Source organism: Notechis scutatus, chromosome 16 (genome assembly GCF_049901735.1).
Source record: "Notechis scutatus isolate UNSWTSFEM ecotype Mainland chromosome 16, rNotScu1.2, whole genome shotgun sequence".
In the NCBI taxonomy this organism is placed as follows: domain Eukaryota; kingdom Metazoa; phylum Chordata; class Lepidosauria; order Squamata; family Elapidae; genus Notechis; species Notechis scutatus.
In genome coordinates this window covers 832,448-902,008 of record NC_142024.1, presented here as the reverse complement: position 1 = coordinate 902,008, position 69,561 = coordinate 832,448, and the positions used below count along the sequence as shown (strand labels likewise).

The 69,561-nt window shown below is 47.6% G+C and overlaps 4 protein-coding genes across 4 annotated transcripts in view; 3 read left to right on the top strand and 1 right to left on the bottom strand.

The window, feature by feature from the left end:
* Positions 1-19,406, top strand: part of PLEKHG5 (pleckstrin homology and RhoGEF domain containing G5) — a 20,410-nt gene extending 1,004 nt beyond the window's left edge. Inside the window, 22 exon segments of the mRNA XM_087944628.1 lie at positions 1,394-1,523; positions 2,224-2,326; positions 3,123-3,177; positions 3,742-3,833; positions 4,580-4,716; positions 5,276-5,439; positions 10,612-10,797; positions 11,356-11,410; positions 11,413-11,531; positions 12,213-12,308; positions 12,559-12,609; positions 12,868-13,017; positions 13,966-14,076; positions 14,247-14,396; positions 15,671-15,793; positions 15,795-15,809; positions 16,246-16,282; positions 16,285-16,364; positions 16,871-17,003; positions 17,410-17,525; positions 18,105-18,310; positions 18,563-19,406. Of these exon segments, the coding sequence (XP_087800754.1) occupies positions 1,481-1,523; positions 2,224-2,326; positions 3,123-3,177; positions 3,742-3,833; positions 4,580-4,716; positions 5,276-5,439; positions 10,612-10,797; positions 11,356-11,410; positions 11,413-11,531; positions 12,213-12,308; positions 12,559-12,609; positions 12,868-13,017; positions 13,966-14,076; positions 14,247-14,396; positions 15,671-15,793; positions 15,795-15,809; positions 16,246-16,282; positions 16,285-16,364; positions 16,871-17,003; positions 17,410-17,525; positions 18,105-18,310; positions 18,563-19,406 (3,066 nt within the window). The 5' untranslated portion in view covers positions 1,394-1,480.
* An 8,925-nt stretch (positions 19,407-28,331) lies between these two features.
* TNFRSF25 (TNF receptor superfamily member 25) lies at positions 28,332-33,488 on the top strand. Its single transcript, XM_026689566.2, has 6 exons — positions 28,332-28,610; positions 29,179-29,260; positions 29,341-29,436; positions 29,553-29,593; positions 30,406-30,534; positions 31,430-33,488. The coding sequence occupies exons 1-6, from the start codon at positions 28,439-28,441 to the stop codon at positions 31,780-31,782; spliced, it is 873 nt and encodes a 290-aa protein (XP_026545351.2). The 5' UTR covers positions 28,332-28,438; the 3' UTR covers positions 31,783-33,488.
* Positions 33,489-38,423: 4,935 nt separating this feature from the next.
* ESPN (espin) lies at positions 38,424-60,432 on the bottom strand. The gene is given in 16 exon segments (XM_087944689.1): positions 38,424-40,250; positions 40,253-40,763; positions 42,127-42,399; positions 43,199-43,344; positions 44,978-45,050; positions 45,052-45,165; positions 45,779-45,928; positions 48,046-48,169; positions 48,171-48,309; positions 48,987-49,194; positions 50,394-50,489; positions 51,513-51,644; positions 51,901-52,083; positions 52,336-52,522; positions 58,120-58,313; positions 60,070-60,432. Coding segments are annotated over 16 exon segments (4,110 nt in total). The 5' UTR covers positions 60,382-60,432; the 3' UTR covers positions 38,424-38,982.
* Positions 60,433-63,742: 3,310 nt separating this feature from the next.
* HES2 (hes family bHLH transcription factor 2) lies at positions 63,743-66,565 on the top strand. The gene is made up of 4 exons (XM_026689567.2): positions 63,743-63,827; positions 63,933-64,028; positions 64,903-64,996; positions 66,273-66,565. Exons 1-4 carry the CDS (start codon positions 63,783-63,785, stop codon positions 66,560-66,562), a joined length of 525 nt encoding a protein of 174 aa, XP_026545352.2. The 5' UTR covers positions 63,743-63,782; the 3' UTR covers positions 66,563-66,565.
* The last annotated feature ends 2,996 nt before the right edge of the window (positions 66,566-69,561 follow it).

Below are 69,561 nucleotides of genomic sequence, written 5' to 3'. Positions count from 1 at the left end.
TTTTAAGTTTTAAAATCGGGGGCAGAGGGGGCGGCTGTCTGATCTGGATCGGCTGGGAAAAACTGAACGTTGAAAGAGGGGGAAAATATGGAGGAATTTTGGCAAAGATGCTCACCGTGACCTGGATGACTGAGAATCTCCATAGAAATTTGGGCAAAGTATTTTGGCCCTGCATTTAATGCTAATGTTATGTTATGTTATGTTATGTTATGTTATGTTGTTATGTTATGTTATGTTACGTTATTAATGTGTGTATCTCTCTCTCAATCTCTCTCTCTCTATCTAATCTACCAGTATCTCTCTCTTCATTTATTTATCATTATTTATAAATTATTATTTATTTATCAATTATATATATGTGTGTGTGTGTCTGTATGTGTATATGTATATATAATTTATATTATTATATGTATATGTAAACTACATGTGTGTGTATATAATTTATATATATATATATATATATATATATATATATATATATATATATATATATATATATATATATATATATATATATATATGTGTTCGCTTGGTTCGATTTTCCCACGTCATTGTAGTTGTTCTTTTAAAGTTGAGTAGCTTTCAGCAGACTCATCTGCCATCATCAGGCTTCTGTAACTACAATGCACGGATGATGTGCAATGACTAACAAGCAACAACTATGTAACAATACCCATAATGCCATAAGATAACATATATATATATATATATATATATATATATATATATATATATATATATATATATATATGTGTGTGTGTGTGTGTGTGTGTGTGTATGTATATGTATATGTATATGTATATGTATATATAATATGTATATTATATATATTATAATGTGTATATATACGCACACACACACATATATATATATAATATATTGCATTTTATTGTGTTATGTGTGTTATGTTATGTTCTGCTGTGCTGTGCTATATTTTGTGTTTTGTTTTTTGTATTAAAATCAAATTGTATCTTGATCTTGGCATATTTTATATTATTTTATTTACAGGCAGTCCTCAAGCACAACTTAGCCCAAGATTTCTGTTGCTAAGTGAAACCTTTCTTAAGCAGGTTCCCCCCCCTTCCCATTTTACGACCTTCCTTGCCGCAGTTGCTAAGTGAATCGCCGCAGTCCTTAAATTAGTCAAAACTGTTGTTTTAAGTGGATCTTGAAAACCGTGGCTGGCGACCATTTTTCACACTGGGCAATTGTTGTCGAGTCTACACCAGAGGACTCCAAACTTGGTAACTTTAAGACTTGTGGACTTCAGCTCCCAGAATTTGGAAAATGGTCTCAAAATAAGTCGTGTCCCCCCCTCCGCTTCCCACTGCCTTGGGAGGATTATCATTCGTAAGCTGCCATCTTCCCTCCTCTCCTCTGCCTCCTTCTCCAGGTCTGTCACCACGCCAAATGTGAGCAGCTCAACCACCACGGCCCTCTGCACTTGTGTGAGGAGTGTGACGGGCAGATCCACAGGGCGATGCACTTTGACCGACATATCCGCTTCGACCTTCCACCTCCAGGTGACCGCCCGAGGCTCCCTGGGCCAGAACTGGGCCTGGTTCTCTCACCCACAGCACCCTTTGTTTATCGATTTGTCAAAATATTAAGTGGTTTTAAGGGACAAAAGAGAGCAGTGTTTCTCAACCCATCCGCCCAGAATCGTAAATTTACGAGATGGGCAGCAAATAAATTCAACAAATAAATAAACCTTGGATGCTTTAAGACTTCAACTCCCAGAATTCCCCAGCCAGCCATGCCCGTTTTCTATCTCCCTAGAGATAGAAAGATTGCAGAGGAAGGGATTATAAAGAGAGTAAGCAGGCATGCCATAGGCATGCACATCCAAAGATTCCTTTATCATTTTTATTATTATTTTATTTTATTGTTTATTTTATTACTATTATTCCTTTAGCATTATCACCGGGGAATTCTGGGAGTTGAAGTCCATCCATCTTAAGGTAGGGAAGGTTGAGCAACACTGATGTAGAGATGCCAATTTATATGATGCAGGATTTGCACCTGATGCAGAATTCTGCCTATGCCTCGGAAGACACGAGCCACCGTTCGTGGCACCTGAAAAGCCTTTTTAGGAATAAAATAAAAGAGCATCAAAAGACACGTGGCTGGATAGGGAATCTCTCCAAGGGAGGAGGAATGTGTGAACGGGACTCCCGAGTCCCAATGCAGGGACTAACTGCCCCATAACTCTTTTGTCTTCAGGGTCTATCCTGGCACGTAACGTCTCCACCCGGTCCTGCCCGCCACGCACTAGCCCGGCCTCCGATGTGGAAGAGGATGGCGAGCCATTGATTGACGGGAGAGGGTGAGTGTAGAGAAGAGCCATTCAGCCAACATCCCCACACTTCAGAAAGCTAGCTTGTCAGCGTCTCATTTCCCGGAGAGCTAGCTTTCAGAAGGAATGGAAAGATCCTCGGGGGGAGGGGGAATACCCCACATTCTTTTTGACCCCTGTTTTGGGAGGAACAGTCAGGTGGAGTGATGACCCAGGGTGGAGATACCAAACAAACACAGTCACAGAAAACAGTGAAGCCCCTTTTATTCCTTCACTTTGCTTCCAAGCTCCGAATATCCTTGACGGAAGACAAAAAATTCCCACACAAACAGTTACAAGAAGAAGGAAAAAAGCAACACAAACCAGGCAAGATAAGGGCTGGAGGACGTCCACAGATAACAGAACACACACTGGGAAGGATGCCAAACTCAAGAGAGGAACCATAAACCAGAGATATTTCCACGCTTTGTTTCCAGCACTGGCCCATACGCATGTCCATCCTCTTAGCCAGTTGTCACAGCTGCAGCCCATGAATTGTATCAAGGCCCTTTCCTCCCCCGTAGACCATGCCATTCACATTTCTCCCTTCTCGTCTCCTCCCTGCGTGCCCTAGGATGGAGAGGGGGTGGGCCTGGGTCCTCCTCTGACTGTTCAGCCGGCCTCTGCCCTTCCCCAGCCTCCTCCACAACCTCGGAGCCACACTTCCACTCCCTGTCGGCTGTTCCTCCTCTCCCTCGGAGTCAGTCTCCAACAGGGGCATGACAGGTGGGCAGAGACAGGCTGTGTTTTGTAACCCCAATTTTGTTTTCTCCCTTGTTTCTTGCAGAGAAAAACGAAACTTAGTTCGAAAGCCCAAGAAAGGAACAAGGCGGCACACGGACGTAAGGCTTCGATCGTATCTTGCTTCTATCCAGAAGCTATCTAGGTGGTCCTCAACTTAACGGCCCAACCGCTTAGCAACATTTGAACGGGATCCAGAGGCCCAACTGCAACTCTCACAAGATTGTCAAATCGATAGGATCCCCTCAGAGGTCATCCAGTCCAACCCCCTTGCTCAGACCGATTCTTCCTCCTGTAACGGCCGTCGCCCATCAACCAGATGGTCAAGGGAATCTTTCAGCTTCCGAGTTGCCTATAAAAAAAGCAGATCGTTTTAAATTTAAATCCACGCTGAATGCTTGTTTCTCAAAGTGGGATGCTGTGAGGCGGGTGGACTTCAACTCCCAGAATTCCCCCAGCCAGCTGGGGGAATTCTGGGAGTTGTAGTTCACCCCGTCTTAAAGGGACCACGTTCGTAAAACACTCTGCTAAACAAATCTGTGGAGACATCATCTTTTTTGGTTTTTTAAAGAAAACTACTTTAAAAACCCACTTATAAAATACGTTAAAAACCCTAACTCACCAACTTTTTTGTTTTTTTAAAAAAAGTTATATTTCTTCTCCAGGATCCCAGCAGGGAATATTTCACTCTGAAATTTGATTTGAACGTGGACGTCGAAACGGAGATCGCCCCAGCAATGAAGAAGAAATCTTTAGGGTGAGAATAGTTTCCGTGTGGGTGCAGGTCCCTGTCAAATATTTATTTCCCAATGATTCTACAGCTAGTCCTCAACTTAGCGACCGTTCAAACTTACAACGGCACTGGAGGGGAAAAAAAGGGAGTTTGCACCGTTTTTCACACTTAACGACTGTTTGCAGCATCCCCACCATCGTGGGATAAAAATTCGGACCGTTGGCAACCGACTCGCCTTTACGACGGTCTCAGTGAGCCCCTTTGGTGACCTTTGACCGACAGGCAAAGCTCCACAGGAAAGCTGGGTTCACTTTATGACCTTGTTACTAACTTAACGACGGCAGTGATGGCACTCAGCCACGGGGGGGAGGGGTGTGTGAAAGCAAAACAGGTCGTAAAATGAGATGCAATTTGCTCAACAAATTGGCCTTACGGAAATTTTGGCCCCAGTTGCCGTCGTTAGTCGAGGAACTGCCTGCACATTTCCTACATAAATTAAATATTTATTTGCTGACCATCTCCTATCAAAATGACTCTAATTAGTTGATTCATGGTGGATAAAAATATGCATCCATTACTAAATAAATCGGCAATAAGTAGAATTAATACATTCATACATTTAAAGTAATAATTTAAAAAATGCACATTTTCACACGGGAATTTTGAGCCTGATCTTCTCTGGGGGTGGATGTCCGTCTGTTGAGCGCTGCCCCCCCCCGTTGAATTTTGGCCTGGTTTTTTCTTCTTTTATCCCCATTTGAACAACGCAGGGAGGTTTTGTTTCCGGTCTTCGAACGGAAAGGCATCGATCTGTCGAAAGTAAACATTTATCTGGACCAGTCTAACACCCCTCTCTCGCTCAACTTCGAAGCCTATCACTTCGGAGGACATTACCTGCGGGTGAAAGGTAAAACACCGGGATTTGATCCACCTTAATGACGGGTCGCTCAGGCTGGGCATCCAACTCCCAGAATTCCCCAGCCAGAATTGCGGGAGTTGAATTCCGCCCAACTTCCAAGTCTTGACAAAAGTTTGCTTTACAAAAGGGAGGAAAAATCAAGCTGGACGTTTTCCTGGGCGTGGCGAAACTGACTAGATCACGTTCCTGTTTGCCACCCTCCCCCACCCCACCCCCTCGCAAAAAAATGGAAAATATCCAGGCGGCAGGAGAGAAACGAAGGCTTGACAGCCCATTTCTGGACAGAGGGACGTCGCCAAGGGCTGCCGATCATCATTTCTCTCCCTCCGCGTCGATGTTTCCCCATTTTCGTCCAAACAGGCACGTGATCTAGTCAGTTTCACCATGCCGGAAGAAACGATGTCGCCACAATGTTGAATTATTTCCACCTGAGATGGATCCAGAGGGGCACCTGCTTGGAGAACGGAGTAGGATGAGGACCCAAATTAGGCCGCTGATAAGTGGTTCAACGTAAACCACGTTATTTCCCCCCCACCCTCTTTTTCAGCCAAACCAGGGAACGATCTCAAGGTGGAAGAGGGGGTGAAGGACAGCAAATCCCTGAGTTTGCCCATCCTGCGCCCAGCGGGCATCAGCCCCTCCTTCCTTGCCACCCCGTCTTTGGATCGACTGGAGCAAATCTCCCTTCGCCGGGAGAGCACAGATGTTGGGGTGAGTTGGGGGACAGGGGTGGGGTGGCTCCCCGTGTCCAGAAGCAGAGGGATCGGGGACTGGGAGAAGGAGCTGCATTCAAGGCTGCTGTCTGGGGGAACGGACTACCTTGTCTGGATGTTGTTCCCTTATCAGGCCGAGATCTACCCAACATTTCAGGATGACTTCTGTCCAGCTCAGGTTGCCAAGGTTAACAAATTGCTCTACCAGCCAGCAAAAATAAGCTGGGAATTTCTACCAATGTGGTGAAACTGACTAGGTCATGTTTCAGATTATCACAATCGGTCCCAAGTTGGAAAATAACAAAATGGTGGGAGGGAAACCATGGGTGGCAGTAATCCGTTTAGCTTCGTTGGAAAGAGAGCAATGAGGGTGAGCCATACAGGTAGTCCTCGTTTTACGACTGTTCCTTCAACGACCGTGACAGAAAGGGACGTGCTGGTTGAACTTGGCTTCTTACCTGAGAGAAAAACCTTCTTTGTACTGAACAAACCAGGATGACATCACTTCTCCACTTGTGGACTTTAGAGCAGGAACCAAACCAGAAAGGAAGGTTGTTCTTTATGCCTATTTATTACCGCCAGCCAGCAGGTGGCAGCACACAACCAACTTTGGCTGATCCTGGCAAACTGGCAGGAAGTGGGTTAATGCTGGGATGGAAGACCAACAGGAGATCCCTGAATTGAGAACCAGGCTAGGAGGTTAAAAGAAAGCCATGACAATTCAGTTCCGTAGGATTACTCAAATGGATGATGGGCCCCAGAGTTCAACTCGAGATGTAGTTTTGTTTTGAATTTAAATTTGATTTGATTTTTATTGTATATTTGATTTGAGTTTTTAATTTGAGTTTATATTTTATTTTCAATTTATATTGGATTTGATTCTTAATTTATATTATTTTTAATTTTTATTTTTATTTTTAGTATATTTAAATTTATCTTTATTTTATATTTAATATCTTTAATTGTATCTTTTATTTATATTTAATATTTAATTTTATTTTTATTGACTTTATATTTAATTTATATTTAACTATTTAATTTTATTTTTATTGACTTTATATTTAATTTATATTTAACTAATATTTAATTTTATTTTACTTTTATATTGTGTCTAATTTTATTTTTCACTTGTTTTTCATTTATGCTTAGTTTTATTTTTAACCTTTGTTTTTGATTCAGATTTAGTATTTTATTTTATTTTATTTTAAAACCAGAGCTTTTTGCTTGCCCTGTGCTAGAACTCCTAATGATGTCCTACAACGTTTTGGGGCTGGGCTTAAATATTACAGTTCAGCCTATTGTCTACTTCAGAGGTCTCCAACCTTGGCAACTTTAAGACTCGTTGAAGTCCACAAGTCTTAAAAGTTGCCAAGTTTGGGGACCTCTGGTCTACTTACTTAAAAGACTTCTGATTATTTGTGATTCAAGCCAAAAGGACGAAAATTACAGTCTACTGCAAGAGAAAAAGAAAAATTCAGAAGTTACTTGTCGTCATCTCTTAGGTGAGCCTATTCAGTTCCTATAATTTGGACAGTAAATAAATTTTTTGATTGATTGATGGGCGTATATCAGATCCCTGTGGCTGCTCCAGATCCCGACCTTTGGAGTCAATTATAAGTGCCAACACCTTGCCAGCCTGGTGCCCGTTTGCAAATCTGTACTCCGCCTGCATCCACCGGGTCTTTGCAAGGCCAGACGTCTCGTAGTCTTGCAGCCGATCTACTCTCCTCTGTCTCTACTCTGCCGGATGCCTTTTTGAGTAAAACAAGGGTGCTCAAACCCATCATCCTCCCCACTTAAAGATCTTTTGGGTTCTCCCCCTCGGCTGAGTTCGGATTCAGAGCTCAAGGGTGCAACTTTCAAAAAGGCCCATTTGCTTTCCAACTGTTTGGACTCTGAAACTATAAATCCCTTCGTCGAAAATCCCGCGGGATTAAAAGGACCCGGCCATGTTTGGGCCCAAGTGGAGGAGGTGGGACCTTCCAACCCACAGCGAGTGGCCGGTGCTGCATTACGCCCGTTTCCAACACCTACTGGACGAGCCCTTCGGCCGGGAGCTGACTGTGGCGCCGGGGTTTGTCGCCGCTCGAATTCAGCTCTATGATTCTCAATCCAAGATTTCTGGAGTTCCTTCCCGGCTAGGAAAACCAAGCAGGGATTTTTGCCATGGCACCAAAGAAGCCGGTCAGAGCAAGCCCGGGGGACAAGGGTGTCCGGCCCAGAACAATTGGCACGGTCAGCTTGGAGGTTGGATACCCAAACAGTATGTAAGTCTGCATTTCTGGGACCGTTAAGCCCTAAAAGGGATCGGAAACCTGAGTTGGCTTAGGGCAGCAGAACCCCGGTGTTGTGAAGCTGCCGCAAGCTTAACCGACATTAAACCAGCTTTGTGTGGCGCAGGGAATGCTAGGTTTTCCAGTGAGCTGGTCTCGAGCGTTGTGTGAATCCAACTTATGTGTGCTGAACCAGGTCTTTTTTTAAAAAAAAAATCAAGAACGAGACAAACTTTGCCTCGCTTTGTCTTCCGAGCACCCTTTGAATCTGGTGCAAATGGCAATTTCCTACTTTTTGTTGGCAGTCAGAAGCGCCGAGAATTAAGGCCTCCTCTTGAAGGAAGCAAGAATGTCTTTTATTGATCACGGCCACGTTTTCCATTTGCAGGACGGGCCGAAGTTTTGGAAATGGAATTGTGGTTGTCTGGTGGGCTGCAGATGCGAACGGGTCCCGTCTCCTTCGGCCCTGTGGTGTGGTGTTAGTCGTGCAACATCAGCCTGGTCTACCTCACAGGGTTGTTTGCCAGGGGTGGGGATTAGATCTGTGCTTTACTGAGACCTCCAAGATTGCAAATAAAAAGGAAAAATGTGTATATCGCTAATAAGGACCTCCTGAAATGGTGGAGGTGTTCCACCATTTCCACCATCATCACTGGGGTGTTTTCAGTATTTATTTACTTATTTATTCCTTGTCTTTCTTCCTTCCCTCTCTCCTCTTTCTTTTCCTTCCTTTCTTCCTTTCTTTGTTTTTCTTTTTTCTTTCTTCCTTCTCCTTCATTCATTCACTCATCCACCCAATTTTTTCAACCAATTTTGGGTGCCTGACAATCAAAACTTAAAAGACACATCAAATCATTTTAAAAGTATAAAACTCAAGCTGATGAAAACATGACTTTATTTTATTTTGTGGTCCCCTCTCAAACCCTGGTGATTTTTTTCAGGGTTCTTTGTTCTCTTTTGGGTCTTTTTCCTCTCTCCCTCCCTCTCTCTCTCTCTCTCTCTTCTCCCCCTCCCTCCCTCCCTCTCTCTTGTCTCTCTTTTCCTCCCTCCCTCTCTCTCTCTCTCTTTCTCTCCCCCTCCCTCCCTCTCTCTTTCTCTCTCTGCCCCTATGATCTAATTTTTATTTTCTTTGTGTCAGAGAGCATAGTTTGTTCCGTTTGCTTTATGGCTCTTTTAGATAAACACAGATGGTTTTACAACCTTCAACCTGTCGGTTATATCACTTTATGGTTCTTTGAATCTCTGGAGTTCTGAATACAGGATAACAGAGTCAGAAGGGGCCTTGGAGGTCCTCTAGTCCAACCCCAACGACACTGAAACAAGGACTGGGTTTTTTCACACTGACGACCATTGCAGCATTCCCGTGTCACGTGATCAAAATCCAGGCACTGACTCACATTTATGACGGTCTCTGGCAACCTTCCGACAGGCAATGTCAATGGGGAAGCCGGATCCACTTAACAACCATGTTCCTAACTTATCAACTGCAGTGACTTGCTTAACAACCATGGCAAGAAAGTTCACAAAACTCACTTAACAACGGCCTGGCCTTAGCAGCAGAAATTTCAGGCTCCGTTGTGGTTGTAAACGCGAGGACTCCCCGTCAACCTTTGCCTTGGAAATAAAGGGAAATTTTCTCTGGAGAGGACTTCAACTATAACATCATATTTATCATTTTATATTTCCCCTTTTTTGCTCTGCTGCAGCGTTCAGTGCAGCGTGTGTGTGTGTGTGTGTGTGTGTGTGTGTATACATTCATACATACATACGTACATATATACAGTTATATATAGTTATAGTTATTTACTTAGAGAAGATAGATGATAGATATTTATTATTATTATTATTATTATTTTTTATTTGATTTGTCAATTGCTTACAAGATAATAGGTATAAGTATATACATAGTTATGAATACACGAAATGGGTACATATAAGAAAAATAAAAGAAACAATAGGACAGGGACGGTAGGCACATTGGTGAGCTTATGCACGCCCCCTACAAGATATGATAGATATCTTCTTTTTAGGAACAACTGGGTTTGAACTTGAGTAAAATTTATATTAGATAAATATATGAAATGTATATATAAATAAATATAAACGCTATTATGATGTATAATATACACTTTTTGGAAAGAAATGTTTATGTACTTAAGTAAAGTTTAAATCGTTGAATATAGGCAGAATTGTAACATAACAATATTATTTTTTTAGATACAGATTCCTGGTTACTTGAATAATATTTACATTAGATAAGTTATAGGCAGTATAACTGTTGTAACAATATTATTTTTTCGTAAGAAACAAAATTTTTGTGCTTGAATAATATTTACGTTGGATAACTATAGGCAGAACTGTTATAACAATATTACAATTTGGTTCTTTTTCTGCTGTGTGCCTCCTTTTACACTTTTCTTTTATAAATGCACTTCTCCTGCATTTCTTTTTTTTTTTTCTTTTGCACAAATGCATTACAATTATTCCTTTTTTAAAAAAAAATTCTTTTTCTTTGTTCTTGCTTTAAAACCAATCAATCAACAGAACGCTGGGGGAAAAAACGTGTTGGATTAATTAATAAAAATGTAAGATGCGGGTGTCTAACTTGAAAGGCTGTAACGCACTAGCCACAATCGTGGGTTGAAAGGAAAGCTTAGCAAAAGAGGGGGACATTTTTTTCTCCCAAGCATCCGAACAACAAACCAACAATGATGGTTTGAGCCTCTGCTCCGATTTGCAAGTGATGCAGCTACCCAGATTGGAAGTTTGAGATATAGATAGATAGATAGATAGATAGATAGATAGATAATTTCTATTTGCCATTTTGGGGGTCTCCCCCCAGTCTATCTGCCTGTGATCCCCCCACTCAACTCTTTCTCTCCCCCCCCTTCTTGCAGGTCCCTGGACGGCAAAGGAAGAACATGAATGAATTTCTGGGCGATGCCAGGATCCCAAATCCGGACCTTTTGCCACCTGCGGCCCCCTCGCCAGCCCCCAACGGGCCGGACACGCGGAAGAACCGGGGGGCCAGCCGCTTCAGCGGCTTCTTTGGGTCGGGCAACAGCAGCAGCTCATTCTCCAGGGTGCGTCCCCCGCTTTTATTGCCAGCCTGCACCCCAAGTTTATTCCTCTGCACACACACACACACACACACACACACACACACACAAAGAGGGTTTTGATTCCTTCCTGGAAGGTCTGGGTCTTCCCCGTCCCCCGAGATAGAGCCTCCCTGTGCAGGAGCAGACTATAGGGAAATAGCGATGGGTTGGGGAAGGGCTTTTTTGAGGGGAGGGAAAGAAAGGAGAGAAGGGAATTAGGCAGAGGGGGAAAATGTACAAGGGAAAAGGAATTCAATTTCTAGGGGAAGGAAATTTACTTCCTTTCTTCCTCCCTTCTTTCCTCCCTTCCTCCCTCCTTCCTCCCTCTCCTTTCCTTTCTTTCTTTCTTTCTTTCTTTCTTTCTTTCTTTCTTTCTTTCTTTCTTTCTTTCTTTCTTTCTTTCTTTCTTTCTTTCTTTCTTTCTTTCTTTCTTTCTTTCTTTCTTTCTTTCTTTCTTTCTTTCTTTCTTCCCTACCCTCCCTCCCTCCCTTTTCCGGTGTGGCTCTCTCTCATCTCCCCCACTCTCCCCGACCCCCGCAGGAGCTGGACAAGACGGAGCAGCTGGAGAGCAAGCTGCAGTCCTACAGCCTCTTCGGCTTCCCCGGCTGCCCGACCAGCTGCGCTTCGACCAGGATTCCTGGGAGGACGGAGAGGAGGAAGACGAGGCCGGCCTTCGGATGGAGGACAGCTGGCAGCAGATCATCCAGGGCACCGAGGTGGCTCTTCCTTCCTTCCCTGTCTTTCTATCTTTCTTTTCTTTTCTTTTCTTTTCTTTTCTGTCCTTCCTTCCTCTCTTTCTTTCTTTCCTTCCTTCTCTCTCTCTCTCGTTCTTTCTTTTCTGTCCTTCCTCTCTCTCTTTCTTTCCTTCCTTCCTTCCTCTCTCTTCCTTCCTTCCTCTCTCTCTCTCTTCGTTCTTTCTTTTCTGTCCTTCCTTCCTCTCTCTTTCTTTCTTTCCTTCCTTCCTCTCTCTCTCCATTCTTTCTTTTCCTTCCTTCCTCTCTCTCTTTTCTTTCTTTCCTTCCTTCCTCTCTCTCTTTTCTTTCTTTCCTTCCTTCTCTCTCTCTCCATTCTTTCTTTCCTTCCTTCCTCTCTCTCTTTCTTTCTTTCTCTTCCTCTCTCTCTTTCTTTCTTTCCTTCCTCTCTCTCTCTTCGTTCTTCCTTTTCCTTCCTTCCTCTCTCTTTTCTTTCCTTCCTTCCTTCCTCTCTCTCTTCGTTCTTTCTTTTCCTTCCTTCCTTCCTCTATCCTTTCTTTTTCTTTTCCTCTTCCTTCCTCTCTCTCTCTCTTTTCTTTCTTTTCTTCCTCCCTTCCTCCTTCCTTTCTCTGTCTCTCTTTTCTTTCCTCCTTTCTTTTTCCCACAAGACGACTAAGATCGTATCTCACCGCGGTTTGTTTCCAGGCCTTGACGCGACGCCAGTGTCACCAGCAGGAAGCGATTTGGGAGCTGCTACACACCGAAGCGTCTTACATCAAGAAACTCAAAGTCATCACGGATGTAAGTCTGGAGCTCTTCCTCCCTCACCTTCCCGGTGCCCAGTGCAAATCTTACCACAGGGGGATTTCTCCCTGCCGGCTGCTTCAAGCTGCGTGGACTTCCAACTCCCAGAATTCCCCAGCCAGCTTAGCTGGCTGGGGAATTCTGGGAGTTGAAGTCCACCGGCCTTAAACGTTGCTGAGTTGGGGGCGGAAAAAAACCCACTTCTAACAGATGAATGCCTTTATTTATTATTTCTTTCTCTCTGCAGCTCTTCCTGTGCTGTCTTTTAAATTTGCAGGATTCGGGTCTCCTGTGCGAGGTAAGCACCCACAACCCACAACCCACAACCCACAACCCGGCCCCCCATTAAAAACTCAGCTGGGAAACGGAGGGGGGCTCGAAGTCCCCTTTCCCACCTGTGGAACGAAAGCACCGAAACGTTGCGTTCAAAGATATAAAATAGCCGGGGGGGAAGGATTTTAAATTTGGGGTTTTTTTCCTCAGAAAGGAAAACGAATTGGCCTTAAAAGCTGCCTTTTGGGGTGGGGTTGTTGGGGTTTTTTTTGGTCTTTTTCAGGTGGAAGCCGAACGTCTTTTCAGCAACATTCAAGAAATAATCCGGGTCCATCGCTCCCTCTGGAGGACCGTCATGGCCCCCGTCTTGGAGAAGGCCCGGGCGAGCCAAAAGTTGCTGGACCCCACCGATTTGTCCGAGGGGTTTATGACGGTGAGGGGGGGGGAGGGGCTGCTTGGTGGGTGGGTAGACGGTGGGCAGGCCCTCAGCGTAAGCTCAGAGGGCCTCTGCCTTTGGAGTAGAGCTTGGAAGTCGATGCCAGGCCGAGGGAAGAGAAGAGTCAGTCTATAAACAGAGAGCAAACCCCACGCTCTCTCTTCTAGAGCTGATGATGTAACCTAGTTGGGTCATGAGACGTCTGCAAGGAAACCACCCAGCTCAGAGAGCACCAAGGACCCTACGGTTCTCCTCCTTCCTCCTTCTCTCTTCCTCCCTCCTCCTCCTCCTCCTCCCCCCCCCAAACCCCTAGCCCTGATAATGTTCCCTAGTTGGGTCATGAAATGTCTGCAAGGAAACCACCCAGCTTGGAGAGCACCCAGGACCCCACACTCCTTTCTTTCCTCACCACTATACTTCTCCTCCTCTGCAAAACCCACTACCTTCTAGCACGGATGATGCTACCTAGATGGGTCATGAGATGTCTGCAAGAAAAGCACAGACCCAGGGCCCCACAATCATCCTCCTCCCCTCTTCCTCCTCTCCACAACCCCCCTTCTAAGCACTGATGATGCTACCCAGTTGGGTAATAAAACGCCTGCAAAAAAAACCCACCAAGCTCAGAAAACACCAAGGACCACACAGTCTTCCTCCTCCTCCTCCTCCTCCATCATCATCATTCCACAACACCCACCCTCCCTTCTAGCACTGATAATGTAACCTAGCTGGGTCATGAAATGTCTGCAAGGAAACCACCAAGCCCAGAGAGCCACCCAGGGACCCCAGACCGAAGCATTTATGCCACAGCAGAGAAGAGACCAGAAGCCGCCCAGAGGCCCACTGGGCGCTCAGCCAACCCTAGATAATCCCGGCTTCCGACCTCCTCCCTAAACCATGTTTAATTCTGGGTCTCTCTCTCTCTCTCCCTCCCTCCCTCCTCTGCAGTTCGGCTCCCACTTCCAGCCTTACCTCCGTTACTGTATGGAAGAGGAAGCCTGCATGGAATACATGCGGAATCTGCTGCGACAAAACGAACTCTTCCGCCTGTATGTGACGGTAAGGAGTTTCTCCCCCCCGTGGCCGGTAAGAGAAAGTCCTCGGCTTACGACGCCCAATACAGCGGAGGAATCTGCACCCGTTTCGGGAGGCCGAGCTGGCGGGGTCTCCTCTTCGGTGCCCCCCACTCCTTGGTGACGAGAGCCCCCTCCCCCCTCCTTCTTCCGTAGTGGGCTGAGAAACACAAGCAGTGCAACCGGCTGAAGCTGAGCGACATGTTGGTGAAGCCGCACCAGCGCCTGACCAAGTACCCCCTTCTCCTGAAGTCCGTCTTGAAGAAGACCGAGGACCCCGAGGCGCGAGAGGCCATCGTGGGCATGGTAAGCAGACAAACCAGGTTCCTGGAGGCTGGTTAGAGAGGTTGTGGTGAGGGGGGCTGGGGGGAGTCGGCAGATCCTTTCACGCGCGCACACACACACACACACACCCTCGTTTTGACAAAATTCACCCGCTTGGGCAAGGCGAGGGAGCCCAAGGAAGGAAAGGATCAGAATGGGTCAAGGTCGAGGTCTCCTGCGCCAGCAAGGGGCGGGGGGGTTGGGCTGGATGACCTCCAGGGTCCCCCCTTCCAACTCTGGTTCTGTCATCCCAGATCAATGAATCAGAGGAAACGGCTTGCTTCCAGAACGGTGCTCCCGTCCCTGGAGGTTTTCAAGGAGAGACCCGACAGCCACTTGCCCTAGATGCCCTAGAGGGGGCTCCCTGCTCGAGTGGAGATGGGAGGGTTGGGCTGGATGATCTCGCGGGTCCCTTCCAACTCTGTAAATCTGCATTTTCCACAGCCGAGAAGCGCTGGGCCGCTTAATAGGAGGAAAAGCCTGAATTGTTTGCCTTCCGCCCACCCGCTACAGCGCTGATCTCTCCTCTTACCCGGAAATAAGATAAATAAATAAGATAAGGGAGGAGATAATTTGTGCTCAAAGCTCCTTTTTTAATCTCTTTCTTCGGGGGACCGATAAGAAAAGGCGAAAAAGCCTTCATGTCCTTTTGATAAGCCGACTTTCTCGCACTTTTCTCGGTTCGAAACGGAAGGTCCGACGGTGGGAATTAAAGAAAGGACCGGGGGAGGGGGCTGGACTGGATGTTCTCACTGTCCCCAATTAACCTAGGGAACCTCCTGCCACTGGCCACCAATTTTGAGAGTGGGTTGATTTTATTTATTTATTTATTTTTAAACTCTCTCAATCCATTTTGCCTTCAACGGGCAAAATAAACCACCCCTCTTTTGGGCAATTTTGCACTCCGGACACCAAGCAAGGAAAAATTGAAGAGCCCAAACGGAATTAAGCGACGGAAATGAATATTTCAGAGGGAGTTGAAACTGGGCGACTTTGGGACAATCACCAGGCGGCTGGGAGTTATAGTTCCTCTTTAGGCATGGAAGCTGGGTGACTCTGGGCCAATCACCAGGAGGGGATGAGTTCTAATCCCTCCTTAGGCGTGAAATTTCCCCCTTCCAGTCAATCAATCCCGAAGGCTTAGTAGAGCTTCCACGCTCTGCCGCAGTCTACCTTAGAGAAACTCTGCCGGTTTTCCTGCCGCTCAGACTCCCGAGGACACAACGGGGGACCCTTAGCTCTTCTTTCTCCCCCAGATCAACGCGGTGGAGCAGTTCATCAACCACGTCAACTCGCGGATGCGTCACCACCAGGAGCAGCAGCGCCTGGCCACCACCGTCAACCGCATCGACGCCTATGAGGTGGTGGAGGGCAGCACCGGACGAAGTGGACAAGGTGAGGAGGGGATCCAGGGGGGGGGGCACAAAAAGACCAGCCTCAACGCTCTTACAGATAGTCTTTGACTTACGACGGGTTGCCTAGCAGCGACTAGAACTCACCGTCTCCTGGTGGTCGGCGCAAAGTCATCCAACTAGCTTCCATGCTTAAAGAGGGACTAGAATTCCCAATCACCTGGTGATTGGCCCCAAGTCTCCCACTTGGCTTTCGTGCCCAGGGCGAGACTGGAATTGGTTGTAAGTTGAGGACTACCTGTCTACGGAAGCATCTCAGTGGGACGAGAGGCCAAGATCTGGCTTGAAACTAACCCTGGTTGAACTCAACCCAACCCGGTTTCGGTTGGTTTTGCTTCTCGTTTGCAAGCGGTGCTTTTGGGGGTTCAGGGCCAAATGTGACCCTCTTCCCAATTTGCTTCCTCTTCTGCACCCCCAAGATCCTGAAGGAGTTCCAGCGCCTGGATCTGACGGGCCCGATCCCGGGACGTCCCGAGAGGAGACGCGGCAGCTGCTGCTGGAGGGGCCCCTCAAGATGAGGGAAGGCAGGGACAGCAAGGTGGGTCCCCGAAAAGGGTCTTTCCTGTTTCCTTCCTTCCCCCCTCTCCTTTCTGATCCTTCTTGTTTCATTCCTCCCTCACCTCTTTCTTCCTTTCCTTCCTTCCTTCCTCTCTCCCTCCTTTTGATATTTCCTTCCTTTCTTTTCTTTTCTTTTCTTTTCTTTTCTTTTCTTTTCTTTCTTTCTTTCTTTCTTTCTTTCTTTCTTTCTTTCTTTCTTTCTTTCTTTCTTTCTTTCTTTCTTTCTTTCTTTCTTTCTTTCTTTCTTATTCCTTCCCTCCCTCTTTCTTTCTTTCCTTCTTTCCTCCCTCCCTCCTTTCTGTATTTCTTTCTTATTCCTTCCTATCTCCCTTCCTCCCTCCTTCCCTCCCATCCATCCACCCATCCATCCACAGACATCTCCCAACGCTCCAGGGTCCAGTCCCTCCCCTGGGGTCTCCGTGGCAGAAGATCCCCCTCCCAGCCTGCTTCTCACTCCCCCCCTTTTCGCTCTCTCTCTCTGGCCAGATGGACGTCTACTGCTTCCTCTTCACCGACCTCTTCCTCATCACCAAGCCGGCCAAGAAGGCCGAACGCACTCGAGTCGTCCGTCAGCCCCTCCTGATTGACAAGCTGGTGTGTCGGGCACTCAGGGATCCAGGTGAGACACCCACACCTGTGACACACACACACACACACACACACACACACCGATAAGGCTCCCCATCGGAATTCCCAACTTTTAAAAACTTTTATTTTTTTTATTTGTCGGTTTGGAGGTGCCACCCTCAGGTCGTCCTTGCCTTACGACCACAATTGTGCCCCAAAATATCCGTCGTTAAGTGAGGCTGCTGTTAAGCAAGCTTTGCCCCCATGTTATGACCTTTCCTGCCACAGGTGTTAAGCGGATCGCTGGTGTCCTTTAGCCAGGACAGTGTGAGTTTTCAGCGCCGTTGCAGTTTTGGTCACTGAGTGAATTGTTGTAAATTGGGGGGGCTTCCCGTAATTCGGGGGTTTTAAGGGATTTTTTTGCCCTCTGTGTGTTACTCCCCCCTCCCTCCCCCCAGGGTCCTTCCTGCTGGTCTACCTGAACGAGTTTGGCAGCGCTGTGTGTGCTTACACCTTCCAGACCAGTGGGCAGTCGCTGTGCCGGAGCTGGGTTGAGGCTGTCTGTAATGCTCAGGTAGGCACTGCTGGGCTCTGGAGGCTCTTCCCCAGGGGTGTCAGGAGGAAACAAAAAAGGCAACCTGGATGCACAGAAAGACCTCCAGCTGAACACCGATTAGCATAATACAGCCTTCCTTCCTTCCTTCCTTCCTTCCTTCCTTCCTTCCTTCCTTCCTTCCTTCCTTCCTTCCTTCCTTCCTTCCTTCCTTCCTTCCTTCCTTCCTTCCTTCTTTTTCTTTCCTTTTTCTTTCTTTCTCTCTTTCTTTCTTTCCTTCCTTCCTTGCTTTCTTCTTCCCTCCCTCCATTTCCCTTCCTTTCTTCTTCCCTCCCTCTCTTCCTTTGTGTCTATATCTTGGGCTATTTTTTAAAGACCCGTTTTTAATTAATGTCTTTTGTGTTGTTGTGTTCTTCCTGATTTTTTTTATTGATTTTTTTTTTAAAAAAACCCTTCCCAGATTCCCCCCCTTGAACCCTCTTATTTCTTGTCCTCTGCTCCCTCTCGAGCCAATCCACCCGTTGGCTCTGGGACCAAAGGATCTCCCCCGTCCCAAGAGAGTCTATCTTTGTGACGCTTCTCTGCTCTCCCGTCCCACAGAATAAGCTGCAGCAGCTGCGTCTGCAGGAGCTCCAACGCAACCAGCGGCTTCCTCAAGTCGTGGAAGCCAAGGCGGTAGAGGAAGAGGAGGAGGAGGAAGTAGAAGGGGGGGAGGAGGAGGAGGAGGAAGGCAACTGGGACTCTTCGGGGGCCAGTTCCCCTCCCACCCTCCGGAAAAGCACCAGCAGCTTGGACTCCCAGCAGTGGTAAGTCCCTAGGGGGCAGTGGTGGTGGGATTCAGGCGGTTCGCACCGGTTCACCAGACCCGGTTGTTAACTTTCTGACCAGTTTAGTGAACTGGTTGTTGGGAGAAATCATTAGGACAGAGAACCGGTGGTTAAATTATTTGAACCCCACCACTGCTGGGGGGGCTTGGGGGGGTTTAAAAACCTCACTGGAGGCAACCCTCACCCAACTTGCACACTGACCCTAACCCAGCTTCCTATCTTGGTTTGCAGCCTCTCTGACGGCTCCACCGACACCATCTCCATCCTCGCGACCGAGACCAGCGAGGAATTCCTTCCGCCTTCCTTCAACGGGAGCCAGTTCCTCCCCCCAGTGGAGGAACTGAGCCTCTGCCCCCTCCCCAATTCCGCCACGCCCTCCTTGGAGGGGGGAGACCGGATCCCCGACACCCCCGGAGCCTTGTCGAAACCGGAACCCAGCCCCTGCAGCTGCTTGTCGTTCGACAGCGCCTACAGGACCCTCTCCCTCGGCTCGCTCCACGAACTGGGGGAGCCCTCACCGCCGCAGGGGGATACAGCCGCTGCCGAGGAGGAGGAGGACGAAGAGGAGGAGGAGGATGTCGCCAAGACCGGTTCCCCAAAGCTGCGTCGCCAGACCCCCGTCCAGCTCCTGCCCGCCAAGACCAAGGTGCTGAAGTCCAAATCCGAAGCCAACCTCGCGCAGGTGCTGTCGCCCTCGCTGTTGCTCATCCAGAGTCAGAGTTTGTCCGAACTTTCTCCTCCGCTCTTGCTGTCCGGGGCTCCCCCCATGCCGGAGCCCCAAGGCCAGCCCCTCTGCAGGGCCCTTAGCGGCAGCAGTGATAACAGCAGCGCTTCCCAACTCTCCGAAGCGGAGGAGACGACCTGCGTCTCTCCGGGGTTGATGGCGGCCGTCTCGAACGGAGCACCGTCGCCGTGTTGGCCGGAGGACGAGGAGCAGCCTCCGAGCGAGGAGCTGTCAGAGGACCAGCAGGCATTTTCAGATCCGCCGGCCGTTCAGCACCGGAAGTTGACTCTGGGCCAGCTGTACCGCCTCCACACCACGCTGCTGCTCAACTCCACGCTTACGGCCTCGTGAGTGCGGGTGGCGGGTGGGACTTTGAACCGGGCTGAGAGCTGATGCTGAATTGTGGTGATCAAAAATCCAAACGTTTGACAACTGGCTCGTATTGATGACAGTCACATGTGCAGCAAAGTCAATGGGCGAAGCCCGATTCACTTAGCAACGGGGTTTGTTCTGACCAAGGCTTATGGGGACACTAACAAACCCACCGTCCCGAAACCCTTTTTCCTTTATTTCAACGGCTGTGAATTTTAGTCATTCACAGCCCGTAATGAGTCTCAAACGGTTTGTAAATAGTACCATGGAAGTCTGCCAAAGTCCTTCGAGATAAGTCTGATCAGCACCCACCTTTATCTTCCTTGAAATGCTGCCGTTGACTAAATGTCCAATTAGTTATACGAGGCCAAAACGGAACACAAATTCAACACCGAGCTTCAAATTTCAAACCCACCTGTATGAGCAAAGTTGCTTCCTGCAAAGGCTCCTGTCCCTTTGCTCCTCCTTTATGTCTTATGGGAGGGGCCAGTCACCTCCAAGCCTTACTCCCGAGTTGCCCCTTTTGTCTTAACTGTTCTTGCCTTCCGGCAGCTCTGCGCAAGTGTGCACTGGGAACAGGTTCCCGCTCTTCCTCTGCCTCGCTACTGTCAGATTCTGGAGGCTCCGGAGTCGGCACATGACTCTCCGATGGCCCTGACCCCATCTCTGTGTCGGAGGCAGAACCCTCGTTCGAGTCCTCCCCACACTCCCGGACTGGCCCATGTTTCTCCCCACTGTCCGACTCTCCTGCCATCTCTGCAGGCTGCCGGCGGACCACAACAGGGTTACCCACTTAACAATTTTAGGGATTCCGTTAACGGTGGCAATAAAAGCTGTGAAATGGGCCCAACTCACTTTAAGAACGGTCGTGCTTAACCACAGAAATCATGGTCACGTGACCACCGAGACCCTGCAAGGGTTTTACGAGGGTCGCAAATCACTTTTCTTCCATTCCGTCGTAACTTCAAACGGTCCCAAAACGAACGGTTGTAACATCTGATTTTCTCCCATCTCTGGCAGGGAGGTATGAGAAGTGTCGGAAGAAGAGAACCGAGTGCGAGACAAAGGTCCGGTTCTGCGGTTCCCACCCCCATCTCCACCGGGGCATCGAGACCACCCAGCCGCCCCAAGGGGGTGGGCGCAAAGACGGAACGGCATCCCAAACGGGCGCCACTTCTCTGTACGTGCAATCGACGTGTTTGCAGCTGCTGTGCAACCTTGGCCCGAGGACATGAGAGACAATGGGAAAGCGGGGGCAGGAGCGGGGGTCCCCCCCAGCAACAGTTTCCCAGGAACTTCGAATTTGAACCCCAAGTTTTACCTTTTGCACTGTTTATTCCTCCGTGTTCAATCCTCCTCTCTGGACACAAAGGACGGAGAAGGATAATTCAAGAGGGTCTCCGTGCAATGTTTTCTCCGTTGTTTTCCCTCACTCGGCTCTTCCTCCTCTAAATATGGCTTCCTCAGTACCCCATATCAGGAACTGAGCCTTGTCACTCCCTCTTGGGTGTGGGCGTCATCGCCCCTTCTCAAATCCACTTTCCAGACAACCTGACATTTGCTCGTTCAAGCTTGCTCCGTGCGGTGCGCAGCACTCCATTGGAGCACCAAACCAAGAAGGGATTGGGGAGTTTCCAGCCTCGATTATCCCGCCTGGGTAATGGGTACTGTCTTGCTCCCGTCGCGGTGCGGGGGGTCTTCCCATCCAGCAGGAGAAAAATAAAAGACTTTTCCCTCCCACGCTCCTTGGGAGTGTTTTCCCCTGCCGAGGAAGTGCACACAGCCACAAGGAAAGTGTTGTAAGGACAGCATCAGAGATCATCCGGTCCAGCAACAGCGTCCTGAGACGGGGAGCACGGGTTCATGGCTGGGGGTTTTTTTGGGGAAGGAAGGAGAAAGAACCAGAAGGTCGGAGAAGGGGAACGAGCGAAGAAGAGATAACAAAAACGATCCGAGGAACGGGAAAGCGGACGGTTACGGAAAGGGCGACGTTTCTGCTGGGTTTTGTAAGCCGGGCGTATCGGAAGAAGGAAAAACGGAACAGCAGCCTGTGGTTATGACAATACGGTGACCCTGAGGCTATCTTTGGGGGTGCCACTGCCCCTCTGCGCCCCCCCTTTTGTCGGGGGCGCCGTGGCCCTTCCAAGTTTTGGGGTGACAATTGACTTCTTCCATGGATGAAAAACTAAATTGGGGGCCCCACCCGCATGGTGGAGCAAAAGCTCACCCCCAAATATATCGGCCACTTGACGTAACTCCAAAAGGATGTTGGTTTGTTTGTTTTTCCTAGCAAAAGCCCCCTTTTTAATTCAGGGTGTGTTGCGTTTTGCGTTGGCTTATAACGTGGCTTATTTATTACGCTGGTATTCTCGCGGCGGGACAGGAGAAGGGGGGGGGTTGTAACTAGTCCGGTTCTTTTTCTACCATGGCGTGCCGTGGCTTTTGTGGCTACCCTCCCCCAAGACGCTGGGCGGGGGGGTCTTGATTTTACAACCCTCCCCCCCCCCTTTTTTTTTTTTTGCAAATGTCGTTTGCTTGGCATAATTGGTCCCCCAATTAAAGGCTGATTAAATATTATGAATATTTTTTTTTTCGTGCCCTGGGGTGCAATTGTGGAGGAGGGGTGGGTGGGGGGTTCGTGGCTGGGTTTGGGCATGACAGCAAATCATCATGGCTTGCTGGGTTACAGTGGGAAATCCAGCCCATGGCGGCTTGCTCGACAAACCAGGATATGGATGTGAAACACAATCGCCTGAGTTTTTGCAGACGGGGCTCGCTTTGCCGGTTTCCTTTAGTGGAATTCATTGCCCGAATTGCTTTGGGACTGGCCGTCCTCGACTTAACGACCATTCATTTAGGGACTGAAGTTAAAACGGCCCTGAAAAAAAGGGACCTAGGACCATTTTTCACAACCGAAACATCCAAATTTAGACATTTGGCAACTTGCTCATATTTATGACGGTGCCCAGAGTCACACGAACGCTTTATTACGACCTTCTGACAGGCAAAGCCAATGGGGAAGCTGGACTTCACAACTGCTTCACTTAATGACCGTGGGGAAAAAAGAAGTCTTAAAATCGGACGCAGCTCGCTTAACAAACGCCTTGCTTAGAAGGGCAGAAATTCTGCTCCCCATTTTGGTCGTAAGCCGAGGACCACCCGTACCCATAGGTGCCAATCCGAGGCCCCTTTTTAACCGTATTATCTAGGGTGATCGCCTTTTTTCTACGAAGGAGGGGGAAACCCCACCCTGGTCCTTTGCGTCAGTCGCTCCCTCCTGCGCTCATAATTTCCAATCTGTCTTTCACCTCCATTGCAAACTCAGCCTTTGAATCTATTTGCATAAAAGGCGGGGTGTGGGTTTTTTTTTCTCTCCCTTTTTTTTTTTTCGAGAAAAAAATTACTGGCTCTTCAGCAAAATTCACCAAAATCACATTCTCAAGACAAAAAAAACCCTCCATCGCGTTTATCTCCCTCTTAACCTTTTTAATAATCTTCCTCCGACCGCTAAAAAAAAGCAGCTGAATTTTTCACCACGAATTCGATCTTCCCCCAAAAATGAAGGAATGACATTTTTATCAACCTCACCCACCCCTTAATTTATTTTATTTTCTCTTTCCCCAACTTTTTCAAACGTTTCCCGCTGGATCCCTTCGCTTGAAAAAGAAAAAAAGTTGCACTTTTAATTTTTGTGGGTGTGCGTTCTTTTTTTTTTTTTTTAATTACATTTCCTTCCTGTCTTGTGGACTTGAAAATTTGCCTCTTTGGGTTGGTATTCACTTTTCTTCGAAGACGTCTGGGTGGCACGGCTTGGGAGGGTGCAAGGGGGGGCCTGATTTCCTGAGACTTTTGGTGGTGGTGTGTTGGGGGTTGTGGTCTCTTTTTAACGCGACCGATGCGGGGTGGGTTGTCTCCGTGCAGCAGCTGTTGTGGTAAGCACCGGCGGGCATCCGATTTCGCGAAACTTCATTTATGCAGATGGAAAAACTGCCGGGTTGATTCTCAACTAGGCACCAGGTTGACTAAACCGAGGCTCAGCTGTCTTCATTCAAAAAGGTAGGTGAGATTTTTTCTGTCACTTCTTCCTTTGATTCTTGTCAGGGGCTTCTGGTTTTCTGCCTCATTCTAACAGGAGCCCTGAGGGTGATGGGGTGGGCTCCCCTGTTGGTTGGGTTTCTTCCCTGTTCCCCATCTGCCCCAATTTAACTGAGGGTCTCCTTTGTAAAACGATCTGAAAGCCAACATCTCTTTAAAATCTTAAAAAATTAAAAGCCTTTTTCAAAACCCTTTTAATGAAACTTGAAACTTTAAAACCCTTTAAAACTTTTTAAGAACCTTTACAAACTTTTTTAAAACTTTGAAAACTTAAAAAAAAAACACTTTAAAAGTTTTTAAGAATCATTAAATCTTTTTAAAATTCTAAAAACTTTGTTTTAAAACCCTTTCACATTTTTTAGAATCTTTAAAAAAAAATTAAAACTCTTTAAAAAGTTTTAAAAAATGTTTTAAAACTTTTTAAGCTTTTAAAACGTTTTAAAACTTTTTAAAACTTAAAAAATCCTTTAAAAATCTTAAATACCTTGGGAAAAGTTTTTCTTAATTGTAAATTCTTTAATAATATTTGTTTTGATATTGTCAAATATCTCTTTGAAAAAGAATCTCAAAACCAGCTTTCAGATTGAAATAGAGATGTTAAAAAATCCATTTCTGGAGGGTTGGTTTGGGAATTTCTTTTTTACCTTGGGAGAATTCTGGTACTTTTAATAAATGCCCAGGGAGTGATGCTTAAAGGGCACCGCCTTTTCTGAAAACTTTGGGGGTTTTTGGCAAAGGAAGCAGATAGATCTTGCAAAGTGGGAGCAGGACAGAGAAATGGGAATCAGGACAGTGTAACTGGAAGGGACACCCAAGGATCATCTAGTCCAGCACTCTGCAGCATGCAAGATGGCCAGTTAACCCCTCCACAAGAAGGGATCAACCTGTTTCTCTCAAGACACCAAAGATGGAGACCACTATGGTTGGATAATTGAACGTCAGAAAGGTGGAGATGTTTGATCACACACACACACCAGAGTCAAGGTCTTTTGACAATCTGAGATGCAGCTTAATTTCAACAACCAGGTTAAGTTGTTAAGCGACACATATCTAACCTTGATTTTGAGGTTCTTGGGTGTGTCCCACCTCAGCTAAACGCAGTTTCTGGATTCAAAAGGCTTGCGTATTTTATTCCTGCGGTAGGTTGTGCTTGTATGCACAATTACTATATACACGTGTTGTATGTTGTGTGTGCCGTTGTTAATGCAGAGGCCTCAAAGGGCCACCAGGGGGCCTTGATTCTAGCTTTCTCTGGAAAGGTTGCAAGATTGGAGTTGCACTTCCACAGAGGGCCACCAAAGTGGCATCTGGTTGCCCCCTGGTGGTCATCTGGATTAATGCAGCCAAGATTTGCAACCATCCTATTTTCTTTACAAAGAAATATCAGAGGCTGAATTTGGAGATGGGGGTTATGCAACAGATGGGGAGATTTCACAACCTGCCATGTTAATCCTGGCCATGTTTTTGCTTTTTTTTTTTTTTGGCACTTCCTGCCCTTTCAAATGTTTGCTTTGCAGAGTGAGATAGGCCTGGACTGCCCAAACAGGTGAAGGTCATTTTAAGTCCACAAAGATCGTGGGTTCCATCCATGCACAAGAGATAGAGCCATGCGCAAAAACTGCCCCCTCCTCCTCTCTGAGCGGTAAAGGGTTAAAACGGAGAGGAAATCATATTTTGGGAAAGGAAGTAAATTTAATCTGGAACTGACTATACACCCCGATAAGGATCTCCTAGGGCAGGGCCCACGCTGCTCTACGGGGTAATCTATTTTGGAAATAAGATGTGAGCTTTGATGCTAAAAAGCAGGTCGAATGGCTCTAGAAACTGTTGCTCGAAGTGATGGATGGGGCAGAAAGGGGAGGAAAAAAGGTCTTCTAAAAACTACCCCCCCTTGAAAATAGGGTTTATGCTTCCAAAGGCATAGGACTAAAGGAAGGACGAGGCAGAGGGAAGAGGGGGGGAAATTTAAAAAGACCAAATATGAATACCGTCCCTTAATAGCTTTTTTTTTTCCTGAATAGCTCCAGGTAAAAAGTTTCCGCTTTACTGAAATCATTCCAAATTTTCCTTGGGAATAGAATAAAATAGAAGAAAGTAGAAGAATGGAATGGAATGGAATGGAATTGAATAGAATTGAATTGAATTGAATAATTAGAATAGAATAGAATAATTAGAATAGGAATAGAATAATAGTATAGAATAGAATGATATAATAAAATAGAATAATTAGAATAGAATAGGAATAGAATAGAATAGAATAGAATAATAGAAGAGAAGAATAGAATAGAATAAAATAGAATAGAATAATAGAATAGAATAGAAGAAAAGAATAGAAGAGAAGAATAGAATAGAATAAAACAGAATAAAATAGAATAACAGAGTTGGAAGGGACCTTGGAGGTCTTCTAGACCAACCCCCTGCTTAGGCAGGAAACCCGAAAACTCGTCCTTGTTTTAAAGTCTTTTGCGTCTCCTTTTATATATCCTGCCGGGCCCTTTAAAAAGACATAGGTGTTCAATGTGGTGAAGAAGAACACCAGATGTGACCGAAGGGCAAAAGTTAAGCCAGTGTAAAACCAGAAGGAAGCATTCGACTTGTGGTGAGGTGAGCAGCAGACAGACTTCCTCGAGGAATAAAAGAAACTAAAAATAAGCCCAGATTTTGTAAGATGAGGACCGCTTGCATTTGGGACGAGGATGATGGGGTCCTTATTTGTTGCGTCTTGGTTTTTCTTCCCCAGGAAAGTCTCGCTAAAAGGAATCTAGAAAGGAAGAAGAAGAAGAAGTTAGAAAGGGCGCAATTTTGGGTTTGAGACCGATGGATAAGGAGGCAAGTATCCTCGGCGAGGTACAAACCAGGTTTGTTTGAAGCGGGGTCTGCGGGAAAGGCAGGTGGTCCTCGACTTACGCTGTAAGCTATTGCTGGTCTTTAAGTGGCTCGATGGGATTGCCAAACATAATGATCTCTTATTGCGTCGGTCGTTACGCGTAAGGAAATCCTATATGACCACTGCAGCACCCCTGTAAATTAAAGATTTGGACAGTTGGCAAACTGACTCGTATTTATGACCGGTCGCACCGTCCTACGATCCCCTTTTGTGACAAAGTCAAGGGGGAAAGCCAGGTTCGCTTAATGGCTGCAATGATTGGCATCATGATTTGTGACCAGTAAAGTCGTAAAATGGGGCGCAGAACTCAACTTTGCAAAAACGTCGCTTTGCGACGGAAATCTGGGGCGCCGTTGTGGTCGTAAGTCAAGGATTATCTTGTATTTATCAACTCTGGCAACTCTAAAGATGGGTGGACTTCAACTCCCAGAATTCCTCAGTCAGCCGAGTGGGGAATTCTGGGAGATGAAGTCCGCTCATCTAAAAGAGTGGCTACGATTGAGACAGCTGGTCTAGATGATCTCCAACCATCACCTTTTTGGCCAAAAAAATTACTTCCTGCCTCTTTACTTTTCCCGTCTAGTGGAATCGTGAGGGTTCGAGGGAACCCTAAAGGTCATCTAGTCCAACCCCGAACCCAAGGCAGGACTCCTCATCTCCTCTCCTTTCCTTTTAGATCTTTCTGGTGAGTTTGTTGCTCTTATCTGCTGGATCGCAAGTCCTGGATGGCGTGAAGGATGCCAGCAAGATATTCCGAGAAGTGGAAGGATCGGCTTTTAGGAGGAAAAAAAGCTCAAGATCCCTAGGATCGGAAAATCAGAGCAACCCTGGTAAGTCATGTGATTTTCTCCCCTCCCTCATTAAACAAAACAGGGTTGGGCTAGATGATCTCCGAGTTCTGTTTGAACAAGAGTCCATGAAAATGAATCTCGGGTAAGTGTTGGTGACTGTGAGTTCTAGTTCTCCCTTGGCTATGAAAACCGGCTGGGTGACTTTGGGCCAGTCCCTCTCTCTCTCTCTCAGCTCAGCCCAACCCAACCTTGCAAGGTTGTTGTTATGGAGAAAATAGGAGGAGGAATGTATGTTGGATAGGTTTGCTACCTTGAGTCATTTGTAAAAATGCAGGTGGGATAAAAATATAGATGATAGATTAGATAGTTAGATTAGATAGATAGATAGATAGATAGGTAGATAGATAGATAGACAGACGGATAGATAGATAGATAGATAGATAGATAGATAGATAGATAGATAGATAGATTACACAGATAGACGAATAGATAGGGATGGATGGATGGATGGATGGATGGATGGATGGATGGAGAGAGAGACCAGTAGGTAGGTAGGTAGGTAGATGGGTAGATAGATAGATAGATAGATAGATAGATAGATAGATAGATAGATAGATAGATAGAGATGATAGATTTGATAAAAGATAGACAGACAGAGATGGATGGATAGAAAGATGATAGATAGAGATAATAGATAGATAGATGATAGATAGATAGATGATAGATAGATATAAATATAGATGATGGATGGGAGGGAGGGAGGGAGGAAGGAAAGACCAGAAAGATGGACAGGACAACCTTTAGGCCTTACTTTAGGCATGACTTGTCCTGCAACCCTTCCAGAAAATAAAAGCCTCTTTCTCACTCGCTCTTCATCCTCTTTCCCCCTCCCTTCAAGGACCCTCCTCGGGCGCAGTGAAACCCGTCTCCTGTCCCAAAGGAAGGTACCAGTATGACAGGGAGAACTGTTCTGAGTGCAAGTCTTGCACAGGTGAGCACGGAGAGCGGACTGGGGGTGGACCGACAGGAGAGAGTGCTCGGTTTGCACCCATCCAAGACGCAAAAAAGAGAGAAAAGTTGCACGGTTGTGTGTGTGTGTGTGCGTCCAAATTGGACCCGATGCAAGGTGGGGGGGGGATTCTGGGAAGCTGTCTCCAAAGCCCCCTCCCCTTCCCAAAACCGCGCCACCCACTCCCCACAGTTATCCGGGAGGCGTCCATGCTTCTTGCCCATTGAAAATGCTTTGCTTTGCAGCAGAGAACACCATTGTGCTGCGGGAGTGCAGAGGCAACCGGGACACCGAGTGTGGTTGCGCGGGGGGTTATTTCGACACCCTGGATGTTCCCCATATATTAAGCTGCCAAAAATGCACCAATTGCAGCTCTCGGCACAGGGAGACCCTGCAGGCCTGTAAGTAAATCCGGACGGCATTAATTTTAGGTATAGACCCCGTTTCCCCGAAAATAAGATCCAACCAGAAAGTAAGCCCTAGCAGGATTTCTTTTCCCGGGATGCTCATGTCCCTAAAATAAGCCCTAGTAAAGATTGTCAGGCAGACACATTTAGTACCGTATTTCCCTGAAAATAAGACCTAACTGGAAAATAAACCCTAGCGAGAATTTTTCTGGGTGCTCGTAATATAAGCCCAACCCAGAAAATAAACCCCAGTTAAGATTGTCAGCCGGATGGATGCATTTAGTAACCGTATTGAATTCAAAGATTAGAGGTATAGGCAGCCCTCGATGGAAGACCACAATTAAGCACCCAATTTTCCCATGGCTAAGCGGGGCCGTCGTTAAGTCAGCTTTGCCCCCTATTACGGCCTTTCTGGCCGCCGCCGTTAAAACGAATCGCTGCAGGTTTGCTTCCTTGGCAAGACGGTTCTTAAGCGAGCGTCGCCCCGTTTTGCGAGCTTTCTCGCTACCGTCGCTGAACGAATCCCTGCCTTGAGTCACCAGGCCGAACGCTTTCTTTGAAGGTCACCGAGACGAAGACGCCGAGTGCGGATCCTGCTTTTCCGGCTTTTGCGAATATGAAGAGTCCTGCGAGCCATGTGGGATGTAAGCCCCCCCCTCCTCAACCAGATTGGGGTAGGGTAGGGGAGGAATTAGGGTGCCCCAAGCTCAAAATAATGTATTTTATTCATTAATAATGTATTTCTTTTATTTGGAGAAAGACCACAGGACATAACTAATGCGTTCTCCACCACGGTGGCTCCTGATAGCATCACTCCCAGGTAAATGGATAGCCCCCCCCCAATCTCCCCTAGCCCCCCCATTCACCCTCAGCCCTCCCAAATCTCCCCCAGGTAGCAACACGACCTTTTCTAAACTACCTTTCCCCTCCTGGCAGGACCCCCAGAGTTGAGGAGTGCAACATGGTGTGTAAAATCGGTACGTGCTCTCGATGGTTATTTCTTTTCTCGCCCCCCATTGCTGGCAGGACGAAGCCGCGGTTGACAGAGCGGGAGATAGGAAGGGAGCTGAGATTCAGGGCTTGTGGGGGAGGCCCAGGTAAATTAGTCTGGGATGGGAGACCACCAGGAGATCCCAGAGAAGACGGCAAGACTGTGAGGCTGAAAAACACTCCCAAATGTTAATTTAGATTTTTAATTGCATTTTATTTCACATTTTTAGTTTAGTTTAGGTTTCCATTTTATTCTGGTTCAGATCTTTACTTCCTTTTAGTTTAGACCTTTATTAGATTTTTTACTTTATTTTAGATTTCTATTTTATTTTAGATACTTGTTATTTTAGATTTTTATTCTACTTTAGATTCTTATTTTATTTTATGTTTCACATCAGTTTTTTATTTTATTTTAGATTTACTTTATTTTACTTTAGCTTTTTATTTTATTTTAGACTTTTGTTTTCTTTCAGATGTTCATTTCTTATTTTAGGTTTTTTTTTATGTTTCACATCAGTTTTTTTATTTTATTTTAACTTTAGATTTCTATTTATTTTTTTATATTTTTGTTTTACTTTACTTTGGATTTTTAAAAATCTTACCTTAGAGTTTTATTTTAGATTTTACTTTAGACTTTCATTTCATTGCCTATTGGTTTTATTTTATTTTAATTTCATAGAGGAAACAAGACATGTTTTAACGCTGGGATATATAGCATGGATCGGCTGACCCATCTCTCCTGGGAAAAATCTGAAAAAATCTTGATTTTTGCTTGATTTTGCTCTTCTTCTGGTCTCAGCTGTAGGTCTTTGTGGATGCATTTTCATCTTGGCAGGCGCCCTGATCCTCTATTTTAAGAAGAGGAAAATTACTTCTGTTCCGAAGTTGATCCCTGCACCGAATATCTACATTAGCAATCCGCAATTCGGTAAAAAAAAAATTCGATGGTCATTCTGATGTTTATTCGCCATGGGTAGTCCTTGACTTACGACCGCCAACTTGAGCCGAAAACTTTTTTTATTTTATTTTAGGTTTTACTGTGTTTTAGACTTTATTCTAAGCAAGTCAGTCGCTAAAGGAACATTGCCCCGTTTTACGACCTTTCTTGCCACTGTCGCTAAGTGAATCACTGCAAATTAAGTGCAAAGGGTGTCTGTCTTCCCTCTCCACCCCCTACCGCCTCGGCTTTGCTGGTCAGACGGTCGCAAAAAGGGAATTGCGTCACACACACACATACACACACACACACACCGGGAAAACTGCGACCAGTATAAATATGAGTCGGTGGCCGTGCATCTGAATTTTGATCACCTGGGGGATAAAGATGGTCGTAAGTGTGAAAAACGGCCCTAAGTTGCTTTTTTTTCAATGTTGAATGGTCATTAAACAAATGCTTGCAGGAATGGTGTCCTAGAGGTGGAGCTCTCTCTCTCTCTGGACACAATGAGAAATATATCTGCTGAATAAAACTCCACTCTGGCAATGGGAAGAGCATCTGGCCAGTAAACACTCGGCTCCATTCAGTTGCCCTGACTCCACCCCCCGAAAGGGATTACAAAGTCATTAAATAAATAGCTTGTAAGTTGAGGGTTACCTATTTTGCACTGCTTGTTGGTCTTGAGAATACAACAGTCCAGACTTTGCTAGCAGAGATCAAATGGTGTTCGTGGCTTGTTCCCAGAGCCCACCCTGCCTCCATCATCCTTCTCCCAGCCCAATGGGATCTGTAATCCAGCCCCTCTGGAGGGACTTATAATTAAGGGTGCTAGACTGGGCTCCCCAGTTCCATAAGCCAGTGGCACTGATTCCCTGCTGTTTTCCAGGCAGTCCCATCTCCTCCCCTCCCGAGACAGTCGTGCTGATGGACAAAGCGCCCCCGCCATCCCGTTCCCTGCAACAAGGCCGGAATCTGTACACCGTCATCAACGCCGTGCCCGTACGACGGTGGAAAGAGTTCGTGAGGGGCCTGGGGCTACAGGACGGCGAAATCGAGCTGGTGGAACTGGAGCACTCTCAGTTCCGCGAGCAGCAGTACGAGATGTTGAAGCGCTGGTGTCAGCAGCGGGGCGCCTCGTTGGCAGCCATTTTGGACACCCTGGAGGCCATGCAGTTGGGCGGCTGCGCCCAGGAACTGAAGGAGAAGCTGCAGGTGGAGCATCTGCGGGGCATCCCGTAAGGTGGACGGCGACGGGGGCTCTCCTTGTACGGGGAGATACATCATGGGTCGGGTCAGTGTACGAGCGGCGGACCATCTTGCCGCAGCCAACTTGCCTCAGTCCACTCGCCACAACCAACTCGCCACGGTAAATCTCGCCGCAGGACAACTTGGTGCAGCCAACTCGCTGCAGGACAAAAATTCTACACAGGATAACTCAACACGATAAACGTTACCCATCACTATTCGACATTATTTCCATTTTTGTGGTAATGGGCAAAATGGAAATGAGGTCGAAGAAACGGTAGCAGGTAACATTTGTCGTGTTGAGTTATCCTGCGTGGAATTTTCCCCCGGCGAGTTGGTCGTGGCGAGTTGTCCTAGAGTCACGAGGCTAGCATTGCTGATGTACGACTTCCAGCTGGAAATGCTCAGGACTTAACTCCAATGGATGGTACCCAGTTACTTGAACCCTCAGCCTCGTCCACAACTTGTTCATTTGTCTTCTGTGCAAAAGATACCACGTGGATCTCCTTGTGAAGGGAAAATACGAGCAGCCAGCGGGCGATGCACTACCGATATCGGCTGAGCCACCCAAAACATTTTGCCTAATGGTGGCCAACTCACTACCCTTACTGGAAGAGCCAACAGTCTTGTTTTGTCTGACAAATAGGGCCAACATTGCCATTTAGACCAGCAGTCGCCAACCGGTAGGCCGCGGCCCACTGGTGCTCACCAACGTCAGCAAGCCACCGCCAGTCAAAATTCATATTAGTGGTCCCCGGGATTTATAATTATGAATTTGGTGGTCCCTGAGGTCCAAACGGTTGACGACCTCTGGTCTAGACAGATCAGTCCGATATAACGCTAGCCAACTTGAGGTATTACTTGAATTTTATTACGGTATTTCTGTTTTGAACACCAGGATGTAAGTAATTCTCCACGTAGAACTATTCTAATGTGAATCTATAGTCCTCGATCTGTGACAATCCTGCTGGCTCGCATACGAAAAGCTTAACAAGCCTACCTCACAGGGCTGTTGTGATGAGGTTGTGACGAGACCTGCTTGCTCTGGAGGGTTCAGGCACTGCAAGAGGAGTAGTAGACATTGTATGTCACTTTTGAAATAAAGGTTTAATCTGTCCTGGAGGACAAGGGTAGTTTTTTCTTACGGTGAATCACATGGAATATTTTAGACACGGAAGAGGATTCGTCTTAAGACTGGCCTCAGTCTACCCATCTGCAGAAGCTAATCTTCCAAAGAGTTGCAGGGGAAATGATGTACCTGTTTATCTCTATAATGCTAAAATGTTCGTAAGCTTTAACGGGGTGAGACGCTGCATCGCAGGGCAAAATTTTTCCCACTCAAACAAGCTACTTTACAGAATGCACCCCAAATCCGTGATTCCTATGGAATTGAAATTTGGCAATAAAATCTCATTTCCCCTACTATCAAGTTCTCCTTTTCTTTACGAGTGCCCTATTTTATTTTTTTGCAATTTTGTCAGTCTGCAGTAAGTATTTCTCATCTGGGGTTGTGCTGTTTGCAACGATTCTATGCGTTCACCTTGCGGCCAATTCATTCTTTAAAAAAGGTGGGGGGGTTATTTATATGTTATTTTACATGTGTGTGTGTGTGTGTGTGTGTATCTATATATCTATATATATTAACATCAGGCGTTTTGGAGTTCCTCTTCATGCACTTAATAATAATAATAATAATAAAAAAAAACAACTTTAACACATTTGCTGGTCCCCCCTGTGAGTTTTTTGATCTCCAAGGTGCCTGAATTTTAACAATTAAGAATTGTGAAAAATGAAGGCAGGCTGTGGAATCGTAGCTAAGCTGGTGCTTTGCATGCAAACAAATCTTGGTTTTGATGGCTGATGTTTCCAGGAAGTCAGCTTTGCATAGAAGGTAGTCCTTGACTTACAACCACAATTGAGCTCGAAATTCCTATTGCTAAGCAAGATGTTGTTAAGCGAGTTTTGCCCCATTTTACGACCTTGTTCGTCACAGTGAATCACAGCCATTAAGTTAGTAACCCAGTTGTTAAGTGAATCTGGCTTCCCCAGAGACTTTGCTGGTTAGAAGTTCGCAAAATGGGGTCACGTGCCCTTCTGGGACAATGCAACCGTCATAAGTACATGCCAGTTGCCAAGCCTCTGAATTTCGATCATGTAACCAATGGTTGTAGGTGTGAAAAATGGTCCTAAGTCACTTTTTTCAGTGTAACTTCAAATGGTCACTAAATGAATGGTTGTAAGTCCAGGACTACTTATAGTGACCTCTCCAGCATTGGCCAATCTGTGCTCAGTAGTGCCAGCTGTGGAAAATTTGGGCCATTTGCAAATTTTTCTTCTTCTCTTTTTCAGAATTTGCTCTTAAGATGGGGCTGAGCAGACCAGATGCTGGTTTATAATTAAATCCCACCCTTTGCAGTTGGACGATTAAAGTCGCCTGTATCGAATGGACAAAGAGCGGCATTTGAACAAAGAAATTTTAGATAAACAAAGGATGAAGAGAGAGAGAGAGATCCCAAATGGATCTGGGTTTGGGTTGAACGAATGGACATTTAGCAAAATGAGCAGCTGAGACAGACAGATCCCAAAAGGATGCGGAGGTCGAACAAATGGAAATTTGACAGAACGAGTGATCGAGAGGGAGAGATCCTGGGTGGATCCGGTGACGAGCACAGAAGATCCGCACACCAGGAGATTCGACTCTCTGCTTCTCCTGCAGTTCCCTCCCGGTTCTGGGATCGAAATGGGAATCCCCCAAAGCGCGGAGAAGGGTTAATACTTTGCCATGTCTCCTTTTTTGAGAATGATCTGCCTTTGCCAGGGTGTCAGTTTGTTCTCGTCAAAGCCGAGAGTCTTTAGTTTTTCCGCTTGTTCTTTCTCTTTCTCCTCCTCGATCCGTCGCAGTTTTTCTTCCTCCCGTCTGTCGGAAAAGAAACGAGAGGAACAAACAAGGTTAAACAGAAAGAAAGATGCAGAATGAGTGCTGCCAAACGTGGGATTTATTTTAGCAACGGCTGGAAAAAAACAGGGTAAAGATTAGGAATATAAGTTGCGTCATTAAGCAGATCAAACAACCCAGGCAACACCATGTTTATTAAGCACTAATTCAATGTAACCGTAGAAAATTAATAAAACTTTATTAAAAAAGAAAAAAAGAAACGAGAGGCCGGTAGAGTTAGCGACATGCCCAGTGCCCCCAAACTCCCCAGTTTATTTTTTTTAATTTATTGTAATATATTGATAGGGAGATAGCCCTCGACTTACAACAGTTCATTTAGTGACCATTTGAAGTTACAATGACACCGAAAAAAGGGACTTATATGACTGTTTTTCACACTTACGACCGTTGTAGTTATCCCCAGGCTCATGTGATCCAAATTGAGACACTTGGCAACTAACTGGTTCATATTTATGACGGTCGCGATGTCACGGAGTCCTCTTTTTACGACCTTCTGACAAGCAAATTCAATGGGGAAGCCAGATTCACTTAACAACCATGTTCCTAACTTAACAGTTGCATTGATTCGCTTAACAGCAGTGGCAAGAAAAGTCATAACACAGGAAAACTCACTTAACAACTATCTCACTTAGCAACAGAAATTTTGGGCTCAATTGGGTGTATATGTGTGGTGTATGTGTGCATATATATATGGATATATAAATATAATGTATAATTCAATATATATTTGTGTGTGGGTCTATGGATATATAAATATAATATATAATTAAATGTTTGTGGCATCCATCTGCCTCTACAAGGTAATTCTGAACAGGTTTTGTTTTCTTCCTGTCCAGCAGTGATATTTTCCAACCCACGAGGACTCTTTCGTGTGGATCCACGTTGTTTCCAACCCAAGGCCGCGCCTGATGGGTCCAGGGACTCAGATGCCTTAAGCAGAGGAAACGGGCACCCAAACCCAAACATTGAGCCGCGCTGTTGAGACTCACCGTTTTTGTAACCTAAGAAAGAAAGAAAGAAAGAAAGAAAGAAAGAAAGAAAGAAAGAAAGAAAGAAAGAAAGAAGAAACCATAACAAACGGTTAGCTTCGAAAAGTAGACATGCATTGTGCAATTTTACACCATGCAGAACAGACTGATGGGTTCGATGCTATCACAAAATGCGGGATCAACAATTACAGACATCTAGATTCTCCATGATCAGTCTAGGAAAAAGCACCAGAACACTGATGATGTAACCTAGTTGGGTCATAAGATGTCTGCAAGGAAACCATCAAGCTCAGAGCGGAGCAAGGACCCCACAGTCTATCTCCTTTTCCTCCTCCTCTTCCTCCTCTTCCTCTTTCTCCTCCTCCTCCTCTTCCTCCTCCTTTCTGCAAATCCCACTCCCTTCTAGTGCTGAGGATGTTACCTAGCTGGGTCATGAAATGCCTGCAAGAAACCCACCAAGCCCAGAGAGGACCAAGTTCAACCCCCCGAGCTACAAATTCTTCTCTTCAATCGATTCTTACCTCTCTTCTTCCATCTTTTTCCGGAAAATATCCCTTCTCCAAGCTGGCATGCCAGCCAGGCGCGCCTCGTCTTCTCTTTCCTGGAAGACAAGAAAGGAAGGAGGATCAACACCCCTCCCCAAGCAGGAAGGTGTTGTGAAAGGAGGGAGGGGAAAACTGGAAAGGAAGAGGGAGGCAACCTTGCCGGAAATATGCAAGAACCCTTCAGTAAATGGAAAAAGGGATGAAACGTTTTTTAAGTCCAGATTTGGAGGCGGTTCAGACAAACAGCTGCCTACTCTGCAGAGGTATAAGGGGGTGAAATTCATCCCAGTTAAGCTTGTTCTCTTATTATAACCAATCTCAATACAATACAGGTAATCCTTGACTTATAATCATTCTTTTGCAATAGCTCTGGAAAAAATGACTTACCACCCTTTCGCCGCATCCCCGTGCTCAAATTTGGTCACGGATTTACGACCATTGCAACCCTGTGGTTTCCCAGCCGGCTTCCGATAACTCAACGGGGAAGCTGGATTCGCATAACGGCCATGGGATTCACTGAACCACGGCAGCTATTCACAGAACAGCCATAGCATGCACACAGACACAAAAAGTCAAAAAAAATGGAGTATAAATAATTTTCTTGGGGAGGCCGAGAGCGTGGGATTATTCTTATTTATCTGTAGTTCGTTCTTCTCTGAACTTTTTCAGGGTGACTGTGAAATTAGGTGGATAGCTAATTATTTCGCATCAAGCAGGGTCCCTTCCAGCTGTACCCATTCTGCAAAAGCAAAAGTCACCACAGCACCCAAAAAGCAACCGATGACCATTTTTGCACACTTACGACCATTACCGCTTCTTCATGGTCGAAATTTCAGGCACCTTCTAACAAATCGGGGCTTTGCTTTAACAACTGTGGTGTTCGTTTAACAACCATTGCGCAAAAAGGCCATAAAATCGGATTGATCTGTGAGCTGGGGAATTCTGGGAGTTGATTGTCCACACCTCTTAAAATTGCCAAGGTTGTAAAACACTATTTTAAGGTAAGTTGGACTTCCCTTTCACTTAAAAAAAAACACCTTCAAATGTTGGGTACTTTTTAAAAACTTTTGCTGTACAACGATCCAATACAATGGTAAATTAAATTAAAATTCCCATTGGATATAAAGCTATCAATTTCACCAAGGTTCAAGGTTAGACAAAAAGGGGTGTTTTTAAAATTCATTCACTTTTTATCCCTGAATAAAAAGATCTTTAAAATGTTGAGAATCCGTGCCACTAAAACTCACTTTCATTATTTTTGGAACTTCACAGTCAAACATTAATTATTCAGATTATTTTTTAATGCGGTGTTTATCCCTTCAATCGTTGAATGGAGGCCAGGATAAAGATTTTCAAAGTCTAAACTAACACAAGAGTGTAGAAAGGAGAATATCCAGATGCCTTTGAGTTCCTTTCTCTCTCTCTCTCTCTTTCTTGGCGATGACAAAAGATGCCCAGTTCCTTGCACACAATATATTTTATTTCTTCAGACAACAAAAATAAAGGCAAATTTCCATCAAAATGAAACCGGCTCCCCAATTTAATTGAGATTGTTCCCCTATTTTTTAGTAGTAAGTGACCATAGAAGAAAATAATTAGGAAATCTTGCATAATAACACACACAAAAAAGGAGCCATCGCACCCCTGCCAGGATAGCAGAACACACAACCAAATCACACACTCAGGGGCAAAGAGATGTTAATTTGTCTCTTCGCATTAAAACTGTCGCAAAGTAAATTGTCTTAGCATCCTACCACCTTTCTCTGGGGGTGTTGGGAAGAGAATTGATGGAACTATTATGGGAAGTATAATCAGTATTTCGGAAATTAATTACATTTACAGATCATCAACTCTAAAACCCTCTCGATTCGCTGCAAAATCACTTGGTACAACTCTACCGTGACGTCTGAATGATGTTGCGTGGAGCATGTCGTCACGCAACCAACACGGATGAGGCACTGATGTCTTTGGCATCATGGTGCACAAAGCTTCAGTTTCTTACCCTGCGGAAACTATTCCGTATACACTCTACACGCCGTGCCTTAATCCCATGTGTTGAATCTGCAAAACATAGCTAAGATACAATGGATCCTGCTTGGTTGAGGACTTACTATGTTGGACAACTGGCGTAAATGGATTTATTTAAAAAAACAAACTAAAGCAGATATGGGGCCTGGTTTGGTTCTAAACACCCTCCCTGTCTGATTGTGCCTTTATCTGCTTCAAACTTTCTTGATTCCCAAATCGTGCGCCCCACCAATAATTAAGTGCTCTTGTACAGTACAACTTCTATTTGTTTTTCCTTCTTCTCAAGAGTTGGGTAGCAAAGTGGATTCGCTTTTTTCCCACTTGCACAGAGGTCCCACAGAAGTTTTGCCTGGGTGTGGCTATTGGTGTATGCAAGCCAAGGAGCACATGGCAAAGATGAAAAGTGAGTCCAGGCAGGGCTGCCACTCTACATATGCCTTGGAACTGTAGCGGTGTTCTTCGTTGATCTCAGAATTGGGTGCAGCAGATCTTGAGGGAACTCAACCGTGGTCCATTCCCTTGGTCCACCAAGACCAGCCAAAGTCCTAGCTAGGAGAACCTTACCTTCTTACAAATGTTATTTGGGAGTGTAATGAATGTCACCTTCTGAATTGGTGAAGGACCAGTTCTGAACAGGTCCGTGTTTAAGAAGCTATCTTCTGCAAAGGTCTGACCCTCAGATGGCAAACATCTCGGCCTCCTTCTCTTTCCAAAATGAGAAGCTACGATCTATGTAGCGGCAAATGTCATCGCTGCTGAATTCTCCAAGCTCTGAAACCAGCTGGATGGAATTCTTCCTACTCTTTAGAGCTGGGACAACAGCTAGCTCCTCTCCAACAGACACGGGCTCTTGGGTGCTACTGAGCAAGGACTGGGAGGATTCCTGGTGGGAGAGAGTAGGGGGAGAACGTAGGGTTTCGGCTGGGACATCCACACTGGGTGTGGTCCCGTGGTCCTTCACCAGGTGGTCTCTGAAGAACCTCTCTTTGAGGTCCTCAAATCCATCCAGCCAATCCCGCTGCCCGGCCTCCACTTCCTCCATCACCACTTTGTGAAAGTGGCGGATGAGGTCCCAGCTGTGGCTGCCCAGGTGGTCAAACATCTCGTAGCAGAGCAGGTGGCGAAACTTGCGTTCCTCCCGGCTCATGTCCATCTCCAGCAGCTGGAAGTAACCGAGCATGAAGAGGTCCAAAGTCAGGCTATTGTACTCCACAGGTGAGCCATCGACGTGCGGCAAAAAATGTTCGGGCCAGTAGAAAATGTCAACGTGGCTCAGGCGGCGGATTTGTCTGGTGGGAACCTGGCTGATGATACTTCTCCAGTGAGTGAGCAGCTTGCCCACCACCTGACGTTGCTTCATGAAGTACAAGAGTTGGTGGTCCTCGCTGGGTTTCGGCTCTGTGGCTGTCAACGCAGACCGGTTGTACGCTTGGCTGTCTTCTTCCAAATCGAGACCTGCCATCTCCGCCATCCTCCTTGGCTGGACTGGCCTGCCCGAATCGGTGAAGGTCCATCTCTTCCAGTGTTCCAGGAAAAGGTAGACAATCCGTTCCTTTCGCAGGTCAATGTAGTCTTGGATGCAGCTCAGGTCCGTCTGCACCGGGAGGCTCCTAGTCATGTGGTCGGGGCTGAACATGGTTTCTGCGAAGGAGTCTCCTTTGGAGAACGGGCTGGGTCCCACCTCGTACAGAAGAGGCGCGTGGGACCGCTGGATGGGGGGTTCCAGACCAACAATGGAGGCCTCCTCGCCTTCCAGGACAGGGAACGTCTCCAGGCCCATGACGTAGTCTTCTTCCAAAATGGGCTCGCGTCCGAGAGTGAACTGGGCCGTTCCCACCGGCAGGGACCGCTTCCTTCTGTACACCCGGTTGGTTGCTTCGCTGATCTGCTGCGCCTGGACGTGGACTTCGTAGTTGGCCTTCAGGTTCTTTACTGACACCCCCACTGCAGGATCTCCTTCTCCACCTCCTCCCGGGTGCAGCTGAAGGACTGAGAACGGGCGATGTGGCTCGGGCCGTCTTTGAACGCAGCGGAGAGGAGCACCTGGGCGCCTTCGCTCTTCTGCGCCAACGCTTCGGAGGTCACCATTTCCGCCAGGCTGGTGGCTTTGCCGCCCAGCGTGGCCAGCAGGATGGACATACTTTTCAAGAGAATGGAGATCTTGTTGCACCAGCCTGGGAGGTCCTCCGCCCGTCCGTGCATGCACTTGGGGTTGACGGTGAAGTGTTCCTTCGCTAAGGCGGCCGAGACAGGCAGCAGCTGTTGGAGCTGCTGCTCCAGTTGTTCCAGTTCAGTCTCGACTTTCTGCACCTTGTGCACGACCTGAAGGTTCTGGATCTGCTTCTCGATACGGAGGAGGTCGTCTTCGGTCATCAGTTCCCCGAAAGGTCCCAAAATGGCGTTGTGAGCATGGGAATACCGCCAGCCTTCCTGGGGGTAGCAATGCCCAGGTCGTAGCTACGCAAGACAAAAAGAAAGCACAACCCAGCGGGCGAGGAGGGTCCCTCAGGACGGGCCACTACACCATCTGCGGTCTGCACCCCATCTTCGCCTTACATGTTACTTCGTGGTGTAATGAGAACGGAGCGGTTGAGTAAAAACTCCCCGTGGCAAGACAAGCCATGGGAGGAAAACTGGAGGGCCGTATCGGGAGAGAAAGACCGATATTTTTCCGCTCGGGCGGACAGGCATGCAAGAGAATTGTGCAAGGACACCGCGGCGTTGACGGCAGGCGCCGCAAGAAGCATCCACACGTTACACCACGAAGCGCTCATGTAAGGCATTTAATTCCTGCAGTATCTGGCAACAAGGAGTCAAAAAGAGCTCTTAGATGCACCGGTCGAATCGGTGATCTGGTGGGGAAAGATTTTTGTAAGTCGCCGAATACCTGTGGCGGACATTTTGACCACAACAACCGCTGTGCAGAGAACCGGTCCTCGCTTGGCCCGTCGTGCAGGTTTAAATGAGCTTCGGAGTTGGTCACACCAGGTCAACGCGCACAGCCATGCAGAGAACATGCTGCAGCCCCACACGGAAAGTAGAGAGAAGTCAGAAGGAAGGACCCCACTTTCTCTAAGTTATTGGCTTGAGAAGGTCTGCAAAAGGCCTTTTGATTGTGAATCTCCATTCACGGCCCCACAGAGCTTGCCAACCTTTGAGAGCACCAAGGACCCCTCAGTCCTCCTCCTCCTCCTCCTCCTCCTCCTCCTCCTCCTCCTCCTCCTCCTCCTCCTCCTCCTCCTCCTCCTCCCTGCAAATCCCAACACTGATGATGTTACCTAATTGGGTCATGAAACATCTGCAAGAAAATTACCAAGCTCAGAGAGTACCAAAACCTCATAGTCCTCCTCCTTTTTCTCTCCTCTTCCTTCTCCACTCTGTATACCTCACTCCCTTCAAACACTGAAGACATTATCTAGTTGGGTCATGAGATGTCTGCAAGAAATCCGCCAAGCTCAGAGAACACCAAGGACCCCTCAGTCCTCCTCCTCCTCCTCCTTTCTGCAAACCCCTCTCCTTTCTAGCACTGATGACGTTCCCTACTTGGGTCAGGAAACGTCTGCAAGGAAACAGCCACGCTCCAAGGACCCCACAGAACCAGCAAGGGACGCCTGCATGCTAGAGGAATCCACAGCCTGGCCATGGAACCAACTGACCGTGACCTCCTGGGCCCCTTCCTGGACCCTCCGCTTGCCTTTTAAGACAAGACCTATTTTTCTTGGGGTCCAGACTGAGGTTTCCACACGCCACAGAAACGGGACCACAGCACCCCATGCTGACCCCATGCCCCGCCCTGCCCCGTGTCCGGCCTCCCATTTACCTTGTGCCTCTTCTCTTCCTCTTCCTGCACCTTCATCTGTAGCTTGCGCAGCATCACCTGTCGCTTCCACTCTGGGATGGGCTTCCCCTGCTCATCGTGGGTGGGGATCAGGGCCTCCAGGTCCCGGTGGCCAGTTGGGCTCCCGAAGGGCGTCATGGAACCGTTGACCTCCAGCTTGGGCGAGCCGGAAGCTCTGAACCCGGAAGCTTCCTCGGGGGTGGAAGGGGGCGTCGGCGTCCCCCCGGGGGAGGAGGAACCTGTCGGGGACTCAACCTGTGGGGAAAACCAAGGCGAAGGTGGGAGGCGTCGCCAAAAGACACGAACCACCCTAGCTTTTATCTTTAAAAGCAGTCCTCGCTTAGTTACTGAAGTTAGGACGGACCTGCCTCTGGGGAACTTATGACATGGGTTGGAAGTTCTGATAGCTGCCCCCATTCCTCTTTGGGTGGTTAACAAAGTGGCTTTCTTTCCTTCTTTCTTTCTTATTTTCTTTCTTTCTTTCCTTCCTTCCTTTTTCTTTTCTTTCTTTCCTTCCTTCCTTCCATTTTTCTTTTTTCTTTCTCTTATTGTCTTTCTTTCTTCTTTCCTTCCTTCCTTTTTCTTTCTTTCTGTCTCTTTCTTTCTTTCCTTCATTCCTTCCTTTCTTTTTCCTTCCTCTTATTTCCTTTCTTTCTTTTTCCTCCTTCCTTCCTTTTTCTTTTTCTTTCTCTTACTGTCTTTCTTTCTTCTTTCCTTCCTTCCTTTTTCTTTCTTTCTGTCTCTTTCTTTCTTTCCTTCATTCCTTCCTCTTTCTTTTTCCTTTCTCTTATTTCCTTTCTTTCTTTTTCTTCCTTCCTTCCTTCCCTTCCTTCCTCTCATTCATTCATTCATTCATTCATACTTTTACATGCCTTATTTTTACAAATAAGGTGGCAAATATAGCTAACACCTTCCTGCCTTAGCCACGGAATCCAGTTTACTTTGGACAGTCACTAAACGAAGGGTTGTAAGTCAGGAATCGTTTGTCCTCCAGGCTCGAGGGAGAGGAATAAAAACTGGATGAAGAAGGAACCATTTTCCAGGGAGAACTTACATTGGTGCCGGCTTGGCCACAGCTGGAGAAGATGGTGGTGAGTCCCTTACTTTGAGGGGTTGGCTTCAAACTCTTCCCGGCTTTGATTTCGGCAAGGAGCTCCGAATTGTCGGCCGCTGGGGACATCATGTTGAAGGATTTGGTGCCTGTGCGGGGCAGGAGGAGAGAGGGAAGCCGTGGTTGGCATCAGGGCACATTGGGAGGACCCGGGCGAAGGGAAAAACGGAAGACAAACTGCAGAAAATCGGCCGCGCAATTCAAACTATTGTTTTCACTGCTTTCGAGTGTTTTGAAAGATTTCAATTGCAATGTTTGCTTCTGAATGGTGCGTTGCCCCGAGTCGTTTGCCGAGATGGGCAGGGATAGCAATCAAATAAATAAAAATAGAATGAAATCATATCATATAATAAATAAAATCAAATGTAAAATAAATAATGAATATAATAGAAAATTAGAAGAGAAGAGAATAGAATATAGAATAAATGAAGAATAGAATAGAACAGAATGGAATGGAATGGAATAGAATAAAATAGAATAGAATAGAATAGAATAGCAGAGTTGGAAGGGACCTTGGAGGTCTTCTAGTCCAACTCCCTGCCTAGGCAGGAAACCTTACACCACTTCGGCTTTTCAGCAGCTGGGTTGGTTGTCCCAAGGACCACAGATATATTTTCCTAAAACAATAACGCAGAATTTAAAAGTAAGGCATGGCCAGTCCAGCTGGGAAGCAATGCAAACTGTTTTGCTTGGCACCTATGCAAATCAGAAACCTTGGTCTACATTGGGCCGATTCAGGACCTGCTGGGAAGTTGGAAAAATCATCTGTCGGGGATGCAAAATTCAAAAGAGAGTTCCCAAGAATTCAATTTCCATTTTGCAGCTAGACTTTGGGTCAGTCAATGGTACATTGTTTCCTGCCTGTGCAAGGGGGTTAGACTAGAAGACCTCCAAGGTCCTTGCCAACTCTATTCTGTTCTGTTCTAATGTCCATTCTATTCTATTCTCTTTTCTCTTCTCTTTTCTCTTCTCTTCTGTACTAAGAGACTGGGAGAAAGGAAAGAAGGAAAATGAGAGAGGGAGAGAGAAAGAAAGTAAACGAGAAACAAGAAAGAAGGAAAGAAAGGAAAGAAAGGAAGGAAGGAAGGAAAATAAATGAGAAAGGGAGAGAGAAAGTAAATGAGAAACAAGAAAGAAGGAAAGAAAGAAAGAGAAAAAAAGAAAAAGAAAGAAAGATATTTTCATGTGAGTTTTTTACCTCAAATACAAAGTAATTTTTCTGGTTTGGCCAACAGGCTGGGTTTTTTGGCTTTTTTTCCCTCTGATTTTTGCTTGGCCAAAAAGAGAAAAGGGGGGCGGGGAACCCCAGAAAAATGACTCAGCCAGTCTAGAAAAACCGCAGCCATTTTCTCAGCTTTCTGTTCCTGGAAACCTCCTGCCCCCAAATCGAATGACAGAAAACAAAACCGCCCGCCCTAAACATGAACCTCCAGAAAACACAAAAACTGAGCCTCTTTCTTAGGAGCAGTCTACCTGACAGGCCGAAAGACTTTGGGGCAGCATTTGACCCAAGGATGCTTGCAATGGTCGTAAGGGTGAGGACAGGTCGTAAGTCCCATTTTTTTTTTCAGTGGCTGGCGTAACTTTTGAACTTTGTCACCCAATGAAAAAGTTGCGGGTTGAGGACTTTTGGTGGCTGAATTTGCACCCAGACCTCTTAAGATAGCAGGACGGAATGCAAAGGTCGGGGTGGGTGGGTGGGGGTGGTTTTGCAAGACTTACTTCCGGTGGAGGAGGAAGACCTTCGCTGGCCAGTTGAGGGGGGTGTGTGCTCCGCAGGCAGGGGGGGGAGGGGGTGGTGGGGAGCAGCCCCCCTCGGGGAGGGGGGGAGCGGGGGGAGGGGCCTCTCCGGTGGGCGTCTTCTCCGCCGCGCTTCCGTTGTGCACTTTCTCGCTGGAGAGAAGCGAAGCCTGGGAGGGCCAAGTGGGGGGGCATGAAAACAAAAGATCAGCATCTGAAAAGGAGCCCCCCCACCCAATATATATATATAAACTAGGGAGGGTCCCTCCTGAGGTGCTTCCCACCCGCCTTTTTCATTCTCAGGGCTCAGCTGCCTCTTATCTGACCAACGTCTAGTCTGCGTCTCTTCCTCCTGTCTCCCAAGGTCCTTCCCACACACCACGACCATATTTCTGCCCCCTCCTGTTTACCGCCAAAGAAACTAGGGAGGGTCCCTCCTGAGACGCTTCCACACCCCTATTCTAAGGGTTCAGCTGCCTCTTATCTGATTATTGCCTAGTCTGTGTCTCTTCCTCCTCTCTCCCAAGGCCATTCCCACAGACACACTGCAATATTTCTGCCCCTCCTCTTTACAGCCCAAGAAACTAGGGAGGGTCCCTCCTCCTTTTCCTCCTCCGATGCCTCTTATCGCCTGACCGTGGCCTAGATTGCAGCTTCCCCAGATTGGAGAAAAACTCAAGTGGAGATCTGGGATCCACTCCGGTTCTGCAGATTCTCCCAGGGGCCCTCTGTCCATGGTTCTAACTGGATCCCCCCCACCCCAAAAAAAATCTGGATTCTCACCTCCTCGCTGTGGGCCATCCTGGACGTCCTCTTGTTCTGCTCTCCGCCGCCGCTATCCAGGCGTTTGTAATAATCCCCCGTGCTCGGCTGTTTGCTGAATCTTTTGGATCTCCTGCTGGGATCTGTCCTTTGCAGCTGTTGGCAGGTGAGCTAAAATAATAATAATAATAATCACCTTTGTTAAGTTGGATCCCGGATGCCGGGAGGGAAACCAACCTTGGCAGTTGGCAAGATTTGCTTCAAATGACATTTTTTTGGGACACATTTTACATTTTCCTTCCTTCTTTCCTCCCCACCAAAATCCTCCAGGGGGATTCTGGGAGTTGAAGTCCACCTGTCTCCACGTTGCCGTGTTGTTTGAGAAACATGGGTGCAAAGCTATTTCCAGGCAGTCCTCGACCTAACGACCAACCGCCGAGCCCAAAATTTCCATTGCTAAACGAGACAGTTGTTAAGAGAGCTTTGCTCCATTTTGTGACCCTTTTTGGGCCCGGTTGTTAAGTGAATTGTGCCATTGTTAAGTCAATGGGCTCCTCCATTTGCATGCAAAGCATGAAAAGTAGATCATTTATTTATTTATTTTTAAAACCTGTTTTTCAAAAACCCCAAAGTTCCATTTTTCCAGAACAAGGGGAAGGCTCCTCAACCGATAAACCCATTTTATAATGTCCTTTATTTGTGAATTATTTTTGCACTCAAACCCTTCCATTTTCACCGCCATGCACATCAACCCTGCCAGATCCACCGCAAAAATGTTTCTCTCTCTCGTTCTAATCCCAAACCAAGCTCTAAAAAAAAAGTGCATGTATGTATGTATGTATTTTTCCTGGCTTGCTTCAGCTCTGTTTTCAAAAGTTTGCATCTCTTTTGCATCCCCGATCCTTCTCTTCTCACCTGGCCGAGCCAGAAAGAATATATATATATATTTCTTAAAATAATAATAATAATAATTCTGCTTTTGCAGGTTTTCTTACCTGGGAAAGGAGAGCGACGTGCCCCTCTGGGTTTCTCTTCCAGCTGCCTTGAAAGCCGCAAGACACCTGACACCTGCGGCACACCTGAGACAGGTGAGCCGGCCTCTCAGGTTACAGGGACCTTCGAGTCCATTAGCAACACCCTTCACTGCCCCCCCCTCATGACATCACCTGGGCAGGAGGACCAAAGGCAGCCCAGTGGGATATCTAGCACGCACCTGTCCATCTGTCGGTCGGTCCGTTGGTCTCTGCCAAGCCGTGGGAAAATCCCAAAGGATTTTCGCAGGAGGGGAATTCTGGATTTCCCACCCTCCCCACCCACCTCCCAAAGAAATCTGGGTTCGGATCCTGGGCGAAACTGGCTTGCACACCGGAGCAAAGTCCAGTTTCCCCACTCTGGCGTCGCGACGGCGAGAGCGTCGCGTGAGAAAAGTCAAAATGCAAAGTCCGTGCCAAACTCCATTTATCCCTGGCGGAAAATAGGATGAAAGTTGAACAGGTGGCGAACAGCGTTGGACAGCCAGACCGAGGCAAGGCCGATTTCTTTAAAAAATTTTTTAAAAAAGCAAGGATTTTCCTAGTTTAACACAATCAGAAAGTTGGAAAGGAACCTCCGAGGTCATCTAGACCAACCCGCTGGAGACCCCCCCTCCCATACCGTTCTGCAACATGGCTGTCCGGTCTGTTCTCAAAAACCTCCAGCAATGGAGCATTCACAACTTCCGAAGGAAACCACCGATTAATCTGATCTGGCATTACAGAATCACAAGGTTGGAAGGGACCTTGGAGGTCATTTAGTCCAACCCGCTGCTGAAGCAAGAGATCCATTCCAGACCAATGCTCTTTGCTTTTGTGGAACTCGGAGCTGTCCAACCTCAAGGCGGGACACCTCAAACGACATACAATTGTCTGTTTAGTGACGGCTTAGTAATCCACAGCACTGAAAACAGGGAGTTACAGCCGTTTTCCACACTTATGACCGTTCCAGGTCCAAAATTTAGACCCTTGGCCACTGACCCATACTTATGATGGCCGCGGCGTCTCGGGTGGATCACGTGGTCCCCTTTTTGCAAGGTCAACAGGGAATTCCGATTCACTCAACGACGCCAACGTGGAAGACTCCCTTCACAAGGTTCTCGCTTAGCAACAGAAATGCCGGGCTCAGTTTTGGTCGTAAGCCGAGGACGTGTTTCTCAAACATGGCCGCTTGAAAACAAGGGGGGGGGAAACCTCCTCCAAGTCCCAGAATCCCCCTCCCCGGGGCCTCTAAGCCCCTCCCACTCCACCGCTTACCTCCTGTTTGAGGCTTTCGCTGTTGACGTGTCGAAGGTTGTTTTTGGCTTGGACGTAAATCTCGGCGGTGTGCGGCATTTCGGGGCTCGGGGCCGGGTAGCCCGGGGGGGGGGGAGGCCCTTGGGGCGGGAGGGGGAGAAGGCGCCGGGAAACTGGGGGTGGGGGCGGAGAGGTTTGGCCCCCGGCTTTGCGGGGCCCGGGCCAGCTCTGGATTTAGCATGTCCATGTAGGTCTGCATATCGGTGAGCGCCGTTTTGGGGACCCCTGGAACGAAAATGGGGGGGGGAATAAAATTGATATCCAACCGGTAGAGCAGCTTAGCAAACGAACTGTTCCGGTTGGATGGCGGCCTGTTGCTTCGAAGGCTGTTTTGGCCAGTTGCAAAAGCCCCTATTGGCTTCTTTGGGGAAACCCCACCACCTTTTGTTAAAAAAATAATAATAATAACCATGCCTTTTTTTTCTCACCCGAGACCTGGTTCCTACAAGGCACTCTGCACATGCTCGTGGGAGCTCTTGCTATAAAACAAGCAGAGGTGATTTCCCAGAATGAAGCCGGTTGCTTTTCAATGGAATGAAGGCAGCTCTAAAGAAGTGCCGGGACAAGGACTCAGGAAACCCCGCCAACTTTTTCCCAACTGGGTGCCCTAGCTGGACTACAACACCCCTCGTTCCCAGCCTGCACTGGTAGAGCGTCGGGGGTGCCGGGGAAGCTTCAGAGGCATGGAGAAAGGATGATAGGCCAAACCGTTCCTTAAAAAGCAAGGTTTGCTCTTCCCGCGTCTTGTTAAGGGCGGAAGAAACTTTGCAAAACTGATGGGAAAGGGCACCACCCAGAGATTTACGCCACGATGAGAATCGTCTTTGCGTATTATCCGGACGCGACATTGGTCATGCCGGCCGCCGGATCTTGACAGCTGAGCATCGAAGGGTTTGGCTTACGCGGCTCTGCGTAGTTCTGCTTCTCCCCCGTGCTGGATTGACTCGAGTGCGAGGAATCGTAGTTGGAGAAGATGCTGCTCGGGGACCCCGTTTCCAAGTGGGTCTGGGGGGCCGAGACGGTGGTGTGGGGCGAGGACAGGCCGGAATCCGGCTGCTTGAGTTCCGTGTCGGCCGAGGGGTCTCGGGACAACACCCGGTGTTCCACACTCTGTGGGGGAAACGAAGGGTTAAGGAAGTGGGAGGTGGCTTCACTCGAACCCAGAACCTCATGGTTAAACTCATCCTGGACTTTCTGCCCCTCCCTCCTCCCCAATTTTTTGGGAGAGTCAGGCCAGAGAAAGAGTTTGAGCAGGGAATTTGAGATCCCCGAAGAGAAGGACAGTTTTTGTCGGACGGGAACTCTGAAGGGGTTGGGGTTGGGCTAGATGACCTCCCAGATCCCTTCTGTTCCTAAGATTGTGTGTTTTGGACTGGGTTCTTTGCATTGAGCAGGGGGTTGGAGTAGATGACCTCCTGGATCCCTTCCCTTCTAAGATTCTCTGCTTTGGTCTGTGGGTCTTCACTGGGTTCCCTCCTTCCCTTTTTTCCTTCCTTCCTTCCCCCTCCCTCCCTTCCCTTCCTTCCTCCCTCCCTCCCTCCCTCCCTCCCTCGCTCCAACCTTCTGTCTGCCATGTATCTTTTCAACCTCAAAATCATAAAACCACCGAGCCGGAAGGGCCCCCAGAGGTCTTCTAGTCCAACCCCCTGCTCAAGCTAGACCATTTCAGACAAACGGTGGTCCAGCTTCTTCTTAAAAACCTCCAGGGATGCAGCACCCACAACCTCTGGAGGCAAACCTGATTCCCTCCCGGATTTAAAGCAAGGACAGGACAGATGCCCATGAAATTGACACCTGCTCCTCCCCCCACCCCAAGTCATGCCTGCAGATCGCACCCACTTAAAGGGCACCCCCACCCAGGGGCCCCTCTTACGTTTGCCCATGAGGCCGGTGGGGGGAAGGGGCTTCTCTCCTTCCGTCGCAGCCCAAAGCTCAATCAACATCCAGCGTAAAATAACAGGCGTATTTCGCTCCCCGGGGGTTGCTCGACATCACAGCCAGCCCTGGCAGGATTTACACCCGGTGCCCAGGGTAACCAGCAGCTGGTAAATTCCCCCTGGCATTGGGGAGCTTTCAAAAAGCAAAATTCCTCCCCCCCCCGAAACAAACGGGCCGGAAATAATGTGAAAACGGGTGGGTGGGTGCTGATTGCAAACACACACACACCCCGTGCAAAAATTAAAATTAAATCAAATAAGAGAAGGACATTTTCATCGCTTGGGTTTTTAGGCGAGTCAGGATCGATGCCCTTGGTTTGCAAAGCATCATTTAGTGGTTGCAGGGAAGGAAGCCACAGCCGTGGCACGTACCACGAGGTCCTCGTAAGTGACCAGGGCATCGGTGGCCTTGTTCCAGCTTCTGTGGAAGATCGGTGTTTTTTTAAAATTCTGGCGATAGTTATTTTTCTGGAGTTGTTTTAATGCAACAGGAGAGGCGAGGAGGAATGAGACGGAGGGGGGAAAAAATAAAATAACAGGAGAAACGGAAAACAAATGGGAATGAAAAAAATATGAAATAACCCACAGGTTAAAAAAAAAGAAAAGGAGAGAGAAATAAAAATACAACAGCGATGAGAAACGGGAGGGAAGGGAAAAGCAGAGGAAAAAGAGAGAGAAGGGAAAAATAATGAATAAGAGGAGAAAGTAAATCAACAAAGGAGACAGGACAAACAGGGAAAAGGACAAACAGGAGGAGGAAAAAAGAATAAGGGCAGAACAGAAATAGAAAAGAAAGAAGAGTGGGAAGAAGAAAGGAAAGGAAGAGTAAGGAAGAAATGGAGGAGGGAGGGAAATGTTAACAATCGGTGCCGAAACAGAAAACTCATAAAAATAAATACAAGAACAAAAAGATTAAAAGGCAATGCAACAAAACTGAAAATTAAATGGAAAACAGAGAAAAAATACAATAATGTAAATAGCATCTATCTATCTATCTATCTATCTATCTATCTATCTATCTATCTATCTATTATCTATCTATTATCTCTATCTATCATCTATCTATCTATCTATCTATCTAGACAATAGATGATAGATAAATAGACATGATAGATGATTGATAGAAAGATAAATCATAGAGATAGATAATAGATGATAAATAAATATAGAGATGATAGATAAGATAGAAAGATAGATTGATTGATTTGCTGGATTCACTTAATGACCATGGCAAAACAAGGTTATAAAATCAAGGGGGCCTCACTTAAAAGACTGGAATGCTTAATTTTTTTTTGCCCCGATTATGGTTGTAAGACGAGGACTAAGAGCAGTGGCTCAAATCAGGGCATTGACGGATGAAAGGATAAATCCGAGGCAAGGTTGAACACCACTAGATGCCCTTTAGAAGCCCCGATATTCATCCCAAGCCCCTTTCCACCCCCTCCCCCCTGTGGGTAAGACTAAGCCACCCTCCCCGCCACGTCTCTGCACCATGTTTTCCACCGTCCGCAGGTACTTGGCGCACTGCGAGTGGCCGTTGTAGTCGGCAAGGTCCGCGGCAGTGTTGCCCTCCTGGTCGCGCAGGCTGAGGTCCACGCCGTTAACCACGAGGATCTGACAGCACTGGGGTGGGGGGTAGAGAGAGAAGAGGACATGGGTGTGCAGAAGGGGGAAGCTCGGGGGTTGGGCTAGATGACCTCTGAAGGGGGATCCCTTCCAACCTTTCCCTAGTTCTCCCACTCCGAAGGCCCAGCCAAGCAACTCGCGAGGGTCCCGCATCCCCTGTGCTGAAACGAACCGGGAACTTCCTTCCCTCCGATTCTTCCTCCCTCGCGAGGGAAAGGGCATCAAGAGGCGATCCCTCTCTCTGCCAGCTCACCTCCAGCTCCCCGTTCTCCGCCGCGTCGTGCAAGGGGGTTCCCCCCCACTGGTCCACCACAATCTCCCCGCCGTGTAAGAGCAGCCAGCTCAGGACTTTGGCGTGGCCCCGACTGGCCGCGAAATGCATCGGCGTGGCCCCGTCCTCGTCTTGCTCCGACAGGTGGGCATTGGTGAAACTCATCTGCGTAGCCAGCAGGATAAATGTAAAATAATTAAATAATAATCAATTAATCAAGAACTGGAGTCTCAGTGATGGGTCTCAGAGTCGGCTGCAACCAGGCAACGCCAACAGGGTCACTCCTAATAAATCCAACTTTAAACTCTGAAAGATGCATCTAGAGATTCATGATCTGAATGGGGGTGGATGCCGGAACCCCGACAACACACACACACACACACACACACGATGTCCGTCCCCCCCCTCCTTGCTCACCAGCCACACAATGACGGTGTTGTGGCCCATCTGGGCTGCGGCATGGAGGGGCGTCATGCCGTCGTTGGCGCGTAGGTGTGGGTCAGCCCCACACTCCTTGACCAAGTACTGGATGATCTCCAGGTGGCCCTCTTGGCAGGCTAAATACAGGGGGGTGGCACCGTTCTTGGTTTGGGCATTGACCGAACTGCAAAGAGAAAAAAAAAAGAAATAGAAAAAAAAAATCAGATTTTTTTCCAGGATCAAACCGTGAAGGTGCTGGGTGGCGGGTTGGATTAGATGACCTACAAGGTCCCCTTTCCAACTCGAACCTGTTGAAATCTGTTGAATAAGTTCCATTTTGGCGGGCAAAGCGATTGAATCAACCACGGGGCGGGGGGGATCCTCGACCTACAACCAGCATTTCTGTCCCTAAGCGAGGCATATTTTTAAAGAAGTGACATGTTGCCCCATTTAAAGACCCTTTTTTGCCACCGTTGTTAAGGGAATCACGGGGCTCGGATGCCCTCTGCCTCCGGAAACGCCCCATGAAAAGCCTGTTTAATATTTCAAAAAGGCAACCTAAGAAAAACTCAGCCGGGCTTTTTAATAATTGATTGGCATCTCTTGGATCTCTTTCCATCTGCTCCTAAATGTTGAGTTGTCCTTGTTGTTGTTGTTGTTGTTGTTGTTTTTTCTCTTGCCTGCAACACACAAACACCGGACAAACAGTCGCGTTGCGTGTGTCCCAAAACCAGTGCAAATTCTCCTCTGTTAACTTCAGCCTCTCCAACGGAATAAATGATATTTATTCCAGCTGTTAATTAGAGACAGGGAAGGGCTTTCATTAGGGTGAATGGGCCCTTGAGGTTGTGGTTGTGATAGATACAGTAGAAAGATATAGATAGATAGATAGATAGATAGATAGATAGATAGATAGATAGATAGATAGATAGATAGATAGATGATAGATAGATAGATAGATAGATAGATAGATAGATGAGAGAGTAGATAGATAGATAGATAGATAGATAGATAGATAGTTCGATAGATAGATAGAAGAGAGAGAGAGAGAGAGAGAGAGAGAGAGAGAGAGAGAGAGAGAGAGAAGAAAGAGAAAGAAAGAAAGAAAGAAAGAAAGAAAGAAAGAAAGAAAGAAAGAAAGAAAGAAAGAAAGAAAGAAAGAAAGAAAGAACCGGTTCATTACTGGCTGCCTTTAAAGAAGACGCTGGACCATAATTTGTCCAGAATTGAATGGTATATACAGGGTTTCCTGCTCGGTCAAAGAACGGGAGCCAAAACTCACTTAGGACCCGTCTCGTTTACTGACAGGAAGTTTGGGGCGCAACTCGTGGTCGTAACTCGAGGGCGGCTTGGAGAAGGCCGAGCTTCTCCCAGGCGCTTCCTATCCTTCACTGCCCTGGACAGAGGGGTGGGTGTTCCAGGATTGGGGGGGAAGAGACCCCCCCGGAAGCTGCAAAGGCAGCGATAATGGCTATCTGTGCTGCCTGGCGTCGCTTGGCGAGGCGGGCATCATCGTAAATCAGATCCCTCCAGGCAGCTGCTATTGTGCCAGGCTGCAGATTAGCTATAGGGACACAAAAAGAGGACACAGCGATAAAAAAGCAGGCAGGGACAATGGAACACCTGGTGGTCTCTTTCCTCCCTTGGCCCCCCCCTCGATTCTGCCTGCCCCCCCCCCTCCCTGGAAGATTTTGAGCCAAAAAACCCACAAAAGATTATTTTTAAGGTGTAAAGGATGTGGTTACCAGGCCGGCCGGAAGGCAGAAAATGTGGTCAAAGGATGTTGAGAGTTGGAAAGGGCGCCTGGGAGGTCATTTAGTCTGACCCCGAAACCCAGGCATGTTTCCAGTGAGAGCCCAGTATGGCATGAGGTTTAGGAAGGGGTCTCTCGAAGAGCATCCAGTCCAGCCGCCTAAATGCTTGACGTATGAAGTGAAATCCCTGAGTTCTGCAATGCAGGTGGTCCTTGACTTATGACCGCCGCTGAGCGCCACATTTCTGAGGCTAAGGGAGGTAGTTTTGCACCCCTCCCCAATTTCACTACCTTTTGGCCCTGGTCGTTATCACCAAAGGGACGTAACTCCGGGATGCTGCAACCGTCATAAGACCATGCCAGTTACCTCTGGATTTTGAATCAGGGACCGCAAGGAGTGCTGCGACGGTCGTAAGTGTGAAAAGTGGTCCTATATTCAAGTCATCTAACTCAACCAATGGTCCTAACTCATCAAGGAGAGAAGCAACCTGAAATTAAGGAGGAATTTTACACAATATTACACAATACATTAAATTCGTAGAATAAGCCAAGATGCGAAGGCGGTTTGTGTTTGCTAAACCTCCCTTGTATAAGCCACCATCCATGTTTCTTGGCAGCCTGGGAGGGATCCGGTTGCACTAACCAGTAACCGAGTCCGGGATCAAGCTGTCGTTTGTGTGGGGGGTGGGGGGGGGTGGAAGTCCGCTGAAAGATCGTTCTTGCCTGGCTGTAAATCATTCATGTCGTAAGGAAGGAAGGCAAAAACGTTCGAGGAACAGACTCCCCGTTGGTTTACGGTGGCAGAAAAAGGGAAAAAAATCCAATTAAGAGCATAAAATAGACAAAGAAGGGTTGCAGGAATCAGTTAGGTCTCATTAACAGATTGACCGATGAGTTGGAAGGGACCTTAGAGGTCATCCAGTCCAACCCGCCCTGCCCTACACCATTTCTGACAAATGGCATATTATATATACATGTTCTCGTATAATTGTCTGTCTGTCTGTCTGTCTGTCTCTCTGTCTGTCTTAAATAGTATTTATTTGAGGTCCGAACGAAGATGGGACCAGCCAACCCGCGTCACCTGAATCTCTCTATCCTAAACTACCAAACCAGACAGTGTGACCTGCGGCAGAATGGCGTGCCGATACACTGGCTAATCCTATCAAGGTCTTACAAATTCTTGCCGGATTTTGAACGGACGTAATCCTCAGATCTCCTGCGAGGAAAAGGGAGAGAAGCGAAGGATTGCCGATATTTGGAAGCAAAAGGGAGGGAAGCTGCATAACGTCCCTTAGAAACCTTGCCATGAATTTTAAAGACTTGTGGGGTCGATGCAGGAAGTCCTCGACTTAAGGCCACTTGTTCTTTAAAAATTGGCTTAGGTCCTCGTAGTTACGACTGTTGCAGGGAACCGGTGTGTATTTACAATGGTTGCAACGTCCTGGGATCAGGTGATCCAAATTTGCGACCTTTTCAGAAGCAATGGGGAAGCTAGATTCATTTAACGACAGCAAGGTTCACTTAACAACGGAAGCAATTCCCTTAACCGTCACGGCAAAAGACACCCTGTGCTTTACTTTCTTTTTGGTTTTAAGTTGGTTTTGGGCTGGCAGGAAGAACGTATCTTGCAGGTTTTTTAATTACCCTTCCGAGCCGCCTTCGCTCCGAGGGCTATTTGTGGCTGAACCATGTTGGCTCCCCGTGGAAAATGAGATTAAAAAGCCTCTAATCTGTCCCATACTGTGCGGCGCAGTTCAAAAGGATCCCGCTGACCTATTTTCACAGCCGGAGTGATTTTATATTAGCTCTTTGGCCGGAGTTCAATTCTAAGTAAGGTATTCAGCCGAGGCTGGGTGGGCTTTGGCTGGAAAAGCTATGGTGGTGATCTTTTTTCCAGGGCAGGGGTGGGGTGGGGGTTGGGATAGATGACCTCTCAGGTCCCTTCCACCTCTGGCATTACGCTTCGAGGGTGGATTGAACTGGATTTTTAAAAAGGTCTGGTTTGCAAAGGAATTCTCCCTCTTTTCATTCATATATATATATATTTATATTATTTATATTTATATTTATATTTATATTTATATTTATATTATTTATATTTATATTTATATTTATATTTATATTTATATTATGTGTGTGTGTGTGTGTGTGTCTGTCTGTCTGTCTGTCTGTCTGTCTATCTCTGTGTGTGTATGAATATATAATGGAAGCAGACAAGGAGGGAGGAGGGAGGAAAGGAAGGAGGGAGGAAGGGAGGAAAGGAGAGGATGAAAAAAAGAAAAAGAGGGAGGGGTAAGAAAGAGAAGGAAGGAAGGAAAGAGGAGAGAGGAATGGATGAGAAAGTAAAGGGAAGAAGGAGAGAAGAATGAAGGAAAGAGGGATGGATGACAAACCAAGAGAAGGAAAGAAAAGAGGTAAAGAAAGGAAAAGAAAGGAAAGAGGGATGGATGGATGAGAAAAGGGAAGGAAAAGGAAGGAAGGAAATAGAGAGAGGAAAGAAGGAAAGAGGGATGGATGAGAAAAGGGAAGGAGGGAAGGAAGTTGTGTGTCTCTCAAGCCACCCACATGACAGCTTACACACCCACCCAACGTGGCCAGAGAGCAACAGCACACACCTCCACCCTTCTCAGGAAAACGGGGGCTCAGATTTCTCCCTCTCCTCCCTCAATCTCCCCTCCCTGACTGTCCTCCCCTCCTCCCCCCTCCCTTCCCTGCCCACCCAAATTTTGGCTGTCCTCCCCATCTGAGGAGCCTCCCCCCACCCCCGCCTGGCACACAATCCCTTTACATAACACCCGCAGACACAAAGGCCACTGTGTTATCAGCCTTTTGCAAAGCCCCATGGGCTACATTTCCATTGGGACTCCGAAGCCCACGCGCCCCTCCCTCCCTCCCTCCCTCCCTCCCCCCTGCCCATAAAGCTGTCAGAGATGCAGAAAACAAGCTGAACTAATAGGGAGACAAACCAGGATGCGAGCAAAACCAGGATTGTGCCCGAGGCGCTTGGGACATCCTTTGCACAGCTGCGGCGGGAATGCCAAGGGACCTCGCATTCTGCCTTGGGGGACACTGAGGCACGGGGCCGGTCCTTGAGGCTGGGTGTAACCTCCCTTGACCAGCGATTAACATGGTTTGCAGAGCAACCGACCTGACCTAACTTACATGATGGTTAGCCTTAACTCTCTTTCGCCCGGTGAACATGGACGTGATAGCAGAAGTCGTGGCAACATAACACATCACTGAACGCATCAGGTGGGAATACAGAATAGCAGAGTTGGAAGGGACCTGGGAGGTCTTCTAGTCCAACCCCTTCCTCAAGCAGGAGATGCTATCCCACTGCAGAGAAATGGCCGTCCAGTCTTGAAGGACACCAGGGATGCAGCACCCACAACTTCTGGAGGAAAGCTCTTCCTTCCTTCCTTCCTTCCTTCCTTCCTTCCTTCCTTCCTCCTTCCTCTCCCTTTCCTCTCCCTTTCTCTCTCCTCCCTTCCTTCCTCCTTCCTTCCTCCCTTCCTTCCTCCTTTCTTATTCCTTCCTTCCTTCTTTCCTTCCATGGAAGTTACAATGGCCAAGAAAAAAGTGACTTATGACCGTGTTTCACACTTACGACCGTCTCAGTATCCCCATGGTCATGTGATCAAAATTCAGGTGCTTGGCAACCGACTCACATATATGGCGGTTGCAACGTCCCAGAGTCCCCTGATCCCCTTTTGCAACCTTCTGGCAAGCAAATTCGCTTAACGACCAGGGCAAGGAAGGTCATCAAATGAGGCAAAACTCACTTAATGACCGAGCGACTAATTTAAGAACTGCAGTGATTCGCTTAACAGGGGCCCAAAGGAAGGTCGTAAAACAGGGCAAATAAGCCTCGCTTAGGAAAGGAAATTCGGGGTTCCGTGACAGTCGTAACTCGAGGACTGTCTGTCATGCTTCGCTCCGAAACAACTGTTGTTGGAAATACTCCCCACACACACATGCTCCATTCTGCGTCGGGAAAGTGGCGCCAACCTAGCGAGGCGGTCCCTTACCTGGGACAGTGTCCGAGGATGAGATGCAGGGAAGGAAGGTCTCCCTTGGTGGCAGCGTAGTGGACAGGCAGGGCCCCCGTCTCGGTGGGCACCAGGGGGTCGCTGCCCCCGAAGCGCAGGAGCCAGTCGGTGATGTCGTGGTGGCCGAAGCGGGCGGCCAGGTGCAGGACGGTGGCGCCCGAATGATCCGCATCCTGTAAGAACGGAGACGGCGAGGGCGTCACAACTCCGAGGAGGTTTGGCAAAATTTGGGCCACGCACGACAAGGAAAGGAAAGGAAAGGAAAGGAGGAAGGAAGGAGAGAGGGAAGAAGGACAAAGGGATGGATGAGAAAAGGGAAGGAAGGAAGGAGAGAGATAGGATACGGTTGCTGCTCCATCCGTTGGAAGGTCGCATTCACACAACTTGTTAAACCCAGGTTAACCAGAAACGAGTCCCGGGTTTGCAGCAAACAGCTTTACACAATTTTGCAGGTCCTACAAAATGGGACTGGCTGGGTTCTCCCCACCAACTTACACATCAATTACCCAACCTCACTTTAGTTTAGTGTAAAGGGTTGTGTGAATGGAAGCCTTCAAAACAAACTTGTTAGACTCAGGGAAAGGGAGTTTTAGCTAATCCTTTTTCGTTGTTTTCTGCAATTTGGAAGGCAAAGATTCATGGAAGTCAAAGGAAAGCAAAGTAAAAAGTAAAGTAAAGTGAAGTGAAGTGAAGTGAAGTGAACTAAACTAAACTAAACTAAACTAAACTAAACTAAACTAAACTAAACTAAAGTAAAGTAAACTAAACTAAACTAAACTAAACTAAACTAAACTAAACTAAACTAAACTAAAGTAAACTAAACTAAACTAAACTAATTTTTAAAATAAAATTGAGCAAGGAGTTGGATTTGAAGACTTCCAAAGTTCCTTCCAACTGTTCTGTTATTTTTGTTAAAAAATAAAATAAACAAGAAACAAACAAATAAAACTAAAATAATAAAAGGCTGGAAAATTACACAAAAATATGTTAAAAAACCTGAAGGGGTAACTGGATTTCGACACCGCATTAAGAAGCAAAAGATGATTAAAGATGGTTTGCCAAAGAATTGGGCAAATGCAATTCATTTCACCAATTTTGTCCCGTTTCCAACAAGCAACGACTGGCTTGATGAGACGCTCCAAGTTTTTTTTAAAAAAAGTCTTTAAAATGTTCGCTGGCTTAGCTCAGGCAATTCCCACTCTGCACATGCTCAGAGATAGTGTTCAATCTATGAACACACACAGGCCAATAATTTACCTTCTACAATATGCTACATTTTGGAGAGAGAAAAAAATATATATTCTTCATTCTTCTTTCTACTCCGGAGCCAGAAAGTCGAGCTGGTCCCACGTGCTAGTTAAGCCACAAGGTGGGTCAAAGTGTTGTGAGAATATGGGGCCGGGGGTCTCTCCGTGTCTTGGGAACGGGGTGACCCGTGACACGGCTCCTTCCCGCGGCAAACGTCTCAACTGGACCTCCGCCACGCCCCTTGCGATCAGAGTCGGGGTTGAGAGATTGTGTGAATCCAACACGGCGTCGGTTTCTCGCCCACCTTCGGGCAAGCTGGAGGGAGGCCAGAGGGGCTAGTGGGGAAGAAGCTCTACCTGTCCAGGTAGAGACCCCAATTTCCCGCTGTGGGGGACTGAAGCAGACAGTTTGAAGCGCCCGCGCCGCGACCCTCGCCCCCGATCTTGCCTCTTCGCTTCCTCCCCGCCCTCTGTACGTGCTCAGAGGCTAACCTGGACTCGGGCCGGGCAGCCACCTCATGCAAGCCGGGTGGACAGAGTGGGGGGGCAGAAAGAGACCCCCTCGTTTCCCCTCTTGGGGTCTCCAACAATCTGAAGCGCCCGCGCCGCCAACTCCTCGCGATCCTGCCCCGCGCCCCCGCCCGCCCGCCCGCCGGCCCTCTGCCCATGCTCAGGGGCTCACCTGGACGCGGCAGCCGCCGGGCCCGAGCAGCCACTGCAGGCAGGCCAGGTGGCCAGTGGCGGCGGCGTCGTGGGCCGGGGTGGCCCCGTTGCGCGCCCGGCCCTGCGCGCCCAGCGCGGCATCCTCCACCAGGTAGCGCAAGCAGCGCAGTTTCCCGGCGCGGGCGGCGTGGTGCACGGGGAGGCGCCCAGGGGGTCCCGGAGGGCGGCGGGGGCAGCAGAGGACCCCGCGGTCGGCCGGCGGAGGCAGCAGCGCCTTCAGCGCCTCCAGATCGCCCTGGCGAGCCGCTAGAAGGGCGCGCTCCCCGGCCATAGCGCTCGCCTGGCGCCCGGCCGGCTCTGCGGGAGCTTCGGCCGGAGGGAGGGCAAGGGGGGAGGCTCTGGCCCCACCCCCAGAGGGAGGCCCCGCCCTTCCTTGGCCGCAGGAGGGGGCTTCTCCACCCCCGGCCCCTCCCTCCCCCTTTCTGCCTTCTCCGACTACTAGCGCAACCTCCGGGAGCTGTCCTTCAGCACCTGGGTGGCTCCTGGTCTCTGAGCATGGACAGAGTGCACCCCTTTCGGGAGCAGCTGGGCTGAAAAAAGGCTGGTTCCGAGGCTCCGCCTTTTTGGCCCACCTTCCTTGCACGGGGCGGGGGGGTCCTTGCAGGAGGAGGGTGGGGCTGCTTTGGAGGGGAGGAGGAGTGAGGGAAAGGAGACCAAGCGGAGATGCAGGGCAGGATTGAAGGGGGAGATGGAAAGGGATTCCAAGGAGCTGATGCCAGCCCATCTCTAAGGACGCTGGGGAGTTGTGATGCTGTCACCCCCCCAATCTCTTACCAGTCCTAACCACAAAACCCCAATTCTCAAAACTGGACATGAAGCGGAACTTAATCTAACGCAACGTAACTTAATGTAATTATTTAAATTAATGTAATTAATTTTTATTTTATTTTAATTGTATTTATATTATATTTATTTTATACTTTATTTCATTTCATTTCACTTTATTCTTTGATTTTATCTTACTATTAGTAATTTATTAACATTGATTAATTTTAATCTCAGATAATACGAGACTGCCTTAAAACCTTCTCGTAACTTGTCATCTGGGGAATTCTGGGAGTTGAAGTCCACCCTTCTCGAAGTTGCCAAGTTGGAGAAAGTGCTACAAGATCCAGATTGAAATTTCCACTCTTTTGTTTTCCGTTCTTTCTTGGGTGAAGAAAGGAAAGAAATATATTTTTTCTGACCTGCAGAAGATCCCGTCGGGGGATCTGTTAGGGAAAGGTCAATACTCTATTTAGACCACAAGGCGGCGCTAAAGACCATCCATTAAAAGCCGCCGCTCTCAAACGAACTTTGGCTGCTTCCGTTATTTTTGCCATTCAAAAGGTTTTAAGAGACACGCCTCCCCTCCCCTCCCCCCCTCCTTCCAAATTGGGTGGGTGGGCTCCGTTAAGAAACGGGTGTCTCTATAATACAATGGCAATGATGCGTTATAACTGAGGATGATAGAAGGGATTATAATATGAATTAAAATGAGTAAGAATCGATGGTTGCTCTAAAGATCATGCGGATTTGAAATTAAAGTCTAATGAGGATGTAATCATCATATAATATGACATGGAAAGTTGTCTAATGTAATAGGAATGTAAACTTAAATCTAAGGGGAAAAGACTATAGATATTGTGCACAAGAAATATGTACCAACCGACACACTGTATAATTGAAAGAAGGTTTTATTTGTTCTTTTATGTTTGTGTTTGCCTATGTTTGTGGTTAAAAAAAAAGACCGGTCTCTCTGCTCCCCTCTGTGTGTGTGTGTGTGTGTGTGTGTGTGTGTGTGTGTGTGTGCAAAAGTTAGGCAGGACTCAGATAATAAATCCAAAGAGGTCATTAAACATCATCCCTCTTCTTAGGACACCCAAGTTAGAGGCTGCAGCCATCTCTACCAAGACATTTCCAACCACAATCCATAGAGGCTGGATGGGACCTTGGAGGTCTTCTAGTCCAACCCCCCTGCTCAAAGCAGAAGATCATCTCAGACAAAGTGGCTGTCCAGAGACCCCTGACCATCTTTGTTGATAGAGGCCGGCAGTCACCCACCCCCCAGGGCAGCTGTGCCCACTCCGTGCCCAATACGGCTTGCGAAAAAGTCCGTTGGAGCAACAGAAGGCTTGGCTGTAGCACGTGCCTCTTGACGGTCGGAGGAGAAGCGAAGGGTCTCTACAGCACAAAAGACCCTCCCTCAATGATCCCAGCCCCCCCCTCCCCTGGGGGAGAAGATTCCCAGCCTCCAGACCACGCTGACAGCTCAATTGTGGGAGGGGGAAGTCTTCAGGTCCTGTTGAGAGGTAGCATTTGAACCCAGACCAGACCTGCAGCTGATTTATCAGTCCTTCCCCGGCCTCGTCTAGTCTTCTGGGCTTTCCCTGTGGTCTCCCATCCCGGGCCGATTCTTCTGAATCACTTATTACATTAATTTAGGCAATATTTCTTGGATTTCTTAAAGGGACATGCACCCTGTCTCTGTCCAAAGGCGAGTTTGCTTTTGGGAAATTGTGTGTGTGTGTGTGTGTGTGTGGTTTTTTTGGGGTCCGGCTTGTTCCGTGGCAGCTGGGTGGGCCGTTGTGACATCCGGCACAACTTGTCAACAACAACATACACAACGGATTTTTTTGGGGGAGAGAAGAGGCGCGCTTGGGGGCGTCGGCCCCGCCGCGTGGCGCCTTTCCCGGCCGCTCTCCAGGGTGCTGAAGACGCGCGGCTGAGCCAGCTGGAGGGCCGCCCCGAGCCGCTGGGGCGAAGCCTGGTTGGAGGGGGATTATATTAATGGCCCCTCCGAGACCCGAAGCAGCATCTCAGGCTAAAATGTTGGAGGCCTGGGGGGCTTTCACTCTACCGACATGCCAGCTTAGGTAGGGGAAGTTGGGGGCCTGTCTGTCTATCAGGAGATCAATTGTTTGTAACTGCTGTAGAGAAGACCAGAATTACTTCTTTATAGATCTTTTTTCCTTCCCTTCCCTTCCCTTCTTTTCTTTCCCTTCCCTTCCCTTCCTTTCCTCCTTTTCCTTTCCTATCCTATCCTTCCTCCCACCCCTCCCCCTCTTCCTTCCTTCCTTCCTTCCTTCCTTCCTTCCTTCCTTCCTTCCTTCCTTCCTTCCTTCCTTCCTTCCCTTCCCCCTCCTCCTCCTCCTCCTCCTCCTCCTCTCCTCCTCTCCTCCTCCTCCTCCTCCTCCTCCTCCTCCTCCTTCCTCCTCCTCCTCCTTCTTCTTCTTCTTCTTCTTCTTCTTCTTCTTCTTCTTCTTCTTCTTCTTCTTCTTTCTCCTTTTCTTTTATGTGCCTCTCTTTCCATATCTTTCTTCCCATTTTTTTCTCTCTTCCTCAGTATTATTTTCAGATTTCTCTTCCATTTCCTCCCCCCTTGAAGGGGAAACCCCCCTCCCCTTTGGCCATCCCGCAACCTGGCCAACCGATCTGGCCCGGCATTCCACCGGCAGCAGAGGCCAACTTGCCCCTCCGGGGCCACCCAGCGCCAGCCAGCCAGCCAGCCAGCCAGCCCCGCTTGGCAAAGTGGCGGCGAGTTCCGCGGGCCAGGCGGCGCTGGCCCTGAAGGGGCGGGGCGGCCCCGGCATTCCAAGTGGGCGGGGCCAGGAGGGTATAAAAGGCCCCCGTCGGGCGGGGCAGGGCCAGCAGTCGCTTCTGCCGTCGGGCTGTTGCGAGTTAGCAGGCGGGATGAGTCCAGGAAGGAAAACCGGGGAGGCTTCCGAGCTGCGGAAGGTGAGCCGGAGCGGGGGAGGCCCAGCCGCGCGTCCCTTGCCCTCTTCGCCTGACCGGGCCCGGCCGTCGGACTGACCCCTCCCCTCTCTCCCCCCCTCCCCGCAGAACCTGAAGCCGCTGATGGAGAAGCGCCGCCGAGCGCGCATCAACGGCAGCCTTGGCCAGCTCAAGACGCTCATCCTTCCCCTGGTGGGCAAAGACGTGAGTGGAGACGCCCCCTCCCCACGCCAGACGCCCCCTGGCTGGCGGGAAAGGATTGAGGGCCCCCTTCCCCGCCGGGATCCGGGAGGGGCAGAGCGCTCGACTCTACTACGGTGGCCAAGAAAGGAGAGCATTGGGGGCTCTCTGAGCTGGATTGCTTTCTCTCGCAGACGTTTCATGACCCAACTAGCGAACATCATCAGTACTAGAAGAAGGGAAGGCTGGTGGAGGAGGAGGAGGAGGAGGAGGAGGAGGAGGAGGAAGACGGGGGGGGGGAGGAGGAGGAGGACTATGGGGTCATCATGTTCTCTGAGTTTGGGAGTTTTCTGGCAGACGTTTCCTGACCCAACTAGGGAACATCATCAGCGCTAGAAAGGAGAGGAAGAAGAGGAGAAGTGGGGTCCTTGAAGCTCTCTGAGCTTGATTGCTTTCTCGCAGACGTTTCGTGACTCAACCAGCTAACATCATCAGTGGTAGAAAGAGCTGTATATCAACTGAGAGCCAACCTCCCTCCCTTCTAAGCACTGATGATGTTACCTAGTTGGGTCATGAAATGTCTGCCAGGAAACCTCCCACTCAAGCTCAGAGACCACCAGGGACCCTTTTGCAGGGATTCACTCACTTAACAGCCCTGGCAAGAGAGGTCTTAAAATGGAGCAAAACTCACTCAACCACTTGCTCAGCGACAGAAATTTTGGGCTTGATTGTGATCGTTAAGCCGAGGACTACCTGCCATGCCAGCTTGGGCACAACTCGTATGCCGAGTCCCTAATCTTTCCGTTCTCTGCATGGCCTTCTTGGCAACGTATTTGTGGCGTGTGTCATTTTGCATCTCAACCAAAAAATAATATTTTTTTTCTCCGTTCCACTCCAGAATTCCTGCTATTCGAAACTGGAGAAAGCCGATATTTTGGAGATGACCGTTCAGTTCCTGAAGGAGCTGCCGACGTCTTGCGGCACACTTCCCGGTGAGTGTGATGCAGGATTGCACACTTGTGTATCCTTGTGTTGACAGAACAAACTTTTGAACATGGACCTTGGAGCAGGGCGATCGGTAAACCTCGGATAGCGTATAATGGCCATCCTTGATTTACAAACATTCGTTTAGTGACGGTTTGGAGTTACAGTGGCACTGAAGAAAGTGACTTAGGATAGTTTTTCACACTTATGGCATCCCCGGGATCAAAATTCAGAGGGTAGAATCGTATTCGCCCAAAATTTGGAAAGCAAATGAAATTCCTAGTGAAGATGTTACAATCGACAAGATATTACAATGCACCCAAATGGACAGATTGACACTAGAATCGAAGAAACAAGATAAATTAGAGTATTGTGAAGTATGGAATAAATTTTACAATTGGAGAACTTATGAAAGGGAGTTCACAAAATTTGAAATAAGAACTCAAGATGAAATAGGGATGAGATGAGACACCTGTTATCTGAAAAATATGGAAAAGAACTTACAAAGCTCAAATGTATATATACGTATATAAATGTATATATCCTTTGAAAATTGCTTTTTTTAATAAATTTATTTATTCAGCGTTTTAACAATTAAAAACGTTTTACAACGTTACTATAGCAGTGTTTACATTGTAAATATCTTCTATTAACGTGTTATACATCTCTGTGTTTGATTCTTCGTCATTCTAGGCATTTTATACATGTATACATTTTTATCTACATTTATTTACACGTAAACTTTTTTGTCTTATGGTATTACATAGATTATCATTTCATGCCTTTGTGTCTTTTTCTTATTTATTTGTACCAAACATCCCATAATTTATAATATTCTTTCTTCCTTGTCCTTCAATTGCTTAGTTAATCTGCGCATTCCTGGACCTTGTTAATTATTGTGGCTTCTGCGGCGTTTGAACCCTTTGAAAATTTCTAAATGCAAAATATTTTGACCGAAATGTATGTCAAAGGCAACCAACCACGTTCACTGCTTTTTAATGTTTATATTCAATAAAAACTTATAATAAAAAAAAATTCAGAGGCTCGGCAACTGACTCATATTTATGACGGTTGCAGTGATCGCTCTTTTGCCACCTCAACCAGATTCACTTAATGACCGGTGTGGCTACTTTAAGAACTGCAGGGATTCTCTTAATAGCGCCCCCCCTAAGGCCCTTTTGTCGCTGCCGTTGTGACTTCAAACAGTCACTAAACGAATCATCGTTAAGTCGAGGACTACCTGAGTTGAGGAAATAATTTGGGGGTTTTATTTGCTTTCCGCAGGCTCCGTGGACGGCTACCGTGAAGGGTACCACACCTGCCTGTCCCACTTTGCGACGCTGATCCCCAAGTACAACCTGCTGAGCCCAGAGGCTTGCAACCAGCTCTTGGCCCGGCTCCAGCAGACCTTCAAGGATTGCACCTGGCATCGCAACGGCACACCCTCGCCAAAGGACTTGGCCGCAGCGCAATGGGCGGAGACGCCCCTGGGCCCTGCTCCCCAACGGGACCAGGAACACTTTTGGGGGTGCTCCCCGCCCGTGCAGCCTCCCACCCTCTGGAGACCCTGGTAAAGGGGGAAAAAAATCTTCCCCCTGCCCAATTTGGGACTTATTTATAATCCCTTCTCCGTGCCCCCCTCCCCCTCTGCAAAAAAATCTGTACATGCCAGGGGTGTGGAAGACGGTTTGATGCGTCTCGGCAGGAGTGCCCGTTCTGAGTTCCCGTTGAGCCTTAAGATGCCTCTCTCTATTGTTGGCTCGATTTTTGGGTGTGTGTGTGTCTTTTTTGTTTTTAAAGCAAAAACTTGGTCATTTCTTGGCGGTTCAGTTCCACATGGAAAAGTGGTGTTTTGTTTCATTTAGACTCGGAGATTGGAATTTGGGAGAAAATAATTTTACATCCTGGCATTTTTAAGCTTCCCTCCCTGGGGCCAGAAATCTCTCTCTTCCTTCTCTCTTTCTCTGTCTCTCTCTTTCCTCCTCCTCTCTATCTTTCTCTTTTTCCATCGTTTTCTTTTTCTTTCTCTTTGTCTCACTTTCTCACACTCAGCCTTTCTCTTCTTTCTCTTTTTTCTTTTGTTCTCTCCAGTTCTTTCCATCTCTGTTCTCTTTCTCTTTTTATCTTTCATTTTCTTTCTCTGCCTCTCTCCCTTCTTTCTCTCTCTTTCTCTCTCTTTCTCTCTTTTTGAAGCTCACTTTTCTTTTTCTTTCTCTTTGTCTCACTTTCTCTGTCACTTTCTCCTCTTTCTCTTTCCTTCTATCTTTTTCTCTTTCTTTCTCTCCTGTTCTTTCTTTCCACCTTTTTCTTTCTCTCTCTCTAACCCCCCACCTCAAACCCTCCTTAGTGGTTACTACACAAGAGGGATACAGGCCAGTAAACCCCCCCTTATAGGAAGTCCTTGACTTGCAACCGTGCATTTAGCGACGAAAGTGACATTGGCACTGAGAAAAATGGCTTCCAACCAGTCCTCACATGTATGACCATCGCCACATCCTCACAGTCACGTGATCAAATGACAGGCTCTTGGCATCCAGCGATCTTCCCACCTGGCCTCTGACAAGCAGAACCGGATTTGTTTAATGACTTAACAACTGCAGTGATTCACTTAAGAACCGTGGCGAAAAGGTCATAAACTCGGGTCTGACTCCCTTAAGGGCAGCCTTGCTTAGCAACTGAAGTTCTGATCACCAGCTGTGGTTGTAATTAGAGGATTGCCCTGTCTTGTTCTCCCTGGTTTGTAACTTGCACAATAATTGGCACTTGTGCGTGCCAAAAATACCGAACAGCACTTTAATTCTGTAAATACGTATGTATGTATGTATGTATATGTATATATGTATGTATAGATAGATAGATAGATATAGATATATATGAGTACATTTTTGATACCCAATAAAAATGTCTGAATTGATTTTAAAACCCGTGTCAATGGTTTACAGTGGTTCCCAAAGTGGGCGGTGGGATGCCTTGGGGGGGCGCTGGAGCCGGTGCAACAGTCAACGGTCCCCCCCTTGACGGTCGCACCGGAGCCTGCGGAGCCCCCCCACCCCCGGAAAGCGAGGTAAGAGCGCATGCGCCGCCTCGTCGTCGTCGTGTCGCAGGAATGACGTAGGGGGGCTTCCGCCATGTTGAGCCTTCCTGAGGGAGGCGGAGGGGGGGGAGGCGGCAGGTTCCGCTCGGTGGGCCCAGGCCTCGAAGTCGGGGCGAAGCGGCGTCGGGGTTGGCGGGAGGCGGGACGGGCTCTGCTCGGAAGCGGCTGCGGAAGCGGGGGGGCGTCCGAGGCGCCGGCACCGCAGGCTCATCCCATGGACGGTTGCAGCGGGGCGAGGGGCGAGGGGCTCAAGGGCGTCGGACGCAGCGGCGGCACGTTGGGAAAGTCACTCCGGCCTCGCTCTGCTTTCCCCAAGGGCCGCCGCTGCCGCCTCAGTCTGTCCGTCCGTCCGTCCGTCCAAAAGGTCTGCCTGTCTTTCTGTCTGTCTGTCTACCTACCTACCTATCTATCCATACATTCATCCAAAAGGTCTACCTGCCTGCCTACCTACACTGACTGACTGACTGACTGACTGTCCATCCATCCATCCATCTATCTACTCTGTCATCTATCTATCTATCTATCTATCTATCTATCTATCTATCTATCTATCTATCTATCTATCTATCTATCTATCTATTCTTATCTATCTTATCTATCTATCTATTCTTATCTATCTTATCTATCTATCTATCTATCTATCTATCTATTCTTATCTATCTTATCTATCTATCTATCTATCTATTTATCTATCTATTCTTATCTATCTTATCTATCTATCTATCTATCTATCTATTCTTATCTATCTATCTATCTATCTATCTATCTATCTATCTATCTATCTATCTACTCTTTATCTATCTATCTATCTATCTATCTATCTATCTATCTATATCTACCTGCCTGCCTGTCTTTCTGTCTTTCTACCTACCTATCTATCTACCGTACCTACCTACCTATCCATCCATCCATCCAAATGGTCTGCCTGCCTGCCTACCTTACCTATCTACCAACATATCTACCTACCTATCTACCTACCTTTCTCTCTCTCTCCATCCATCCATCCATCCATCCATCCGTCCGTGTTTGAAGCGCCAGCCCCGCAGACACATCAGGAAAGTAGAACAAAGCCAGTCCGAGAGAGAGGGAAGGAAGGAGGGAGAGAGAGAGAGAGAGAGAGAGAGAGACCTGATGGATCAGATTGAACTGAGGCCCCTTTCCACATTGAAACCTCTTTGGCTTCTATTAAAGGTTTTGTGGATGAAACATGGTCAAGACTATCAGGAAGCTTGTTGAGGCTTTAAACAGGATCCATTGGACCAGATCTCCTCCCTAAAAAATTACCCTTCCCCAATGTATTACAGTGCCAATTCTGAAGAAGGCAAAACCAAAATGTACTGGTAAATTACAAGGAGAACACACACACACACACACACACACTCCCTTCTAACCCTGCTGGAGATTGGACTAGAATAGATATCTCACTATCTTTCTCCCTCCCTCCTTTATTTCTTTTTCTGTCCCTTCCTTCCACCCCCC

Bases quoted from the DNA above. Each gene is read 5' to 3' on its own strand.
- HES2 (XM_026689567.2), top strand. From the start codon at position 63,783: ATGAGTCCAGGAAGGAAAACCGGGGAGGCTTCCGAGCTGCGGAAG. The intron at 63,828-63,932 runs GTGAGCCGGAGC...CCCTCCCCGCAG, and splicing joins AGGCTTCCGAGCTGCGGAAG to AACCTGAAGCCGCTGATGGA. The intron at 64,997-66,272 runs GTGAGTGTGATG...TGCTTTCCGCAG, and splicing joins GTCTTGCGGCACACTTCCCG to GCTCCGTGGACGGCTACCGT.
- TNFRSF25 (XM_026689566.2), top strand. From the start codon at position 28,439: ATGCTTTGCTTTGCAGCAGAGAACACCATTGTGCTGCGGGAGTGCAGA. The intron at 29,261-29,340 runs GTAAGCCCCCCC...ATAATGTATTTT, and splicing joins TCCTGCGAGCCATGTGGGAT to ATTCATTAATAATGTATTTC. The intron at 30,535-31,429 runs GTAAAAAAAAAA...GCTGTTTTCCAG, and splicing joins CATTAGCAATCCGCAATTCG to GCAGTCCCATCTCCTCCCCT.